Source organism: Lotus japonicus, chromosome 1 (assembly GCF_012489685.1).
Source record: "Lotus japonicus ecotype B-129 chromosome 1, LjGifu_v1.2".
In the NCBI taxonomy this organism is placed as follows: Eukaryota; Viridiplantae; Streptophyta; class Magnoliopsida; order Fabales; family Fabaceae; genus Lotus; species Lotus japonicus.
In genome coordinates, this window is record NC_080041.1 from 20,762,753 (window position 1) to 20,833,744 (window position 70,992).

The 70,992-nt window shown below is 37.0% G+C and overlaps 6 protein-coding genes and 1 long non-coding RNA gene across 9 annotated transcripts; 3 read left to right on the forward strand and 4 right to left on the reverse strand.

Annotated features, from left to right (window-relative positions):
* Positions 1–10,430: 10,430 nt before the first annotated feature.
* Positions 10,431–11,459, forward strand: LOC130729656 (uncharacterized). Its single transcript, XM_057581478.1, has 3 exons — positions 10,431–10,538; positions 10,617–10,772; positions 10,920–11,459. The coding sequence occupies exons 1-3, from the start codon at positions 10,431–10,433 to the stop codon at positions 11,457–11,459; spliced, it is 804 nt and encodes a 267-aa protein (XP_057437461.1).
* Positions 11,460–11,769: 310 nt separating this feature from the next.
* On the forward strand, positions 11,770–13,984 carry LOC130734074 (60S ribosomal protein L10). Its single transcript, XM_057586372.1, has 4 exons — positions 11,770–11,923; positions 12,758–13,259; positions 13,436–13,517; positions 13,715–13,984. Exons 1-4 carry the CDS (start codon positions 11,914–11,916, stop codon positions 13,790–13,792), a joined length of 672 nt encoding a protein of 223 aa, XP_057442355.1. The 5' UTR covers positions 11,770–11,913; the 3' UTR covers positions 13,793–13,984.
* A 2,516-nt stretch (positions 13,985–16,500) lies between these two features.
* On the reverse strand, positions 16,501–18,871 carry LOC130734073 (cysteine-rich receptor-like protein kinase 10). Its single transcript, XM_057586371.1, has 5 exons — positions 17,978–18,871; positions 17,390–17,509; positions 17,171–17,301; positions 16,870–17,080; positions 16,501–16,739 (listed from the first exon to the last, which is right to left on the reverse strand). The coding sequence occupies exons 1-5, from the start codon at positions 18,789–18,791 to the stop codon at positions 16,501–16,503; spliced, it is 1,515 nt and encodes a 504-aa protein (XP_057442354.1). The 5' UTR covers positions 18,792–18,871.
* Positions 18,872–21,655: 2,784 nt separating this feature from the next.
* LOC130734075 (uncharacterized) lies at positions 21,656–23,572 on the forward strand. The gene is made up of 2 exons (XR_009017740.1): positions 21,656–21,889; positions 23,192–23,572. It is a non-coding gene; the product is annotated as an uncharacterized LOC130734075 (long non-coding RNA).
* Positions 23,573–26,121: 2,549 nt separating this feature from the next.
* On the reverse strand, positions 26,122–29,533 carry LOC130734072 (cysteine-rich receptor-like protein kinase 44). The gene is made up of 7 exons (XM_057586370.1): positions 28,630–29,533; positions 28,188–28,304; positions 27,973–28,103; positions 27,672–27,882; positions 27,301–27,538; positions 26,852–27,002; positions 26,122–26,623 (listed from the first exon to the last, which is right to left on the reverse strand). The coding sequence occupies exons 1-7, from the start codon at positions 29,408–29,410 to the stop codon at positions 26,276–26,278; spliced, it is 1,977 nt and encodes a 658-aa protein (XP_057442353.1). The 5' UTR covers positions 29,411–29,533; the 3' UTR covers positions 26,122–26,275.
* Positions 29,534–38,564: 9,031 nt separating this feature from the next.
* On the reverse strand, positions 38,565–42,525 carry LOC130734081 (cysteine-rich receptor-like protein kinase 44). The gene is made up of 8 exons (XM_057586380.1): positions 41,952–42,525; positions 41,308–41,674; positions 40,979–41,095; positions 40,409–40,554; positions 40,097–40,307; positions 39,727–39,964; positions 39,351–39,501; positions 38,565–39,100 (listed from the first exon to the last, which is right to left on the reverse strand). The coding sequence occupies exons 1-8, from the start codon at positions 42,408–42,410 to the stop codon at positions 38,753–38,755; spliced, it is 2,037 nt and encodes a 678-aa protein (XP_057442363.1). The 5' UTR covers positions 42,411–42,525; the 3' UTR covers positions 38,565–38,752.
* Positions 42,526–46,580: 4,055 nt separating this feature from the next.
* On the reverse strand, positions 46,581–50,563 carry LOC130734076 (cysteine-rich receptor-like protein kinase 44). 3 transcript variants are annotated; one of them, XM_057586374.1, is made up of 8 exons: positions 50,045–50,563; positions 49,582–49,807; positions 49,079–49,198; positions 48,581–48,726; positions 48,283–48,493; positions 47,783–48,020; positions 47,413–47,563; positions 46,581–47,161 (listed from the first exon to the last, which is right to left on the reverse strand). In XM_057586374.1, exons 1-8 carry the CDS (start codon positions 50,498–50,500, stop codon positions 46,814–46,816), a joined length of 1,896 nt encoding a protein of 631 aa, XP_057442357.1. In that variant the 5' UTR covers positions 50,501–50,563; the 3' UTR covers positions 46,581–46,813. The 3 variants fall into 3 exon arrangements, with proteins under 3 accessions (XP_057442357.1, XP_057442356.1, XP_057442358.1); XM_057586373.1 differs by having other exon boundaries at positions 49,432–49,807; XM_057586375.1 differs by having other exon boundaries at positions 49,432–49,807; positions 50,124–50,209.
* Positions 50,564–70,992: the final 20,429 nt, after the last annotated feature.

Sequence of the window (70,992 nt, forward strand, 5' to 3'; positions counted from 1 at the left end):
TATGAAGACCCAAGACCTAGTTGCTAGGTGTGCTTCATGTGTGTGATTAGGGTTTATACCGAGTTCATGCTGTGTGTTCTCTCAGCAACTTTGTGCCTTTGTGTTAAGCTGAGAGTTGTTGTTAGTTGTGTGATCATGAGATATGTCTTTACTCTCTTTTAAGAGTTCAATCATTGTGGCAGTGATTGTGAGTGAGAAAGTGATAGGGGATCTCATACTTAGGGGGAGGACTAAGTAATAAGCCACGGGTAGAGATAGGTAGAAAAGGCAGTGAACTGGGGCAGTTCAATTAAGACCTTTTGTGTACTTGACTCTCTATAATAGTGAATCATCTTTCTCGGGTGAAAACCCTCCAGACGTAGGTGATATTGCTTAGAATAAGTGAATAAAATTTCTATTCACGATTAGGTTTGATGTATCGTGAAGGAGAACCTGAACAAGAGTTTATGGAATGGAATAAATTTATGAAGGGGAAAGTTCAGGAAAAGGCTAAGGATTGTATCAAAGTCGATAAAAGTTAGAGCACGATTAGTATTCGCTTATACTTAGGACAAGAGCGTTAGTAAATAGCTAATTTGCACTTAAAGACACGATGGAAACTAATTCCAAAAATCTTCAGAGAAATGTTAGAACTTCTCTTAATCCTTCCATGACAAGCGTTTCGATGCGAAACCATGAGATATACGAACGTCCGATTCCAATTCTCGGAGGTTTGCCGAAACTAAAACCCTGATAGTTCAAGAAACCTACAATGAACGGTTGATGAAGACTTTTTCTATTCGGAGCTTCAAATGAAGATTCCACACGCGTACACCCATTTCTCTTGATGTTTCCAATCTTTCTTCAGAAGGAAGTTTTCTCTCCCGACATCCACTGCAAAAAGTAGTTTATCGGGTAAAATAGATTTACACCGACTTTGGATTGTTTACCTTAATTCCAAGAAACCTCTTTTGAGTTTTGGAATTCTGTCGCCAAAACCTATCTTAGAATTCACGGAGGATGGCACAGGAAAAAACGAAATCGCGAAGTTTTCATTTTCCCGCATTTTCCATCCCCTATAAATAGGAGAAAAAAAATCAAAACCTTCACCATTTCCTTTTCCCAAACCCGCGAGCTTCAAGGAGGAGGAGGAATAGAAGATTTTCACCGTTTCTTGCTTGATCGTTGCTCTGACAATTGCTACTTGAAGGTTTCGAGGTATAGATGCTAATCCTTACTTCTGATCGTCAATTCCGTCGTTTTTCACTATGTCTTTCTGTACTCTAAGTTTTGAGGTTTTTGCAAAACTGTCCAAATAACTTCATCTTTCTATCTAAACCTCCTCCCTACGTGCCCAAGAGCATGTTTAGCGGATTACATTTCGCCGATTCTCGACGAACTGCCGCCGAGTTTCAATTCTGCTTTAAATACCCATTTTTAGACAAAGTTTCATCCTTTATACTGAAAACTCTCGACTTAGCTTAGCGCTAATAGGATTAGTCGTCATAAACGTCGTTGGTGACGTCCCCATCAAGTTTGTTTTTCGAATTTCCAATTTTGAAATTCTGAGCTAAAAATATTGACCAAAATACCCCTACGACAGTTTTCGATTCGATAATTTTTCCGAGTTTAGATTCACCTTAGTTACGACTAATGAAAGCCTATGAACCAAGTTTGATCGAAGAAAAGTCGGCGCACACAATTAATGTGTGTGGCCGTGAGCTCTCCAAGGGGGGGGGGGAGAAAATTCCTTTTTTCAAAAACTTGTTTTATCGCGCTAGATTATCGTACTTCGGAGTATATGCTACTTCGTGTAACCTTAGTGTGTATTGATTGCTGAGTTTCTGACTGATTATGATGGAATTCTGTGGTTTTTGCTCTAAGGTTCATTTGAGGAGTTTCCAGAAGAGGAAGGCGGAGATTGTGAGGGAAAGCTTGAGGATAACGCTGGAAGAACCACAGGTGAGGGCTACTCACTAAACTATTAGTTAATGCTTTAGGTGTCGACGAATTCGACTTGATTTACTGTTTATGCACTTGTTTGTGTTTGACTGGGAAATGTTTTCTGAGGCTTCGGCTGACAATGATGATTATTCATCTCTTGATTGTTTTTTAGATTGATTCGCATGCTATGTGCTAAATGGTTAATCTAGGATGTGTGATATTTGATCTATATGCTAAGTGTTACGTGGTTAATCTAGGATGTGTTGATATATGTGTCATGACTGTTGGATTGTGCTAATTTGACTATGCAATTACACATATATCTGTTGTGCTTCAGAGTGAGGATAACGGGCATGTTATGCCAAATTTATTATGAGATTTTGGGAAAGTTTGACGGAACGAACGGAGATTCAGGTCTTGTTATTGTTTTAGTGGATCGAGACATTCTCTAGGAGCTATTTGGGATTATGGGATCTTTGAAACTCATAAGATTTGCGATAAAACTAAATGGAAACTATTTTACAAGGAAAATTCATAAGACATTAAACAACCTATGAATCTTTAAATAATGATAACAATCTCGAAGGAAAGCTTAGGATTCAAATCTTAGTTTTGGAAAATGAGAAGTGTTGTAACACCCCGATTTCCAGGTGTCACTTTAGTAACCAAAAATAAACTTCACGCGGAAAACAGGTAATTTTTTTTTCGTTTGATTCCTTTTAATAAAAGCAATAGAAATTAAAGACCTAACCCAACACTAACTAACCAACATACAAATATATACACATGTACAGCCTCAGCTGCACTCCCACGTCACGCGCATTCGCAGTGACTCCAAAGTAGTGTGCCCGTAGGCAAATATATACAGAACCAGAAGTGTGAGTGAGAAAGTTGTAATTACAATCCACTAGTAGAATGTCGGCCTCAAAATGGCCTAAGCAAAACCCCTACAGTCCGACTGACTCACTGTGATCCCTCAATAAGAGAACCACACGACAAGCCACGCATCGGGAACCTACCCTGTCCCAAAAGTAAGACGAATCAGAGCTCTACACAAAGTATGACGCCTGCCTAAACCTACCCTCCCAGTACTGCTCACATAACTGAGTCCACAGCGAGCTGAAGACGGCAAGTTGAAGCTCAGCTCCATGCGTCGTAAAACTCCTTTCGTCAGACGTCCACGCTCGTCAGTCCGGTCCTCCAACTCAAACCTGATCCTCCCCGAGTGAGAGACCATCGAAACCCAATCCACCGTCGACATCTGGCAGCAGGCCGACCGCCCAAACACAAACATGAAACCAAAGCCAAGGCGCTAGGGTCAACTCACGGAAATAAGTAGATATACACTCAACATGTGATATGGGATATAGATATATATGTTGATATATATATATAAGTAATCCTAGCATGTTATTGGCTCTAACAATGCTTCAATAAATCAAACAGGACACGATTCCAGTCAGAATGAATGTATGCGTGAAATGCAATTATGATCCGGATTGTGACGCGTTCCCGTTCGCCACAAGTGAAGCATTCCCGTTCTTCACTATGGATGAACCATTCCCGTTATTCATCCTTGGTGAACCATTCCCGTTATTCACCGTATGATGAACCATTCCCGTTATTCATCATTAATGCAGTGGTGAACCATTCCCGTTATTCACCATGAGATGCACAGGTGAACCATTCCCGTTATTCACCCGATTGATGCAATATGGTTAGCCAAACATCGAATCGTCCTCCCACATAAGTGTTTAGCTCAAACCCAAACTCAAAACAAACCCAAGAGTTAGTGTCGGTCAATACAACACAACTCGGAGTAAGTGTCAGTCAATACAACACAACTCCACCCACAAGAGTACACAAGGGTCTAGTGTCGGTCAGTACAACACAGCCCAAGCAACAAGAGCGCTAAGTGTCGGTCAATACAACACGGCTCCAACAACAAGATAACCCAAGGGATTAGTGTCGGTCAATACAACACAACCCCAACAACAAGAGTACGTAAAGTACTCGGTGACTTTCAATCATCACCGTAGCTCACCTCAGTGGCTTTCCCCAAAACCAAACCCACAACAGAAGTCGACTTTTCCCCGTCTTTCGTAAATATTTTCCCCTTCAGTTCTCCTATGCTTAAACGTTAATAAAAATTGTTTCAATTCGAATTAGTCAAGTTATGAGTTTATTTCTCAAAGTCTAAGTTTCCCAAGTCTTTATTTTTCGAAAGTCTAATCATTCTAAATTTCCAAAAACCAACCACCCAAAAGAAGTTTCCTGGGGAAAGTCTAAGTAAACCAACGAATACCAACAAATGGCTAAGTCTCAAACCCCTCGTTTGGACTTGCCTAGGGTTGTTCATCCAACCCGAAATATCAAAGATCACCAGATCAATGAATCCCCACTCCGAAGTCGCGTCAAAACGCACAATCCAACAATCATCTCAACATCATCAGTTATGTAAAACATCATAACAATAAATCATCATCATAAACAATATCAAAGTAAAGCATAAGTCGAATTTATCGACGCCTATCATGCAGTCATAGCTAATATGTAAGTTGCCCTAACCTTAGGCGCTTTCCTTACTAAGTTGCGACTCAATTCCAATCCAATCATATCTTTGCTTTCCTGTGTTGGCTCACTTCCGTTTGTTCTTTGTCTTCGTCGCCATGCGTCTCCGTTATTCGTACCCTTCATAAGTACATATGCTAAACCTTAGTCTCTAAGGTCATATCTAAAGTTCCAAAATAAGTTTAGCTAATCTTTCTAACTCACTTAGGTCAATGCATATGCTTTATGTTCCAAGGGCTAAAGTCCGAAGAGAAAATATTTGTGATTTTTTTAAGGAAAGGTCCTTAAGAAAAACCCATTTTGCAAACCAGTCCTCAACTTTTAAGTAATTCAACCATAGTCCCTTGATAAGCACATAATCACGAAAAGGTCCTCATATAAATGTAAGTTATTTTTCAACCCTCAATCTTTAATAAATTTATCAAACAGACCCCAATACTTTTAAAACTCCAGTTTAACCCAAAACTTCTCAACCTCTTGTGTTTAAGCCCAAAGTTTTGTCACCATAAACTTAACTTATGATTTTCACTAAATAAAAACAAGTTTCAGAATTGATTTTCCAAACCCAAAACACATGTCATAGGCTCGGCCACGACTACATAAATATGTATAAATTTTCCTTTTTCCCCAAATCACTTCCAAAGCCATTTTTAACATTTAAAAATAACTAATCAAGGCTTAAATTAAAATCATTAAAATCCCAAAATCACTTAACTAAAAAAAACAACTTTTTAGAAAACTAATCAGTGAAATCTATAGATCCGGTGATAGGGAACAACAATTGTAAAAGCACTTTGGATAAAAGTCATTTTTGAAAAAGCATAACAAATCAAAACTCAATCTTTACCCATTAAAAACATGATAAAAAGGAGAAGAGGTTTTACCATGAAAATGCCTTAGAGGTGGTGGTGGTTTGTGCCTTGCGTGGGTGAAGAGAGAACCAAGGTGGTGGCTTGATCATGAAGGAAGAAGGCACAGTTGTGTGTGGGCGCTGCCACAAAGAAAATGAACGAGATGAGGTTGGTGATGAGAACAAGATGAAAGGAACAAGGATTATAAATTGCTGCAGAAACCAATTGAAAATGAGAGTAAAAAGAGTGGTGAGGGAAAGAAGACGTGAATAAGAGAAACAGAGGGACTACGGTGTGCGCATTCTGCCAGGGGAAAGAAATTTGGAATGAATAAAGTAGAAAACATGTGGTAAAAGGAATGGATTGGCCAACATGAAAGACGTGGAGCAAGAAAGGTCAAGTAAAATGGATGAGATATTTATTAATCGGTACAGATTGATTTAGACGCTGAATGATTTAACTCATAGAGTTAAGATAAAAATATAAGGGTGATATATTATTATCCCAAAAATTATGAGGAACTCTATGAAATGATAAAATATAAATTTGAATCACTTTGAGCAAAATAAAATGATCCATGAATCAAGAAATGAGTAGAAACTAAGCTAAAGAATAATTGTGAGACAATTAGAACAAATATGACGTCGTCATATTATGCATCAGAGTTAAGTATCTCTCTATAAAAGGTCGATACTTGTTCCTGGTTCATTTAAGGGAGAAAATAGCTTGAACGTAGTATGGGTTGAAATATGTCGCAAAACTACTTTTTGCGTTTGACGTCGGATGAAGAAACTTCCTTCTGAAGAAAGATTAGAAATGTCGAAACAAATCTGGCTCGCGGACGGAAACTTCGTTAGAAGTCCCGAATAGAAAAAGTCTTCATCCATCGCACGAATCTAGGGTTTCGAAGCAAAGAAATTAGCGTCGTCGGACTTCCGAAAAGTGAATACTATCGTGCGTACAGTCCAGGGTTCCGAAATGAAACGCTGGTCGAAGGAAAAATAAAGAGAACCTTTTATTTTCCCAAGAATTCGAAATCTCACTTAAACGTTGCTCTAAAAGCGCAATTAGCCTATTCTGGACACTCTCGCCATAAGGCAGGTGTGCAGACGACTCGCACTAATTCCTAAAACGACTACGCAACATTCCTCAAGCAATTCCTGAACTTTCTTCTTCATTAATCTTTCTCAAACATCAAACTCCTGTCACGCTTACACTGATCCTACGCGTGAGTCAGAAATTAACTCGCTCTGTAAATCCAGGTCTTACAAGTGTCGTCAAGTCCAAGTGTTGAGGAAACTAATAAGTTCTGAGTATGTTGATACTCTATTGCTCGAGGAGCAGTTTTGTTGTTGGGCTATCTAAAAGATAAGCCGGGAAACGGGTAGTTTCCGAGTATGTTGATACTCTTTGCTCGCTGAGCAGTTTTGACCATCGGATGGAGATGAGTCGGATGATTTGAGAAATCATCATGAGTTACTACTTTTTATAATTAATTGCCTTTCGTCACAGAATCGACATTTGCCTTAGGGTATCTTTTTAGAGACAATAAGATAGCTAGAACACGTGGCGACGTGTCGAGTGAGATCGGAGACGTTGTTTGGCTAATCACTTTGCATTCATGCACACATTTTGAGGTTAATACACGGTGGGATGCCGGACCTCGGTGGATTCCAAAATGGTCATAAGACCCGGATTTCCACGTAAGAACACTGCGGTGATTCTTAGTAGCAGACCGAAATGGCAGACCTTCGGGTTTACTGTTGATCTGGCTACCTTTTGTTTGGTGTAAGAGGAACGCGGGCCGAAATGGTCCCACAGTGGCTGGTGTTAGGGCTGATCCGTTGATGCCCATCCCTCCGGAATGCATCTTGTCAACCGTCATCTCATTCATGCAACATGCATACTAACTTAGTTGCTGAGTGTGATTGATACTTGTTAATCTTATTTGATGCATGTTAATTGTTATTAGTGTCGTTTATATTCATTGTGAAATATACAACTCTAGGATGTTATCTCTAACTTATAAGCCTAAGTAGCTATCCCTTAAACTGTATCTATTGGAGTTATTACTTACATAATTCTTTGGAGTTGACCCTCGCGTCTTCTGTGTGTGCTTTGGCGGACTACGCCCTTTGTCAGATGTCCATGGCGGACTGGTTCACGATGGTTCACCCTTCGGGGGGGACTAGGTTTGAGATGTTGGATCAGGATGACCCCAGCTCATGGGTGGTCGACCCCGCTGGCCACCGAGCGACTTACTCGGGGAGGATTATGGAGGACCGTGTCGACCGTCTGGGACACTTGACGGAAGGAGTGCTGAGGAGATACACTGTGAGCTTCAACCTGCCACCCGGCGTGCACTGCGGACCCGGTGTAGGAGCACCACCACCACCGTCATCTTCGGATGATGAGGACCCCTCAGAGGAGGAGCCTGTGGGAGGGACTTCTGCGGAGTCCAGCTCACCCACTGTTGCTGTCATTGATGACTTTGGCTCGGGCCCTAAGCCAGCACAGGAGTGCATCGCAGTAGCGAGAGGAGGACGGATGGTGTATATTGACTTAGTCGTTCTGGATTCCGATTCGGACGATGATCACGCTAGCATGTAGTTTTGAGTGCTGGTGTGAACTCCTCTAGACAGGATTAGTGTAGGAGTAGAGTCATAGCTCTGACCGTCATGTTTCATTTGGGACATGGTAGTTTCCTGACCGAAGCTTTTTGTGTGGTTTCTCTACGGAAATCACAGAGAGTTGGTTGGACTAGGGGGTCTTGTTTTAGGCCGTTTGGGCTGACTTATTCTCATTTTTGAGGGATTGTGTTGCGGACACTTGACCTTTCTTTTTGGATTGTACATATTGTCTATGAGCGTTACTTTCTGTTACTTCCCGTCACTGGAGGATACTCGTGACGTGGTTTGCTACTTACAGCGGGGGCTGTAATTATATATTGTACATTAGTCAGGTTATCTTTTGTTGTAGAGTTTCATTTCACTAAGTCTTTAGTTTTATTATTTAAACAAATCGAGAAAAAAAAAATATTCACGTTTTTCCGCTTTATATTCTTTTTGGTTACTAAAGTGACGCCACCGAATTCGGGGTGTTACAGTTGCTAGGTGTGCTTCATGTGTGTGATTAGGGTTTATACCGAGTTCATGATGTGTGTTCTCTCAGCAACTTTGTGCCTTTGTGTTAAGCTGAGAGTTGTTGTTAGTTGTGTGATCATGAGATATGTCTTTACTCTCTTTTAAGAGTTCAATCATTGTGGCAGTGATTGTGAGTGAGAAAGTGAGAGGGGATCTCATACTTAGGGGGAGGACTAAGTAATAAGCCACGGGTAGAGATAGGTAGAAAAGGCAGTGAGCTGGGGCAGTTCAATTAAGACCTTTTGTGTACTTGACTCTCTATAATAGTGAATCATCTTTCTCGGGTGAAAACCCTCCAGACGTAGGTGATATTGCACCGAACTGGGTTAACAGTCTCTTGTGTTGATTTTATTATTTATGTCCTTTAACTTGCTTATTTACACAAGATGTTGGGTTATCTGTCGAATGTTGTACAAGATGTCTTAGGCATCTGGTAGAACATTTGTGCTACGATTGCCAGAATTTCATCTTTGTATCAATAATCACAGGTACCTAAACCTCTTCAGGAGGTTTAAACAGTGTTCGTAATCTCAACACTGTTCGTGATAATTTTCCTCATAACAAGACCATCTTCCTTCTCTAAGATTTATCTTTGAAACCAAGTTTAGGCATGCCTTAGCCTAATAAAATTTCAATAGAGAATGACATTTGCAGCATAAAGGAACTTAGAAATCCTTTTTAAGTCAAAGAGTGCATTTTTTTAACTTTAGGTTCACATTATTGTGTGCGAGTATATATATGCATTCTACACAAGTTTAGAGCTGCTTAGTTTTTCTCTCCCCATGATGTCGAGAAATAACGATAAATAAGATACATGCAATATCTTCTAGCAATAGCTCAAATTCATAGCATAATCTCAGCTTTCTTTTAATCTCATCTAAGTGTTGTTTACTAGATAACGTAGAACACATAGCTCACATAAAAAGTTCTTAAATGAAAGATATTAGGTTCGTGACAACAAACCAATGGCGATGGAGAGAATGACTCATTGGCTTGATGCATATAGATGTTGCTACTAGCAACATCCATGTCTAAAAAAGAAATAAGGACATTTGTTCTCTTAATAATTGTCTAGCTATAAATAAGAAACATTTAGCAAAATATCTTTGCCTGATCATTCTTAATATGAGCATGTGCATCTTGATATTCAAAATCATGTCACATACCAACTTGATCAACAGGCGAGGAGACCCTCAAATGGGACAACTACGCGAGTCAAACTTTGTGCTCTAGCATAGAAGATGAGAGTGGATGCCTTCTGGCCTTCTAGATGTCTTTCTTAGAATCTCTAAAAGTTAAATCTCATTTTCCTAGATCTTTTTTTTTCAAAAATTTTAATTTGAAATAAAACACTCTAAAACTAAAAGGCAAAAACTATTTGGACCATCCCCCTTTACTATCCACACCATCCCCTTATTTTTAATCCCAAACATACCCCTAACATAAAAACAAAAAATACTAAAAAAAGAACTACTCTCCAAACCCCATCCCTTCTTCCTCTTCCACACTCACCTTACCGATCCCTACTTCATCATCTTTCTAAATCAACACATCACACGGATTTGAAGCTCCAAATCAGTGTAAACGTCAGTGGGTGTTTTCAAGAGAAGTGTAGAAGCTAAAAAAAGGTGTGATGTCGAAAATTTTCCCATTTTTCGTTAAAAGTTGGGTATTGGTTTGTGCCGCAATTTAAATTGCGGAAGGTTGGTCGTTACCGCAATTTAAATTACAGTTTTGGTTATAAAATGTGTTTGTTACGTCCGCAATTTAAAGTGTGGGGTACATACTTGGCCTACCGCAATTTAAATTGCAATATGAATCGCAATTTAAATTGCGGACTCGACCGCAATTTAAATAGCGGATTCGACCACAATTTAAATAGCGTTTTCTGTGACAGTAACTTAGTTTTGCGTGGTTAGTGAATTTTGTTGTCTATAGCATAATGGTGACTGGAAAATCTGAGGAAGTTGACAAGCCATCCTTAGATAATGATGATGATGGTAAAATTGTTGTTTATGTGGATCTCACAAAGGCTTTTACTACTGATAAAGTAAGTATTAAATTGGTATTTTAAGGACATGATTACGTTTACTTGATGAGATAATGATTTGTAATCTTGTATCTGCAGGCTTTTGCATCCCACGCTGATCTTATTGATTGGGCTCGTCATGTAGGTAGAGAGAATGACTATGTTGTTATTGTGACTAGGTCCAACTACAGATCTGAAAAGAGGAAGCCTATGATAACATTGAGATGTGAGCATGGTGGGAAGTATAGACAAGTGGTGCAAATGTTGAAGCGCAGACAAACTGGAACATAAACGTGTGATTGCCCTTTCAAGCTAAGAGCAAGGCTTAGCGAGATTGATGGGCGATGGAAGTTGAATGTTCCTTTTGGGATGCCCAACCATGATACTGCTGAAATTTTACAGGGTCACTCTTTTGTTGGTCGTCTAAATCCTGATGAAAAGGCCTTAGTGGGAAGTATGATTGAGAAAAGAGTTAAGCCCAACGACATATTGATTGCAATAAGGGAGAAAAACTCTAACAACCTGACTAGAATCAAACAAATATATAATGAGAAGCAATCATACAATCGGATTAAGAGGGGACCTTTCACGAAGATTCAACACTTGATAAAGTTGTTGGAAGGTGAGAAATATGCACACCGGTCTAGGGTTGAGGGTGCTTTTGATGTGATTAAATCTCTCTTCTGGGCTCACCCTAATTGTATTCATCTTTTTAATGAATTTCCTACAGTGGTGCTTATGGATGGTACATACAAAACCAACAGGTATAGGATTCCTTTACTTGAAATGGTTGAGGTGACATCAACTAATTTGACATACTCTATTGCCAAATGCTTCCTCCTTTCTTGTTCGGTGCCTTCTTGTTCCTTTGCTTCTTCTTCCTTCTTCCTTCTCTTTAATGCACTTTCTTCCCTCTTTCTTTCATCTCCTTCTATCTGCTAGAATTTTTTTTTTTTTTTTTGATTTGGGAGAGTTGAGAGAAAGAGAGTGAAACCGTAAGAATGAGAGAGGGAGATGGTGGGGGAAGGGAGGGGGAGTAGTTTTTTTTTTTGTAAACTGAGTTAGTTTTTTTTTTTAAAATTTGGGGTATAAATGTATTTTCGCACATAAGGGGATGATGTGAATAGTAAATGAGGATGGTCCAAATAGTCTCAGCGAAACTAAAATTACCCGTTATGTTATTTTTCTTCATAAAAATCTTGTCCAATTCAAGCACCCTAGGAAGAAATCTTCAAACAAGAGATGTGGGGATTGGGCCCAAAACAAAAGCCCGTCTCTTTAGCCCTAAACTGCTGCTGCGGCCTCTATATAATGTTCTGCATTGCTAGGGTTTCGTTCTTCTTCCATCCACAGATTCAATCCCCAACGCGCAGCTGAGAGAGACCGCGCCGCTGCCATGGGAAGGAGTAAGCACTCAACCCCTATCTCTTTTCCACCGTCATTTCTGCTATACATGACTTCGTGATTCTCTTGATCGGTTTTCAATTGAACCCATTTTAGCTTGTTTATGCTAAGATTAGGTTTTATTATTCGCTTGTTGAGAATTGGTTATGCTGAAACTTGATGTATTTTACATGTTGGTTTGTTGTTGCTGCAAAATGGATGTAATAGCTGATTGAATTAGCTTTGAGATTGGTGTTACCTTGGATTTGATTCTCAAAGGGTTTTGTTGGAATATGTGTTTATTATATCTTGTTTTAAAGAAGTTGATATGATTTTGTATTGAATACTTGTTGGATTCTTAGACCTTGTATGAACTGGGATTATACCCATTTTTTATTTGATCAAGCTTAGAAATTACTTCAGATTTAAACTATTTGATGTTTTGAATAATCTTTTACTAGAGCTGTATTCTTTGTTTTTTTTGCTGTAGTCATTATTTCTTTGTTAGCTCAGCCTGAGATTTATTCAGATTGGTGGACAAGGATCTTTTATTATTATTGGGATGTCTGGATTGTAAGGTTGCTTAATAGATGGTTTCATGAACTCAATGGGTCTTCAGAGCTTTACATATTCTTTGAAATCTCTTGTGATTCTCTGATGCAGTGGCTTTTTTTGTTTGTCAATCACTTGTGCTTATCTTTAAGTTTTATGTTGTGAACTTTTTGGTATATTACTATCAATATTTCATGTTTAGTTTTTTGTTTCCTGTAATTCTGGAAAATTGTTTTAGATTGATTTCATTTGTTTCTTTGTCTTTCAATTGTGCTGATGGTAATTGTAACTTTTGTGTGATTCAGGACCCGCAAGGTGCTATCGCCAAATTAAAAACAAGCCGTACCCTAAGTCACGTTTCTGTCGTGGTGTTCCTGATCCCAAGATCAGGATCTATGATGTTGGTATGAAGAAGAAGGGTGTTGATGAATTTCCTTTCTGTGTCCATCTGGTTAGTTGGGAGAAGGAAAATGTCTCAAGTGAGGCACTTGAGGCTGCTAGGATTGCTTGCAACAAGTACATGGCTAAGTTTGCTGGCAAGGACGCTTTCCACTTGAGGGTTAGGGTCCACCCATTCCATGTCCTTCGGATCAACAAGATGCTTTCATGTGCTGGAGCTGATAGGCTTCAGACTGGCATGAGAGGTGCTTTTGGAAAGCCACAGGGTACCTGTGCTAGGGTTGCTATTGGGCAGGTTCTTCTTTCAGTCCGCTGCAAGGACAGTAACAGCCATCATGCCCAGGAGGCCCTACGCCGTGCTAAGTTCAAGTTCCCTGGTCGTCAAAAGATCATTGTCAGCAGGAAGTGGTATGTATTTGTTCTAAATTGGAAGCCACCTAGGCACCTGAACATGGCTGGTTACTTTTCCTCATCACCCCGATTTGAAGGATGAATAATACCTTACATCCATTGTAGATTTGCTTCATGTAATTGTATGTAATGACTTAACACTAATTATTAATTATTGTTTTATATACTTTCAGGGGATTTACCAAGTTTTCTCGTGCTGATTATCTGAGGTACAAATCAGAGAACAGGATTTTGCCTGATGGTGTGAATGCAAAGGTAATGTGAATGCAATATTCTGTAATTGTAACTTATTTGCATATAGTTGAGGACATTATTCTAAACTTGGATCATGGTAATATCTGGAGCTTTTTCTGATCTGAGAATGAAGTACTCCATGTGTATTCATTTAGTTCTTCACTTATCTACTCATTGATAAGATTGGACTCTTATATTATTTTCTTGCTGTTTTGCAGCTTCTTGGATGCCATGGACCATTGGCTAACCGCCAACCTGGAAGAGCCTTTATTGATGCTGCCAGTGCAACTGCCTAGACCTGCCTGTTTTGAAGTATCATAGTTTCGTAAGAATGAATTTGGATGTTGTTTTGTCCGAACATATTAAACTTAATGGAGTCTACTTTTTGGTTTTGCGAACCACCCTGGATATCTAGTGTTATATTTTGTTAAGGACCTAATTTCCGTTTCTCCTCTTTAGCATTTGATATTCTATTGCTGTTCAGCTAATATTCGGTCACAGTTTTCTACTGCTTTTGCTATCTTGCATTCTTGCTAGATAAAGTGGTATGCATTTACAGATCATTGATTAGGTTTTGTCTGCTCACTATATGGTGAACTCGTTTGAATGTAGTTTACTCGATGTCTCTGCTATTGCCTCAACAGTAATCAATAAAAGTAGAATTTTAATTAGTCACTTTGCCAATTAGAACCACAACAGCATCGGATATAGTTTGAACATAACTTTAATCTCATGCAAATTCAGAAGATATTTAGACAAACATGTGAAAAAAAAAGTTGCTTTTGGCTACCATAATTTTAGTTTCACTGTGATTTTCTTTTTTACCATATATCTCGACTGTACTCATGTACACAATCTCCTTTTTAAGTATGGTTGTTTGTTGATTGGTTTGGTTGAGTTTGGGAACTTCGGATACACAATCTTTTTTAAGTACTGATTTGGTTGAGTTTGGGAACTTTGGAAACTTTTTTGTCCGGTTACGAAATTGAAGTCAAATAACATCTTAGCCAACTCAAAGAACTTGCACATAAGCATGTGTCATAAGGGAAGCTTGAATGACTTATGAATGAATATCCTGTCTTGGCTTGTCTAGTGTTTGAGCGGGCGCATGACCAATGAGAGTCAACCTTGCCCTCGGAAGCCCTTCTATAAAGGCTTCCTTTGGACTTGAGCGTCTGAGTATCTTTTGCTAGTACCCTTGCCATGGTCCAATAGCTTCATCGTGCACCTAAGACCGTTGTGCTCCACTCTAGAGACCAAGGAGAACCTCCAAGTCTTAGGTTGTGCTCCACTGCAGAGATCGAGTCTAGATCTGATTCTTTGATAGCTGTAGGTATGGGCATAAGGGTTCTGGTGAATCTTGAAACCGTTGTGAGATAGCTTTGTAGTACTTCATGGCCTTGTCCTTGTTCCAAAGGATTAAGGATAAAAAGGCATGGTGATAACAGATGAATGGCATTTGATGCCAGACCGTGATGATTTTTCTGGTAACCATCAAACTCCATGAAATGTTTTCCCCCCCTTAATATCAATATTTTCCACCAACCATCGACTATATAAGTTCTGGAGGAATAAATTTCTATTTACAATGAAAATGGACAATAGTGTTGTTTAGCCATCTAAAAGGGTCTGAGAAAGATGGTTTCAACTCCAGTAAACAAACGGTAGTTTTGAGCTTGTTTACATTAAACAAATGCAATAAGATACCAGATTTCTTACACCACCAACGGAATACTCTAGTGTGGAAAGAGCACCAAGTGGCACTCATGGCTTAAAAGCCAAACCATAAACTTCAAAATCAAATTGAATGTTATATTACAGTTTCTAATTCACTTTAAACAAACAACTGAATCAGATCCATTAACTGAGTCTTTGCCCGGCCAAATCAAAAGACATTCTATTTTGGTTGAAACATTGATGATATAAGTGAATACTATCATCACCCCAATGACCAGAATCTAATTAACGAGGGTATAGCTCTGTAATTGAAACCTCATTTATTGATTCTTGAGGTAATCTATTGATGGATTCACTTGATCTTGTTTCCCCTGAATTCTCTTCGAGGCTTCTAGTTCTACCCATGAAAAATCCAGGTTCTGAAGGCACAGGAAGATTGAGAGAATAGCTGCTAAGCATGAGTGCAATGGTAGCCATAGGTGGTCTGTTAGCGATGTTTTCTTGAACACAAAGTAAACCAATGTGAATACATCTTATCATTTGATTTCGTGAACCGTTGTTTAATGTCGGATCTATAATATTTGCAGGTGTCCCCTCCCTCCAGTTTCTCCATGCCTGCAAGAATTTGCTTAGTTATAGATAACCATAAGACGAGGCTACCAGTTCCATTTCATCAGCAAGAAAGAAACAACAGTCACAATAGAAGCTGGGTATGGGACAAACTATGTCTATATGTCTACTGAAATTAGAAAATTTTGTCAACAGTATACCCAAACATATAATATATAAATGATTAAATAAGTTTTAATTTCACAAAATAAGTAGAGACAAACAAACTCAGTTTCTCTTGTATACAATTTCTCATGTAAAGGAAGACTTACAAAACTCAGCAGATCTTCCACATTCTCCCCATGACGAACGCCACTGTTTTTTTGGCCACTAATAATCTCAAGAACTAGTACACCAAAACTGAAGACATCTGATTTTACTGAAAATTGTCCATACATTAGATACTCAGGTGCCATATATCCACTGCATGCCAACATGAACAAACTTAATTAGTAAAAATGCTTTGACTCTTTTAAAGGTTACATTTTGTCAATATCTGATTTTGTGTTGGTGAAGAAGTAATTGTTGCTATTCGATCTTTTTGAATGAGCTTGACACTTATAACAACTAGTTACAGAGTTTGGATGCAGTCCATCCAATTCTCTTAGTTAACAAAATTATTTATCATGACTGAATGATAATGTAAGAGCAAATATTAGTTGTTAGTTGATTCAAATTTAGCTTTTATGACAATGGTAGGCACATATTCTAGTACTTACTAGGTTCCAACAATTCTATTTGTATTTTCTTGTGTTTGGTCCACAACAATCAGTCTTGCCATGCCAAAATCTGCTATCTTAGCATTCAGCTCGTCGTCTAGGAGAATATTGCTTGCTTTGAGATCGCGATGTATAATGCGCAATCGCGAATCCTCATGAAGGTAAAGAAGGCCTCGAGCAATACCATGTATGATTTTGTGGCGCATTTCCCAATCCAATTGCGCTTTCCTGGTTGGATCTGTATTAATTTTAAAGCTATGTTAGTAGCCAGTTAGTCATTGTTCGGTTACAAGCTGGAATCACTTATTGGAGCTTCTCTACTTGAAGTAACAAAACAACAGGATAATAATGCAATGTTTTTAGCTTACCAAATATGATGTAGTCAAGACTTTTATTTGGAACAAATTCATAGATAAGGAGCCTTTCTCTCCCTTTCAAACTGAAACCAAGTAGCCTAACTAAATTTCTATGTTGAAGCTTGGCCACTAGAAGCACTTCATTCTTAAATTCCATATCTCCTTGGCCAGAATTCATTGACAATCTTTTGACAGCAATATCTTGTCCATTGGTTAGCTTACCCTGAAAATATATACCAATATATTATGCTCAACAAGTTCTTCCTCAGCCATGCATGTTATGCAATGTTTTGATGAAACAATGTTATCTTACCGAGTAAACAGCACCAAATCCACCTTCTCCAATCTTATTAGAATCAGAAAAATCATTTGTAGCAACTCGTATGGTGTCAAAGTTGAAGTGCAGTGACTCATTGGTTTCAATTTCATCATCATAATCATCACCTTTTGAAGGTAATGGGAAATTGAGTTAGACAAAGGAAATGTCCTTTTCAGATATGATAAGTACAATCAATATTGAACATGGACTTACTTTCAAAATTTTCACTTGGCTTCTTCACTCGTGAATAGATGCAGATAGAAATGAGCACCAATGCAACCAATACAACTGGAACTGCTATGGCTATGGCAATTTTAGATGTGTTACTCTTCCCTGTACAAATCAGAAATCCTTGGTGGGATTGTCCATAATATAAAAGCCTATTTGTATACAAACTAAAAATGGAAGATTGATGCATCAACATATACTCTTATGAAAATGAATATTGTGTAATTAACCACATAAACCCACAAACATACACAATTTAATTAAGTGCTAATGTCAATAACTAAAAGGAATGTAAATTCCCTTCACATGGTCCGAAACAAGAGTACCAGAAGAATCAAAGTACTGATACAAGAGTTAGCATAGAGCAAAGTAACTACCTAATAACTAGCTCACTAACTAACTAATCACCTAAGTAGGAAATTAACTAATAAATCAATATTTCTAATAATAACCACTTAGTATCTAAGTTGGCTCCAAAAGAAAACAGAGAAAACACTCTGAATTCAAAACTTGAAGCATACTTCAATTCTTGCATTTTAGTGTTATCTTCAATGTGATAAATATATATAGTACCTTCGGATGAAGTCTGATTATTGGAAGTTGAAATTGGTGGTGGTGGTGAGGATGGTGGTGGTTGATACTCATAGAAGAGGCTGCCTTCATATCTCATATTACAACTTGGTCTAATAACTCTACCACCTAGCTTCCTTTCACAACATGATGGTATCTCTCCAATAGCCCCGATCAAGCACGAATCACATTGTTGGCTCGAAAGATCAGGCGTGCACTGCACCAGGCCATACAAGTCTGGAAGATTTGGACTAGAAACGTTTCCGGTAGCGTACTTTAAGCGCGAGTCCCCTGACACAGCCCTGATTTTCAGGCTGTTCAACAAGCTCCCCAGAACCTTGTTGAACGCATCCACATCTATCACATTGTTGCGGAAGTTCCTCATGCGAATCGTAGGAGTCTTCTCCATCTCACCAAAAATTTGCCTGTTGGAGTACCTCAGCATGCACCTTTCAATATACCCAATTGCCTCTTTTTGGTTGGGACAATGCAGTGTGAGGTTGAACCTTGAGTTGTTGAGGCAGGTGAGGCATTCGTCACGTTTGAGGTCTCCTCTACAGAGTGCTATGGCTGAAACTTTTTCAATGCCTTGGCCATAGGAGGAATTGTAGAAACCATAGTTGATTTCTGTGTTGGAAAGGAGATTGGAGAGGAGGGTGTTGAGGTTGTTGTGGTAGGTGCTGTTGAGGGTGTAGTTGCCTTGGTCTTTCATGCAAAAAGCAGTGAAGTTTGGTTGGGCTCTGGCTTGATCAGACACCATTATCATGAGAAGGAGAAAGCTTTGAAAGCAAAGGAACCTACTAGGAAGAACTACCATTGTGAATGTAATTGTCCTCTCAACAAACGAAGGATTGAATATGAATGAAGAGATTCTATGTATTGCTAAATGGGGGTGTTGTCCACTTGAATGATGACCAAGACTAGTTGAAGTCAACTTATTACCTTTTCCTTCATGTAGTTTTGATTACCATTTTTAGGGCCGCCCATGGGTTGTAACTCTATAACATGTAGGCCAATAATGTTACTTATAAAAGATGCATATTTTCGTAAAAGGTATTCTGTAAACATTTATGAGATTAATTCTCTCAAAACTTTACGATTATATCAATTGAGTATGTCTCTCTTAACAATTTTTTCTCCATACATATGGTTCAAAGATCAAACCCTCGACTGGATACTTAGAGCTCCAATTAACCATGCTTTACTTGACTTTATTAATAAAAACTACATATATAATTTCTAATCCACTTATCTTAAACACAATATTGAATTATTTAGGATGTGGCTATTTGATTTCACATATACCAAGTTATTTCACTCACTAAAATATTAGGTAGATAGGACGGTGGAGAAAAGAATAGGGAAAAAAATGATAGATTACATGTAAACATATATTATATGATTTGATAGCGAAGGAGTTAGAGAATGAGAGAAAATTAGTGTATATAATATTGGTGCAATTACAGCCGCCACCAAAACCCTTCTCTTTCCCTCTAGATTGAGAACCACACCCGTCACCATGCTTACTTGCTTAGAAGCATCCAAACCAATGTACTCGTTCAGCCAGCTTTCTTGACTAGCATCTAACTACTTTGTGTCTTTCTTTCATAACACCTTTCCTAGCATGCCGCTTTCCTGTTTAGCCAATTATTTGTAGGGATTTGTTATTCGGATCCCATCACATCTATTCGAGCTCCCTATTAAAGTGCAAAAATATTTAAATGCGTTTAATTAAAAAATATAAAGAATTGCCACCCCCATTTTCTCTCCTCTCTCCTTTCCTCTTTCTTCCTTCACCACCACCACCACTACCACTACCACCACCACCACCGCCCACCACGACCACCACAACCTCCATCTTCTCCTCTCTCATCTTTCGTCGCTGTTCTTTTTCAGTTTTTTTCAACAACTAAATGCACTTTTCAAGTGCGTTATGGTCGCACTTTACAAGCGCGTTTTGGTCGCACTTTTAAAATGTGTTTTGCTGCAAATTTCAACAAAACTGATTTCAGATGATTTTTAAAAATTATGGAGACCACCACAATAAATCAAGATAGAATATTTGGAGATTTATGGTGGAATAATTTTTTTTCAAAATTCAAAATAAAATACTAGATGAAGGTGCTAAGGTAGAAAGACTTGATTTTTTTCTTCAACTTTGTAGTTGGTCAACTTCGCATCCGAGACAAAAATTATCAAATTTTCCAAACTGCAACGCTCCTGATTGTGAAGCGACTCATAGAAGGTGTAGGAATTTGGAAATTCTGATTGCATATTTGAGCTCAGAATGGTCCTATTACCTTAATCAAATAGTGACAGTCCCAAATTCCTTCTAGAAGTTAAACAACAAAAAAAAATGTGTGTTCCGCGCGGACTTTGAAAGTGCGTTATGGTTGCAATTTACAAGTGCGTCATGGACGCACTTTCAAAGTGCGACCATGACGCACTTTCAAAGTGCGACCATGACCACTTTGAACGTGCGACCATGACGCACTTTAAAAGTGCGAGCGAAATTATTTTATAAGGGATCTTTTCGGATTTTACGAATTTAACATGGTACGAATAGTTGTGGGGGGTCCGAATAATAACTCCCTTATTTATATCGGAAGGGTTTGCTTTCTCTTATTCAAGGGATCTAAGTATAATGTTTGGTTGTCACTCGAAATATTCTTACATCAAATGAGACATATACAGAAAGATAAGAGAGATGTAATATGAGTGAGTTTTACTGCATATGTGCTTCCCATGTCTTGTCTTGTGCAATGCCAAAAAAACTAGTAATAATAAGTTTTGGCATCTAAAAATAAGAAAAATTCAGCTAATAACGTCTGTTGTTGATTAGTTGGTTTCGACTGTTTGAATATGGCTGCTGGACTAATTGTTAGCTGATGGATCGACTAATAGTTAGCCGTCAGCCGATCTGGATCGACTGTCAGTCAACCATTAGTTGATGGATTAACTGTCTGTTCTATCCAAGAACATTGAGATGAGGTATAGTACCTAGAGTGTAAGGAACGTGATGTGAGATTCCTAAAGAGAATGAGAGCGTAACCGCTTTAGAGAGAGAAAGTAACCGAATTTTAATATTGTTATTTCTCAAATGAGCTAAAAGTCCTTTACAATTGGTATTCATCCCCTATTTATAGATGTAGAGTTGGGCTTGGCGCCTCTAACCCTTCCTATTGGGCCTCGGGGAAGGAGGCCTGTAAGACCCTAGACTTACCTATGTAATGCTTAAGTGATAGATTGAATAAAATGAGACTTTTGGCTAAGTTTGAGTTTTGACAGATTACGCCTGTCAACTTGTGTGAATTTTTAGAGGGTCTTAACGACCTCATTTGGGAAATCTTCCTTCATGAGAGTTGTAGCCCTTTAAGTGTAGAAAATGCTCGAAGTGGAATAAGGTCATTCCGACCTCTGTAGCTCGAGATATTCGAATTTTACCGACCAGGGTTCTGGCTGTAAAGTGCCAGCGAATTCATTAATGTGTTTTTACTTTTATTCCGAATTTTGGTAGGTTTTTAATTAAATAAGACCTGGTTAGGGTTTTTAAATAATTGGGTCAAAGGTGATGAGATTTGGGCTTGAAAAGGGAAAACCAAACCCTAGCCCACTTGTGGTTTGCATGGGATTAAGGGGAAAACCCTATTTTCTTTCCCTCATTCAGAACAGAAACTGCACCCCATCTCTTCACGTGAAAAACCAGAGAGAGAATAGTGAGAAAACTCGAGAGAGCAAGGGGGGAGGTCGCCGCTCAAGCCGCCACCACCGCCGGGACGCCGTCGTACACGCGAGAGAGAGATTTGCGAGAGGGAGAGAGAAATCGCCAGGGAGAAGGAAGGTGAAGGGGACTTGGACAGCAAGAGATTGTTCTTCCAAACTTCATTCTCTTCTCTTTTCAGATCAAGAATCAAGGTAAGGGCTGGTCCTAGGACTTGGGTAGTTTGTTAGGGACTTGTTGCTATGTTTGGTTGTGAAGAATCTTGATTGTTGAGGGTTTGCATGAGGGTTTGGGTTGAAGGTTTGCTTGCTGTACTATTATGATATGAGACCTATGTGATTTGATTTTTATTGCTGGAACATAGCTTAAAGCCTTGGGCTGAATTGGTTTATAGCTTAAACTAGAGGTGGGAGTTTCGCTGCGAGTTTCCTGTACTGGACAGCGGACTTCAGTGCCCCTTTTTACCCGTTTATGGTCGTCAAATGAAAAAGTGATTAAAATGAAAGTTGTAGATTTTCGAAATATCTTTTAATACATATAAAAATCATAATTGTTGGTTTAGTAATGTGATCTGGGGGTCGTTTTTAGTAACTGTTACACCTGCTGTCTTTCCTGTTCCGGACAGTAAGCTTTAAGGCTTAATATCACCTAATTATGGGACTTAAATGAACGAGTTTTTAACTAGAGAGTTGTAGATATTTGAAATATCTTTCCAAAAAGGTATCATACGTGATTTTTGGTTGAAAGATACATTATGTGGCTTTGTTTTTGTGAAAGTTGTTTCTGCTGCCAATATGTTGAGTTGCGAAAATGTTTGCGAAATGTTTGCTTAGGAGATGCTGTGAGTTATATGTTGTTAAGCTTGATTTGATGACCCTTGGTACTTGCCTTGTGGTGCTGTTGTGACATAATATGCATGTTTTTATGTATATGGCTATTCTTAAATGATTTCACACTGTTTAATTGGTTATTTGTACAAAAGGGTCGCTCACCTAGCCGTAATTCCCTTTTGTGCACTGTGAATGTTGTGTTGCTATCTTTAGTGTTGTGAAGAGAATAAAAGACTCTTGGAAGACTTGACTTAGAGCCTCAATATAAGAGAAAGAGAAATAACTCGCTTGCAAGTAAAAAGTGAAAATGTGATTAGTGGAACATAGGTCGGTGTAGACTATGGTCCATGAGAACGATGGGCTTGCACGCGAGGGAGAATTTTGTGGATCATTGCGGCTCCACGTGTTTTGGTTGACTGCGGTCACCATGAGATTTTGTGAAGTATTGCAGCTTCACGTGATTTGTACATCTGCGGATGTATGTGATTGGCCAAGGAAGGTTTGGTGGGTTGTGTGATGTGAGATTTCGTTAGTAACTGACTAACTGACTTTATTCCCATAAAAGACATATAACGTACTTATATTGTGTACTGTCGATTTTGTTATTATTATTTCTATCGACTTGACCCTTGCGCTACTTGTTTATTTGTTATATGTGGGGGGTAGATGGTGTTGGCTACGATCATGGTGACTTCCTGGAAGTTGAGCCACGATGATGAGGAGTCCGAACTAGAGCCAGAGGAAGAGCTTCCCAAGGTGACAGACGATCCTTGGAATGAGATTAACCCATCTGACGATGAGTTGTGGTCCCGAAGCTTCACTGCAAGGACCAAGCGGCAGTTCCAGAATGGTCAAAGGGGCATCTATGTGGACTTGAAGACTTCATGGAGGACATGCTCTGGAATGACTAGGGTTGGGTTGAGTGACTTGTACTTCTTCTTCTGGGTTGAGAGTATCAGGTGGGCGTTGAACTATTTAGTTTACCTTTCAGTTGGATATTTTCCTTCCACTTAATATAATTTATAACGAGGTTTCTTTTGGGATAAATATTTTATACATTTCCGTTGTTTAATGAATTTGAGTTCGCATTGGTTTTTTTTGTATTCCGCAAGTTAAGTTGGTATAGTTTTTAAGAGTTTCGCAATATTAGAACTTTTGTCATTAATTCAAGATTAATAATTGAATCAACAGAAATTCTTTACGAAAAATGGATTAATTGGTTACTGTGTGACACTCGAGAAATCGGGGCGTTACAAGGCCCAAATCCTTGGTCCGCTCATCGCCCTAAGCTGGCGCTCCTGGGCGAGGGACCCTGGGGTCTCGCCCAGTCCAGTCATTAGCCGATCTAGATCGACTGTCAGTCAGTTGTTAGTCTATCCTGGTCGACTATATGTCAGTCGTTAATCGATTTGAGCCTTGAAATAGTGCAAGGTTATTAGCCTTAATTTGTTATTTAAGTAAAATTCCTAGATAAAACACGTGCTTAAAGAGATAATGACAAATCTGTACTTTTAACGAAGGAATATTCTGCATGGATTTTGGGAGTTTTGCTTTAATTAATTAATCTTTAACTAAGTGATATTTTCGTCTAATACATGAAGATAAAGTCAGGTTGGATCCACTTGCCACAAATATATGAACTTCATGTCAAATGAAGGTAGTGGAGCCAGCTGATAAACATGGGAATGGAAACACTAGCTAATATGATAGATTTTGAAGGTAGTGGGCAGATGTCATGATCCTAAGTTGTTGTATGCGTACGTGGTTAGTGCTTAGATAACGTGGTAGACTTCATGGAATGTAAATAACTATCGTAATTTGGTGTGATTTGCCTTCATAACTAGTCGTTTGAAGCTCATTTGTAAAAACAACACAATCAATCAATTAAACTACAAATTTCTCGCATTTATATTTGTCTTTTACTTTCATGCCTTTGATTTTCAGCCTTTAAGTTTCTTTAAAGCCTGTTAGTTGTTTATCATTTCAGCCATTTATTTATACAACTTTCTGTCATTCATTTTCACTCGTTTAAGCTTTTATCTACCCATTTTCATTTTACCTTAGTTTGGTAATTTTTGTCACTAATACAAACTTCTCAATAACGACCACTAAGAGCATTTTGGAGTGTCTTAGAAACATAGTTCATTCCTCAAATAATTGCTTGATTAAAAAATTATTGTGTTGGTTTCTCACGGTCGACCCACACGACTATACAATCCCTATTTATTTGTAAACCAACAATGGGCACTTCCTACGGGAAAAAATTAACACGAAAAATTACTCCACATGGGCATAAGTTCTTTGGGAGTTATTTTTATTTCGAGAAAAGAGTATATTTATTGATCGTAAGTAATTGAGTACTAACCGTTGCAATAGGTGGCAATAGGTGACATCTATTGCCACGGTTACCTTTTACAACCCGTGGTAACAAGAGAATCGATCAATTGCCACGGTTCAGCCTTGAACCGTGACAATTGAGCAATTGCCACACCCCCTATCGCCATGGTTAAACCATGACGAATGGGCGGGTTTAACCGTGGCAATAGGTCTTTTCTATAGTAGTGAGTTCATGCAGTAGTTTCACATTTCGTTCCATAAATAAGTGGTTGGAGCTTCAAATTTTAAATTTTGTGAATAAAAAAACTCGTTGTTCAGTCTCTACTGCTTAGAGCGCTGACCGTGAGATGAGAAATTAATCCCATAACTATCGGATATGGAAATACTTGATTCAAGAAAAAAAAATTCATTATTAATGATCATGAAAACCACCTTCATACAATCAATCAATAAAATTTTAGTGATGTGAAAGAAGTAATTTTAGTCTCTTTTTTTTGTTACATCGGAAAGATAAATTACACCCGTTAGGCGTCAGAGGTCGATCCCTGGACCTCCCCCTACCCAACCCATATGTCCCTCTGCTCCTACCACTTGAGCTATCATATCTAATAGATGCATTGTTTTTTTTTTGTTTTTTAAAACTTAATAGAAGCATTGTTTATCAATTAAGTTTTTTAATTAAAAAAAATTTCCCAATTAAATTTTATAATTCACTAAAAAAAATTGTCCATTTACTTTTTCACAACTGTTTTCAACCTCCGCATATGTATTTGGGGAAGTTCTGAAAATTACGTTCGCCTCAACACTCTATAGAATTTTTTAACAACCTCTTGTACCTTGTAATATAGCATAGGGTTTTGCTTTGCGGAGAAAAGCGAGAGAAAAGGCTCACTAACCGCCACAAAATAAGAAATAAACTGCTGCAAGAACAAACCACTTTAAAAAAAGGCAGCCAATAAGTTTTAGTCTTCTACGGTTCTACCTATTTATAACTAACGAGTAAAAATCTGAATAAATTGGGTATTTAAACTTACAGATTTCAATTAATATATAAAATGTATTTTTAAATGAGTAAATTGATAAAAGATCCATATATAAGTGACTAAAATCAGGTTTTAGGCAATGGTACACATCTACTTTCTCACTTAAAACAATGGTGTTAGTTTAGTTAAAAAGGTCTGAGAAAGTTGGATTCCCCTCAGGTAAACAAGTTGCTAAACGAGCAACACAAAATCAGAATTCTAACATCAATACAGAAATACATTGCAAACTTGTAAAACCATACACTACAAAACCAATTGAATGTTATATTACAGTTTCTTTACACGAGCAAATCCCAAGGACATTCTATTTTGGTTGAAACATTGATGATATAAGTAAATACTATCATCAAACCCAATGACCAGAATCCAATTAACGAGGGTACATCTCAGTTATTGAAACCTTATTTATTGATTCTTGAGTTGATTTATTCATGGACTCACTTGATCTTGTTGCCCCTGAATTCTCTTCGGACGAAGGCATGCGTGAAAAGCTTCTAGTTCTACCCATGAGAAATCCAGGTTCTGAAGGCACAGGAAGAGTGAGAGAATAGCTGCTAAGCATGAGTGCAATGGTAGACATAGGTGGTCTGTTAGCTATGTTTTCTTGAACACATAGTAAACCAATATGAATACATCTTATCATTTGATTTCGTGAACCGTTGTTTAATGTCGGATCTATAATATTTGCAGGTGTCCCCTCCCTCCAGTTTCTCCATGCCTGCAAGAATTTGCCCAGTTATAGATAACCATACACTACTAGGCTAGGCCACCAATTCAATTTCATCAGCAAGAAACAGCAGTGACCATAGAAACTATATTTCTACTGAAATTAGAAAATATTGTCAAGAGTATACACAAACATATAGGTTATAATTTCACAAAATCAGTAGAGACAAACAAACTCAGTTTCTCTTATATACAATTTCTCATGTAAAGGAACACTTACAAAACTCAGCAGATCTTCCACATTCTCCCCATGACGAATGCCACTATTTTTATGGCCACTAATAATCTCAAGAACCAGTACACCAAAACTGAAGACATCTGATTTTACTGAAAATTGTCCATACATTAGATACTCAGGTGCCATATATCCACTGCATGCCAACATGAACATACTTAATTAGTAAAATGCTTTGACTCTTTCACAGGTTAATTATTTTCACTATATCTGATTTCGTGTTGGTGTAAAAGTAATTGTTGCTATTCTATATTTTTAAATGAGCTTGACTCTTATAACATCTAGTTACAATATTTGGATGCAGTCCATCCAATTCTCTTAGTTGAATAATTTATCAATACATGACTGAATGACAATGTAAGAGAAAATATAAGTTGTTAGTTGATTCAAATTTAGCTTTTATGACAATAGTAGCCACATATTCTAGTACTTACTAGGTTCCAACAATCCTATTCGTATTTTCTTGTGTTTGGTCCACAACAATCAGTCTTGCCATGCCAAAATCTGCTATCTTAGCATTCAGCTCGTCGTCTAGGAGAATATTGCTTGCTTTGAGATCGCGATGTATAATTCGCAATCGCGAATCCTCATGAAGGTAAAGAAGGCCTCGAGCAATACCATGTATGATTTTGTGGCGCATTTCCCAATCCAATTGTGCTTTCCTGGTCTGATCTGTATTAATTTTAAAGCTATATATGTTAGTAGCCAGTTAGTCTTTGTTCGGTTACAAGCTGGAATCACTTATTGGAGCTTTTCTACTTGAAGTAACAAAGCAACAGTCTAATAATGCAATGTTTTAGCTTACCAAATATGATGTAGTCAAGACTTTTATTTGGAACAAATTCATAGATAAGGAGCCTTTCTCTCCCTTTCAAACTGAAACCAAGTAGCCTAACTAAATTTCTATGTTGAAGCTTGGCCACTAGAAGCACTTCATTCTTAAATTCAATATCTCCTTGGCCAGAATTCATTGACAATCTTTTGACAGCAATATCTTGTCCATTGGTTAGCTTACCCTGAAAATATATACCAATATATTATGCTCAACAAGTTCTTTCTCAGCCATGCATGTTATGCAATGTTTTGATGAAACAATGTTCTCTTACCGAGTAAACCGCACCAAATCCACCTTCTCCAATCTTATTAGAATCAGAAAAATCATTTGTAGCAACTCGTATGGTGTCAAAGTTGAACTGCAGTGATTCATTGGTTTCAATTTCATCATCATAATCATCATCTTTTAAAGGAAATGGGAAATTGGGTTAGACAAATGACCTTTTTCAGATATGATAAGGGAATTCAAAAGTGAACTTGGACTTACTTTCAAATTTTTTACTTGGCTTCTTTACTCGTAGGTAGATGCAGATAGAAATGATAACCAATACAACAACAACTGGAACCGCTACTGCAATGGCAATTTTAGATGTGTTGCTCTTCCCTGCACAAATCAGAAATCCTTGGTAAGACAGTCCATTATTTAAGAGCCTGTTTTTATAAAACTAAAAATGGAAGATTGATGCATGACCATACACTTCTATGAAAATGAAAATTGTGTAATTAACCCCATAAACCTGCAAATGAGGAATGACTTTGGGTACACAACTTAATTAAGCGCTAATGTCAATACCCACTTATTATCTAACTTAGATCCTAAAGAAAACTGAGAAAACAATCTCAATTCAAAACTTGAAGAATACTTCAATTCTAAAATTTACTCAATTTAGAGTGTTATCTTCAATGTCGTCGATAAATATATATAGTACCATCTGATGTTGAAATTGGTGGTGGTGCATCATCTTCATAGAAGTGGTTTCCTTCATATCTAATACTACAACTTGGTCTAGTAATTCTACCACCTAACTTCCTATCACAACATGATGGCACCTCCCCAATAGCCCCGGACAAGCACGAACCGCATTGCTGGCTAGAAAGATCAGGCGTGCACTGCGCCAGGCCATACAAGTCCGGAAGATTTGGACTAGAAACGATTTCGGTAGCGTACTTTAAACGTGAGTCCCCTGACATAGCCTTGGTTCTCAGGCTGTTCAACAAGCTCCCCAGAACCTTGTTGAACTCATCCACATCTATCACATCGTTGCCAACGTTGCTCATTATGATCGAAGGAGACACCTCCATCTCGCCCAAAATGGTCCTATTGGAGTACCTCAGTATGCACTCTTCTATGTACCCAATTGCTTCTTTTTGGTTGGGACAATGCAGTGTGAGGTTGAACCTTGAGTTGTTGAGGCAGGTGAGGCATTCGTCACGTTTGAGGTCTCCTCTACAGAGTGCTATGGCTGAAACTTTGTCAATGCCTTGGCCATAGGAGGAATTGTAGAAACCATAGTTGAATTCTGTGTTGGAAAGGAGATTGGAGAGGAGGGTGTTGAGGTTGTTGTGGTAGGTGCTGTTGACGGTGTAGTTGCCTTTGTTATTCATGCAATAGGGAGTAAAGTTTGGTTGGGCTCTGGCTTGATCAGACACCATTATCATGAGAAGGAGAAAGCTTTGAAAGCAAAAGAACCTACTAGGAAGAACTACCATTGTGAATGTGATTGTCCTCTCAACAATCAGAATAAGAAATGAAGGAATGAATTGAATGAAGAGATTCTATTGCTAAATGGGGGGTGTTGTCCACTTGAATGATGACCAAGATTAGTTGAAGTCAACTTCTTACCTTTTCCTTCATGTAATTTTGATTACCATTTTTAGGGTCCCCCATGGGTTGTAACTCTATCACAACTCACAAATAGGTCAGTAATGTTACTTATAAAAACTGCATAGTTTCGTTTTTTTTGTTGTGCAACAACGTATTTCACGGCTTACCGTTATAAGACTAATTCCCTCATTGCTATAAGATCAAGTGGATAAGTCTGCCCCAACAAATTTTTCATCATACACATTGCTCAGGGATTAAATTCTCGACCGAATGTTTAAGAAACCCCAGTTATTTACTAACTGTGTTGTGCTGGACTTTATTCGTAATTTCTAATCCACTTATCTTGTTGATTGTTGATTTATTTATGATGTAGCTATTTGATTTCACAGATCAAGTTATTACACTCACGAAAATATTATGTAGATATTTTTTTTTTTGGTACATAAAATATTATGTAGATATGATGGTGGAGAAAAGGATAGGAAAAAAAATGATAGATATATGTACATGTATATATATATTATATGATTTGATAGCGAAGGAACTAGAGAATGAGAGAGAGAAAGTGTATATATATTGGTGCAGTTAAAGCCGCCACCATAACCCTTCTCTCTCTCCAGACTGATTGGTCCATGCTTACTTGCTTAGAATCATCCAAACCAATGTACTCATTCAGCCAGCTTTCTTGACTAGCATCTAACCAATATTTCTCTTTTTCTTTCATAACACCTTTCCTAGAATGTCACTTTCCTGTTTAGACAAGTAGCATGTATTAGAGGGGTTTGCTTCCTCTTATTCAAGGAATTCAAGTAATGTTCTAACCAATTTTTCTCTTTTTCTTTCATAACACCTTTCCTAGAATGTCACTTTCCTGTTTAGACAAGTAGCATGTATTAGAAGGGTTTGCTTCGTCTTATTCAAGGAATTCAAGTAATGTTCGGTTGACACTCAAAACACACCTACACCAAATAAGATGTAGAATAGAAGAGAGAAAATTAAATAATCACTAAACCAAAAACAAAAGGGCTTTTAAAGTGCTATTTTTGGCATTTTAAATCACTTTTGAAGCGCCTTAATTAACTCTCGGCACTTTTGATCCTTACCAGAAGCGCTGTAACGTGAGTTGCTGCCAAAATATTCGTAGCAAATCTAAGCAATTGGTTGCATGGCTTACAAAGATTTTGGCATGGAAAATTTAAATATACTCCTAGCTATTTAGCACTAAACTGCAACAAAATATTACAATTTTTTAAATTTTCCTAGCTGTCTAACTAAGAAAATTTGGAGCTAATTGTCCCGAAAAATAGAGCTGGGTAAGCAGGGTAAAGTTCGCGGGCCAACCCGCGTAACTCGCGATCTGCATGGTCAATAGCCCGATGTATGGTGGTTTGTTTAAATGCGGGCCTATCTGGGCTGGCTCGTTTAGCCCGCGGTTTAAATGGGTTGAACCCTCGGTTTTGCAGGCTGGTCCGCGGGCCATATAATAACATAAAAAAATTATCTTCATAGTCCATGAACTACTTTACTTGATCTTGATAGAGTGGCCCAAAAAAAATCCAATTCATGAGACCCAAGTGAAGTGAGACACTCATCACTTACCAGACTAGTTACCTTACGTACCTTACTTCTCTTCTCTTACTCTCTTTCTTTTCTGGTTTCCGTCTTTCTCTCAAGTCTCCCACCGCCACCATGAAATCTTCTTGCTTTGGATTTGTGGAACATTTTAGAGTTTGATTATGTAATGTGGAATTTGGTGAATTGTTTTGGCAATCAGTTTTTTTCTCTAATTTTTTAAGTTTATTTGCTTGTTTTATTTTAAAATCTAACAGTGGCCCATGGGCCAATTCGTTTATCCGCTGTTTAAGCGGGTTGAACGCAAGCTAACTTAAATACAGACTCATTTATTTGCGGGCCTACATGGGCAAGCCTGCTAACGTGCGGGCTTATGTGGGGCGGGCTTATGCGGAGCGGGCTAGACCGCATACCCAGCTCTACCGAAAATAGGGTTAACCATTGGAGCAAATTTGCTACTAATATGACAAGAAAGAGGTTCCAATAATTTGTTTAACATAATTAATCTTGAACTATTTTGTTATCTGATGGAGAAAAAAATGCACCTCGGAAGTCAAACATTTCCATAGGCGGATCTAGCACCCGGCTTGCCTGGGCACTTGCCCAGGCTCCGTGGCAAATTTTTATTTTTTTATTTGGACCGCAAGGATAAAAACTGAGTTTTTTACCCACCCAACCTGGGCAAAAAAACTTATGTTCTCTTTCAGTCTCTTGTTTCTGGTCAAGATGGGAAGAAGAGATGAGAAGATGAGAAAGGGGACTTGTGAATTGGATCTGTATGGGTGTCTCTTTCTCTCCCGTTTTCATTTTTCTGATTTCCCAATAATCACCTTTTCCACCTAAAATGAAAACAGAGGCTTCAATTCCGCAAGAATCCATGTGTGTTTCATTTTTCTTATCTTTGTGCGTGTGTTTGCTAATTGGGGGTTATCTGGCATTCCCCCCTTTGACCCATGTGTCTTTCTTTTCTTTTTATCAATTATCACTTTTTTTTAAACATCTTCAATAATTAATTCAATGGACTTAAATTAAAAAAAATATCTTAATAGCATATGTTCATACATTATATTCAACCAATTCAAATGTTATTCATTAATTAATCATTAATTTAGTTCCACTAAATTTAGAAACTACTAATATCATCATTTGGTTTGATATATTTAATATTGATAAAATGTGATATTAGTTTGAACTTTTCTCAAGTATATAATTTTTTAATGTGATAAGACTCTCTCTAGCATCCCTTTGTTATACACCATCTTTGAATTTTTAAAGTAAAGTTTAAGTTTAAAACAAATTATATATAAAACTGACTAGGTGTGCCTCTTTCGTACCAATTACGTTACAAGTCGTGTATCGCATACCCATACTCGTACCACGTATTGGAGCATATGGCGAACCAGCTGGTAACTATGGACTATACCTATATGTTTAAGTTAGGTGTTTAATTGAGAATGAAACGTATTTGTCATTCCAACCGTCTATTCACGCCGCAACAGCCGCAATGCCCGTAACCACAATTTAAAACCTTGAATCAGATGTCAGGTTGGGCGGTTAGACTTGCCTAGTCTACATAAAAATTCTGGCTCCGCCACTGAACATGACACATAATTTATCTCGGTACATAAACAAGAAGGAGGTTCTATAATTTGTCCAACAACAATGAGGTGCATCGCGCGGTTTCAAACAGATGAAGTATTGTAGGCAGAAAATCATATAGAGTAAAACCATTAATGAAGGTTAAAGGATGAAAAAGATATCATGTGTAATGCAAACTTCCTTCCACATTACTGAGAAGTTGTACAACACGTTGATAACACTTTTTCCTCAATATGTCATATTTGCATAAGTTTTACTATCACCGACTTACAAGAGTTGCACAAATGTTTGCAGCACTAAATGTTCAATTTTTATGATCAATATATATATGCGGTTCAAGTATAAAAATATAACTGGCTTAGATAATCACTAGTCAGAGGAACAAGTTTTTACAGACCTTGTGAAAGAGGCCGCCCTCTAATTTAATTTCTGCCGTATGGCAGCTTGAATCTCTATGGAAGAGTTGTACAGGATGTAAGCAATTTTTTTGGCATCCACACATTAGATAGTTACTACCATGTTATATGACATCAAAGCATCAAATAGATAAACCCGGGGTTAAATGCAACAATACTCCAGCTTCCCTGCTTAATAAGAATTCATCACTTTCTAAATGACAGAGAGACCACCAAAGTTATAGAGCATCTAAATTGATCCACCATGTTGAGCAAACTAAATTCTTATGAGAATGCAGTGGCATGATAAATTCAAAAGCTTGCCAACTACTGGAGCGTTGCTTTGTTGGTTGATTTTCAATAATAGTTCATGCCTTCAGAATCAGGACAAGACTAATTACTCGAACGATCAGCTTGAACCTTTTCTTGCAGCAGGTTTAGCCTCAGAATTCAAGCTGTCACTGATTGTCTTACTGTTAAAGGTCATTCTTGGAAAGAGACACAAGTACTGTTAGATTAATGGTTTGGCCTTGGTGAAAGCTTATCTTTTTGTTATCTCAACTGCCCCTGTCAGTTTAGTTGAGAAATTTGAAATATAATATATTTTATGTAAAAGTGTGTGGGTCTATCTTTTATGGAGATTATGTACTGTTGTGTCAAGATCTTGTACTGTTTTGAGTTGCTGCCATTGTACAAGACTTTTAAGCATTTTGAATGTATGAAAAAATATAACCCTTCTCTGGTATCTGATTTTTCTAGTCTGCATCTCCCTCTTGAAATTCTCTCTTTATGCTCTTGCTGGTTCCATATTACAACAGTGGTATCTAGAGCTTTTTGTGATCTTAGAAGGGACACCAAACACTGAAACTCTGAAAGAAAACAAGCAAGGAAACTCACGAAAATGGCCTCCTCAAATCTACCTCTTCCACCTCCTCCTGTATTTACAGGGGAGAACTATGAGCTTTGGGCTGCAAAAATGCGGGTTATTTTACAGCTTATGGCCTTTTGGAGATAGTAAATGATGGTGCTCAGCCTCCACCACTTCCAAATAACCCTACTATTGCCCAAATCAGACATCATAGTGAAGAACAAGCCAAGGAAGGGAGGGCTTTGGTCCTAATACAGTCTGCTATTAGTGATGAAGTTCTCACAAGAATAATGGACTGTGGCAGAGCAAAACAAGCATGTGACAGATTGAAGGAGGAATTTCATGGGAACCAAAGGACAAGGAGGATGCAGGTTCTGAATCTTAGGAGGGAGTTTGAAGCTCTCAGAATGAAGGAGAGTGACACAATCAAAGATTTTTCAGGGAAGATGATGAAGATTGTCAACCAAATTCGTCTCATGGGTGATGAACTCTCTGATCAAAGAGTGGTGGAGAAAATGTTAATAAGTCTTCCTGAGAGATTTGAGTCAAAGATTGCTTCTTTGGAAGATTCTAGGGACATTTCTCAAATGTCTTTGTCAGAGTTAGTGAACTCCCTCCAAGCCACAGAACAAAGAAGACTATTGAGAATGGAAGATCAACAAGAAGGTGCCTATTTGGCTCACCACAAGTCAAGGGCAAATGTTGGAAGCAAGAAACACAACAATCAGAAGATGGGTAAGAGCAAAAATGAAAGGGAAGGCAGCAACAGCAGCAGTAAGGACTCAGTTGAGAAGGGTGGAAAATTTCCACCATGTCCTAATTGCAAAAAGACAAATCATTTGGAGAAATTCTGCTGGTATAGACCCAACATCCAGTGCAGATTTTGCAAGGAACTTGGGCATGTTGAAAAAGTGTGTAAAGCCAAGAGGAAACAAGTGCACCAACAAGCTAATGCAGCTGAAGATTGTACTCCGCCACATGAGGAACAAGTATTCACTGCCTTGGCCTCCAGTATTAGTGTAAACAGCAGCCAAGAAGATTGGCTCATTGATAGCGGTTGCACTACTCATATGACACCAAATGTTAGTTTGTTTGTGGACTTGAAGAAAGTTTGCTCAACAGTGAAGGTGGGAAATGGGGAGTTCGTTGATGCTGTAGGACGAGGTTCTGTCATGATCAAAACACCCTCAGGTATCAAAGTAATAAATGACGTTCTCTATGTTCCAAAGATTGATCAGAATTTGCTAAGCATAGGACAAATGCTGGAAAACAATTATTCTCTTACTTTCAAAAATGAAACCTGCATCATACATGATCCTAGAGGTTCTTTATTGATTACTGTGGCAATGAAAAATAGAAGCTTCCATTGGAAACCAAAACTTGATCATGCTTTATCAAGTTTAGTTACTGATTCAGATTTATGGCACAAAAGATATGGACATTTTAATTTTTTCAGCCTAAAGTCTATGCATGATAAGGACTTAGTGAAGAATATGCCTGCTGTTCAAGATGCTGGTTGTGTGTGCAAAATTTGTCAACTTGGGAAATTGACCAGGAAACCTTTTAACAAAAGTTCAGCAATGAGAGCTACTAACAAACTCCAGCTTGTGTACTCCGACATTTGTGGTCCTATGCAAAATCCTTCCCTTGGTGGTTGCAGATATTTTATGCTATTCATTGATGATTCAACAAGAATGTGTTGGATTTATTTTCTTAAAACCAAGTCAGAGGCTGTTGAAAATTTTCAGAAATTTAAAGCAATGGTTGAGAATCAAAGTGGTGAGAAGATAAAGGCCTTGAGGAGTGATAATGGGGGTGAATATGTGAACTCTCAGTTTGACAAAATATGCAAAGATGCTGGCATAAATCATCAACTAACTGTACCTTATTCTCTTCAACAAAATGGTGTTTGTGAGAGGAAAAATAGAATAGTAGTTGAGATGGCCAGGTGTTTGTTATTGGAGAAAAATTTGCCAAAGACTTATTGGGCAGAAGCTACAAGTACAGCAGTTTATTTGCTAAATAGACTACCTACAAGAGCTGTCAAAGACAAAACACCAATTGAAGCTTGGTCTGGTGTCAAACCTTCAGTTGAACACCTTAGAGTGTTTGGAAGTGTGTGTTATTTCCTTAAGCCAGCAGTGACAAGACAGAAACTTGATGATAAAGCTGAAGTAGGAATTTTCGTCGGTTAAAGCAGCCAAGCACAGGGGTATAGAATCTTGAATGTAAAGACAAAAAAGATTATTGTATCAAGAGATGTTACTTTTGATGAAAGCTCCTACTGGAATTGGGAGAAACAAAATGTTGAGCAAATGGCAAGCCTCACAACAAACCAAGAAGAAATTGCAGGTGATAACTCTGATTCAGATGAAGAGCAACCTGTGAGAGGAGAAAGGTCTTTGGCAGATATATATGATAGGTGCAATGTGTCTTTAGTTGATCCTATCACATATGAAGAAGCTGCTGCTTCACCTCAATAGAGAGCAGCCATGGAAGAGTAGCTTGGAATGATCCATAAGCATGGAACTTGGGTTCTTGTGGACAGACCAGTTGACAAAAACATTGTAGGAGCTAAATGGATCTACAGAACTAAATTGAATGCAGATGGTACACTCAAGAAGCTAAAGGCACGGTTGGTGGCAAAAAGATTTTCTCAACAGTTTGGAGTTGATTATTGTGACACCTTTGCTCCTGTGGCACGATATGACACCATAAGGATCTTGATTTCTCTTGCTGCAATCTTTAATTGGAAAGTAATGCAGTTAGATGTTAAATCCGCATTCCTTAATGGAGATATCAAGGAAGAAATATATCTTGAACAACCACCAGGATATGTTGAGAAAGGGATGGAAAACAAAGTGTGTTTGCTGAAAAAGGCTTTATATGGCCTCAAGCAGGCTCCTCGGGCCTGGTATGAGAAAATAAACATTTACCTCCTAAGTTCCGACATCAACAAAAGTCTTAATGAAGCAACATTGTACACTAAGAAGGCCAACAATGACCTGCTCATTATTTCTCTGTATGTGGATGATGTTCTGTTAATTGGCAGCAGTGTAGAACTCATGGAAAGCTTTAAAGTAGAGATGAAGAATCAATTTGACATGTCTGACCTAGGTTAATGACTCATTTTCTTGGCATTGAAGTCATGCAAAGCAGCCAAGGAATCTTCATATGTCAAGAGAGTTATATTAAAAAGGTTCTTGAGAAGTTTGGCATGGAGACTTGTAAGTGTGCGGACACCCCTTTGGCTGCTGATATGAAAATAATGAAGGAAGATGGTGTTGAGAAGATCAATCTGACTACTTACAGAAGTTTAGTAGGTTGTTTTCTATATCTAACAGCCACTAGACCTGATATATTGTTTGCTACCTCTGTTCTCTCAAGATATATGTCCTCTCCTAGTGTCATACATTTCACATTTGCCAAAAGGGTTCTGAGGTATCTAAAAGGTACTATGAGTCTTGGAATGTTGTATACAAGTTCTATTGACAGCAAATTGTATGGGTACTGTGATAGTGATTGGGGAGGGTGTTTGGATGATATGAAGAGCACCTCCAGTTATATCGTTCAACTTGGCAAGTGTGTGGTTAGCTGGAGTTGCAAGAAACAAGAAATTGTTGCTCAATCATCAGCAGAAGCAGAATATGTTTCTTGTTCAGCTGCTGTAAATCAAGTTGTATGGATGAGAAAAATATTAGGTGACTTGGTGCAGATTCAGGAGGAGCCTACAATCATTTGGTGTGATAATCAATCTGCTGTCTCCATGGCTAAAAAACCAATTTTCCATGGTCGGACAAAGCACATAAAGATCAAATATCATTACATTAGGGAAGCTGAAAATGAAGGAGAAGTTTCTATTCAACACTGCAGATCTGAAGACCAATTGGCTGATATTCTAACAAAACCATTGCCAAAGAGGAAGTTTCTGTATCTAAGGAACATGATGGGTCTATGCAGCAAGCCAAACCAGGAGGAGTGTTAGATTAATGGTTTGGCCTTGCTTTGGTCAAAGCTTATCTTTTTGTTATCTCAACTGCCCCTGTTAGTTTAGTTGAGAAATTTGAAATATAATATATTTTATGTAAAAGTGTGTGGGTCTATTTTTTATGTAGATTATGTACTGTTGTGTCAAGATCTTGTACTGTTTTGAGTTGCTGCCATTGTACAAGACTTTTAAGCATTTTGAATGTATGAAAAAATATAACCCTTCTCTGATATCTGATTTTTCTAGTCTGCACCTCTCTCTTGAAATCTTCTCTTTATGCTCTTGCTGGTTCCATATTACAACAAGTACATGTTGATATGAATATGAACTTATGAAGTAGGAACTGGTATCTATATAAATGAAGGGAGAAAATCCCTTGATTACACTCAAATGACAAGGTACCTGTCGTCCTGTCCCTCTCAGCCCCTCCTTTTATTTATAGGCAACTTTATTTCTTATTTCTCACTTATAAACAAGCTCATTTTAGAGTAGGTATTTCTCCTTAGAACAATGGTGTTAGTTTAGTTAAAACGGCCTGAGAAAGTTGGACTCCCCTCAGGTAAACAAATTGCTAACAGATGCAACACAAAATCAGATTTCTAACATCCATACAGAAATACATAACAAACGTGTCCAACCTTATACTTCAAAACCAACTGAATGTTATATTACAGTTTCTGATTCACTTTAAACGAATAAGATCCAACCAAGTCTTTACACGAGCAAATCCGAAGGACATTCTATTTTGGTTGAAACATAGATGATATAAGTAAATACTATCATCACCCCAATGACCAGAATCAAATTAACGAGGGTACAGCTCAGTAATTGAAGCTTCATTTATTGATTCTTGAGCTGATTTGAGTATCAATTCACTTGATCTTGTTTCCCTTGAATTGTCTTCCCACGACGACGTGTTTGGGTGGCTTCTAGTTCTACCCACGTAAAATCCAGGTTCTGAAGGCACAGGAAGAGTCAGAGAATAGCTTCCAAGCATGAGTGCAATGGAAGCCATAGGTGGTCTGGTAGATATGTTTTCTTGAACACAAAGTAAACCAATGTGAATGCATCTTATCATTTCACTTCTTGAACTGTTGTTCAATGTTGGATCTATAATATTTGTAGGTGACCCCTCCCTCCAGCTTCTCCATGCCTGCAAGAATTTGCTCAATTATGAATAACCATATACTATTAAGGGTTCTTTAAGAAGAACTTATTTGAACTTAAACATTTAAGCTGGTGTTTGATGAAGCATATGAAAATAGCTGATTAGAAGAACTTATCATATGCGCTTAATTAAGCCGTAGGTCAATTGTTTCAGTTCTACATTAATGTTCAGGAGCTCCTAACATTCTATTTCATAATGGTAAGGAAGAAACAACAATGAGAAAAGAAAGACTTACAAAGCTTAATAGATCCTCTTCATTCTCCCCATGACGAATGGCACTGTTTTTTTGCCCGCTAATAATCTCAAGAACCAGTACACCAAAACTGAAGATATCTGATTTTACTGAAAATTGTCCATACATCACATACTCAGGTGCCATATATCCACTGCAGGCCAACATGAACAAACTTAATTAGTAAAAATGCGAAATTTTTAAATGAGCTTATCTCTTATAACAACTAGTTTCAGAATTCGGATGCAGTCCATCAAATTCTCTTAGTTGAATAAATTATCAATACATGACTGAATGATAATGTAAGAGAAAATATTAGTTGTTAGTTGATTCAAATTTAGCTTTTATGACAATAGTAGCCACATATTCTAGTACTTACTAGGTTCCAACAATTCTATTTGTATTTTCTTGTGTTTGGTCCACAACAATCAGTCTTGCCATGCCAAAATCTGCTATCTTAGCATTCAGCTCGTCGTCTAGGAGAATATTGCTTGCTTTGAGATCGCGATGTATAATGCGCAATCGTGAATCCTCATGAAGGTAAAGAAGGCCTCGAGCAATACCATGTATGATTTTGTGGCGCATTTCCCAATCCAATTGTGCTTTCCTGGATGGATCTGTATTAGTTTTAAAGCTATGTTAGTAGCCAGTCATTGTCATTGTTCGGTTACAAGCTGGAATCACTTATTGGAGCTTGTCTACTTGAAGTAACAAAGCAACAGTCTAATAATGCAATGTTTATAGCTTACCAAATATGATGTAGTCAAGACTTTTATTTGGAACAAATTCATAGATAAGGAGCCTTTCTCTCCCTTCCAAACTGAAACCAAGTAGCCTAACTAAATTTCTGTGTTGAAGCTTGGCCACTAGAAGCACTTCATTCTTAAATTCCATATCTCCTTGGCCAGAATTCATTGACAATCTTTTGACAGCAATATTTTGTCCTTTAGATAGCTTACCCTGAAAATAAACTCCCATCAGGTATAACATTTTTTTCATAGCCAAGCATGTTATGCCATGTTTTGATGAACAAATATCTGAATGAAACAATGTTATTTTACCCAATAAACAGCTCCGAATCCGCCTTGTCCAAGCTTATTGGAATCAGAGAAGTCATTCGTAGCAACTCGTATGGTGTCAAAGTTGAATTGCAGTGACTCATTTGTTATGATTTCATCATCATAGTCATCATCATCTTGTGAAGGAACTGTGCAATTGGGTTAAACAAATGAGTTTTTCAGATATGATAAGTACAATCAAACTAGAACATTGAAAGAAAAAATTTCTAAATGTGAAACAAGAAGGAAATGGTTCTTAAATTCTCTGCTTCTCCTTCATTTTCAACTCAATTTTATCTGGGTAAATTCTGTCAACAATCAATTCTAACAATGTTGTTCGAAACACGTGCTTATTCTTAGAAGTGATTGAGTAATTAATGCTTACTTTAATCCATTGGAATAATTTTTTGTCAACAAAATGAATTATGTCATTCTTTTTTACTAGAAGGAATACCAAAGTTCTGTTAGTCACAGTTAAATTATGATGCATTGTAGAATCCTATCACTTAAAATTAATAAGACTATGTTCATGACAAGTGACAGTAAATTTATGCTTGGAGGCCTTGGACTTACTTCCAATATTTTCTCTTCGCTTCTTCACTCGTAAATAGATGCAGATAGAACTGAGCATCAATACAACAACCACTGGAACTGCTATGGCTATGGCAATTTTATAGGTGTTGCTCTTCCCTGCACAAATCAGAATCCTTGGTGGGTTAGACCATGATTTGATATTTGAAGAAAATGTATAAAACAATAAGCTCTAAATATATAGAAGAAAATGTTCACATTCAAGAAATTACTAATCAAAGTAAAAATTAATTAAGTCAACTCCTGGTTCATTTTGGGTGGCTCAGTTTTAACTACTACACTTTAAGCAGTTAAATAAAATGTGACAGTACCTTCCGAGGATGTATTATTAGTGGATGCTGAAGTTGGTGGTGTTGATAAGGATGGCGGCGGTGGTGGCGGCGGTGGCAGCGCTTCATAGAACGGGTAGGTTTCATATCTAATTTTACAACTTGGTTTCATAACTCTTACACCTACCTTCCCATCACAACATAGTGGCAACTCTCGAACAGCCTCAGACAAGCATTCATCACATTGAAGGCTAGACAGATCAGGAGTGCACTGCACCAGACCATACAAATCTAGAAAATCTGGACCAGAAACATTTCCAGTAGCATACTTTAAACGAGAGTCCCCTGACTTAGCCCTGTTTCTCAAATCATAAAACAAGCTCCTCAGCGCTTGGTTGAACTCATCCACCTGATAGAAATATAATATAAAATTATTAATTTGTCATTTATCAAACTGCTCAAGCTTTTGAGATAAGGGGTTCATGACATGATATCAGAGCTTCTATGATCAAGTGGTCAAAAGTTCGATCATAGTTGTCATTTATCAAACTGCTCAAGCTTTTGTGCACAAGGTACATGAACCTATGTATTGTCTAAGACTCTAAGCTTAAGCCCAATGGAATCTTTGTGTGAGAGGGCATGTTAAAAATACTTAAACTTTTGGAATAATTGATTCATGGTGACACCTTTGTTGCATTCTTGCGGTTCCAATAGCTCATCCCAGGTGAAGTCTCCATGGTGCCAAAGATGGACCTGTTTGAGTACCTCAGTGTGCACTCTTCAATGTACCCAATTGCCTCTTTTTGGTTGGGACAATGCAGTGGTAGGTTGACCCTTGAGTTGTTGAGGCAGGTGAGGCATTCATCACGTTTGAGGTCTCCTCTGCAGAGTGCTATGGCTGAAACTTTGTCAATGCCTTGGCCATAGGAGGAATTGTAGAAACCATAGTTGATTTCTGTGTTGGAAAGGAGATTGGAGAGGAGGGTGTTGAGGTTATTGTGGTAGGTGCTGTTGAGGGTGTAGTTGCCTTTGTTATTCATGCAATAGGGATAAAACCTTGGTTGGGCTCTGACTTGATCAGACACCATTATCATGAGAAGGAGAAAGCTTTGAAAGCAAAAGAACCAACTAGGAAGAGCTACCATTGTGAATGTGATTGTCCTCTCAACAATCAGAATAAGAAATGAAGGAATGAATTGAATGAAGAGATTCTATTGCTAAATGGGGGGTGTTGTCCACTTGAATGATGACCAAGACTAGTTGAAGTCAACTTCTTACCTTTTCCTTCATGTAATTTTGATTACCATTTTTAGGGTCCCCCATGGGTTCTAACTCTATCACAACTCACAAGTAGGCCAGTAATGTTACTTATAAAAACTGCATAGTTTCTTTCTTTTGTTCTGCACCAAGCTATTACTAATTTCCTCAAGACTCTGAAATCACAATAAATTGGTATGTTTTCTTAACAAATTTTTCTTCATACACACTGCTTAGGATTGTAGCCCTTAACAAAATGCTTAAAAAGCCCTATTTACTAAGTACCAACTGTGTTGCGCTAGACTTTATTAGTAAAAACTGCATATAATATGTGTAATATTATAATTTTTCAACTTTTTATAGTTTTTAATTGCTAAAAAATACCAAGCGTATATAATTTAATTTTTCATACAATGTAAAAAATAAATTATGATATTCATATTATCATATCTTCACGCTTCAATAAAGTAATATGGGTAGGTTCAAAATTTGAGTTGAATCAATTTTTGTGGAGTTTATTGAGAATGTGACACCTAAGAAAGAAATGTTTGATTCTACAAATGCCACATGCTTTAATTTTTTTTATTTCATAAAGTTTTTTAGATTGAGTTAAAATTATTTCATATGTTTCAATTTTTTATTTGATTGTATGATTTATATTCAATAAACTAATATTTGATACCCCAGGGAAAAATATAAAAATAGTTTCAGTCTTAAGGTAAATCACATGTTTTTTTTTACTAGGCATTATATTTTAATATCCTGGTTAAAATTATTTTAATTTTATATGAAAACAATAAAAAATGACTAGGAATTATATTTTATTATTCTGGTTAAAAATAACTTTCATTTATATAAACAGAAAACAAATGATAACACTTTTTCTCAATTTGTATTTAATAACTAATATTGATTATTTTTTCGAAAGATAATAATATTAATACTTATTGTTCTTATTATTTGAATTAAGTTCATATTTGAAGTTCATATTATTATTATTTTCAAATTTCCTATGCATTAATGCTATATAATATTCAAAATTATTATTTATTATTAGTCGATAAATTTTTATCTCTTTTTTACGAATTTGAGAAGTACAGTAAATTTTAAAGTGAGGTTTAATACTTTTTAATTAATAGTTAATAGGTTAAAAAACTAAACATATTGAAAATAAGAAAAAAGTAGATGATTAATAACTTGCTCTTATGTACCCAAAAAAATAACTTGCTCTTTTGCTAAAAAATATAACTATTTTTTGAACGTGCTAAAAAAACTTGTTCTTAAAAGGGAGTAAAAATTATTAAATATTTTAAAAATTAAATAATTATCAAATAGATTTTGGTTGTATGTGCTATTTTTGCACAAATTTAGACCAACATTAATTTTTTTATTCTGTTTTTTCAAAATATATGTTTTTAATTTTTATTTTGATTTAATTTAATACTTAATATTTTTCAGAAAAATATATTTTTCTTTTATATATTTATTTTTAAAATAAATATAGATTTTTGTCTATATATTGATATTTTAAGTATATGAAGAAAAAAAAGTCAATACATAAAGTTCAATAAAATAATTATTTAAAAATATAATAAAAATATAATTTTTTTCTAATTAAAAATTAAAATTTTTAAGCACTTTCCAATAGAGGTTTATTCTTGTATTTTTTTAGTGAATTGGTAAGTATTTAGCCTGAACATCTTTTTATTATTTTTATAATATTTAAATTTAAAATTTTTGCTTTGAGATGAAAATTTAGTATATGCTCTCATTCAGTATATTACAACATCAAAGAGACCCAAACAAAGTAAACAGGGGGATATTTTTTTTTGGAGGGAAACTTAATGATTGAAAGGGGTCATGACATGGTATAACCTTCTAGAAAAAACCTTGAAACTTTCTTTTAGTATATAATAATAATAATAATATATAATAAAATAATATTATAATATAATATAGATATAGATGTGGCTATTTGATTTCCCGGACCAAGTTATTTCTCTCACGAAAATATTACGTAGATATGATGGTGGAGAAAAGGATAGGAAAAAGGACACAAAGTGGTTATATGTGTAATATGTACAAATATATTTTGTAAATGATTTGATAGCGAAGGGACTGGAGAATGGGAGAATATTAGTGTATATATTGGTGCAGTTACAGCCGCCATCATAACCTTTTTTTCTCTTTCTCAAGACTGAGAACCACACCATTCTTACAATCTTACTTGCTTAGAAGCATCCAAACCAATGTAACACCTTGACCATCTCGTTCAGCCAGCTTTCTTGACTAGCATCGTGTCTTTTTCTTTCATAACATCTTTCCTAGAATGACACTTCCCTGTTTAGTCAATTAGCACGTATTGGAAGGGTTTGCTTCTTCATATTTAAGGGATCCAATAATAATGTTTGATTGACACTCGAAACACACCTGCACCAAATAATTACTACATAAAAAATGGCTTTTTAAATCATTTTTTTTTTGGTATTTTAAATCATTTCTAAAGCGCCATAATTCTCGGCGCTTTCATAGGTCCTTAAAGCTCTTTGAGAACTTACAAGAAGCGTTTTAACGTGAGTTGCTGCCAAAAATTTTGTAGCAAACTCTTAGCAATTGGTTGCATGGCTTGCAAAGGTAGTAAAATGATGGAAAATTTAAATATACTCGTAGCTATTTAGCAACTAAATTGCAACAAAATATTACAATTTTTTTATTTACCTAGCTCTCTAACTAGGAAAATGTGGAGCTAATTCTGAGCTAATTGTGAGGAAAATAGGGTTAACCATTGGGAGCAAATTTGCTACTAATATGACAAGAAAGAGGTTCCAAAAATCTGTTTAACATAAGCAATCTTGAACTGTATTGTTATCTGATGGAGAAAAAAATGCACCTCAGAAATTAAACATGACACATAATTTATATCTCGGTACATAAACAAGAAGGAGGTTCTATAATTTGTCCAACAACAATGAGGTGCATCGTGCAGTTTCAAACAGATGAAGTATTGTAGGCAGAAAATCATATAGAGCAGAACCATTAATGAAGGTTAAAGGATGAGAAAGATATCATGTGTAATGCAAACTTCCTTCCACATCACTGAGAAGTTGTACAACACCTTGATAACACTTTTTCATCAATATGTCATATTTTCATAAGTTTTACTATTACCGACTTACAAGAGTTGCACAAATGTTTGCAGCACTAAATGTTGAATTTTTATGATCAATATATATATATGCGGTTCAAGTAGAAAAATATAACTGGCTTAGATAATCACTAGTCAGAGGAACAAGTTTTTACAGACCTTGTGAAAGAGGCCGCCCTCTAATTTAATTTCTGCCGTATGGCAGCTTGAATCTCTATGGAAGAGTTGTACAGGATGTAAGCAATTTTTTTGGCATCCACACATTAGATAGTTACTACCATGTTATATGACATCAAAGCATCAAATAGATAAACCCGGGGTTAAATGCAACAATACTCCAGCTTCCCTGCTTAATAAGAATTCATTACTTTCTAAATGACAGAGTGACCACCAAAGTTATAGAGCATCTAAATTGATGCACCATGTTGAGCAAACTAAAATCTTATGAGAATGCAGTGACATGATAAATTCAAAAGCTTGCCAACTACTGGAGCGTTGCTTTGTTGTTTGATTTTCAATAATAGTTCATGCCTTCAGAATCAGGACAAGACTAATTACTCGAACGATCAGCTTGAACCTTTTCTTGCAGCAGGTTTAGCCTCAGAATTCAAGCTGTCACTGATTGTCTTACTGTTAAAGGTCATTCTTGGAAAGAGACACAAGTACATGTTGATATGAACTTATGAAGTAGGAACTGGTATCTATATAAATGAAGGGAGAAAATCCCTTGATTACACTCAAATGACAAGGTACCTGTCCCTCTCAGCCCCTCCTTTTATTTATAGGCAACTTTATTTCTTATTTCTCACATATAAACAAGCTAATTTTAGAGTAGTTCTTTCTCCTTAGAACAAGGTGTTAGTTTAGTTAAAAGGCCTGAGAAAGTTGGACTCCCCTCGGGTAAACAAATTGCTAACAGATGCAACACAAAATCAGATTTCTCACATCAATACATAAATACATAACAAACGTGTCAAACCTTATACTTCAAAACCAACTGAATGTTATATTACAGTTTCTGATTCACTTTAAACGAATAAGATCCAACCAAGTCTTTACACGAGCAAATCCGAAGGACATTCTATTTTGGTTGAAACATAGATGATATAAGTAAATACTATCATCACCCCAATGACCAGAATCCAATTAACGAGGGTACAGCTCAGTAATTGAAGCTTCATTTATTGATTCTTGAGCTGATTTGAGTATCAATTCACTTGATCTTGTTTCCCTTGAATTGTCTTCCCACGAAGACGTGTTTGGGTGGCTTCTAGTTCTACCCACGAAAAATCCAGGTTCTGAAGGCACAGGAAGAGTCAGAGAATAGCTTCCAAGCATGAGTGCAATGGAAGCCATAGGTGGTCTGGTAGATATGTTTTCTTGAACACAAAGTAAACCAATGTGAATGCATCTTATCATTTCACTTCTTGAACTGTTGTTTAATGTTGGATCTACAATATTTGTAGGTGTCCCCTCCCTCCAGTTTCTCCATGCCTGCAAGAATTTGCTCAATTATGAATAACTATATACTATTAAGGGTTCTTTTAGAAGAACTTTTTTGAAAATAAACATTTAAGCTGGTGTTTTGATTAAGCATATGAAAATAGCTGATTAGAAGAACTTATCATAAGCGCTTAATTAAGCCGTAGGTCAATTGTTTAAGTTCTACATTGATGTTTAGGAGCTCCTAGCATTCTATTTCATCATGGTAAGGAAGAAACAACAATGAGAAAAGAAAGACTTACAAAGCTTAATAGATCCTCCACATTCTCCCCATGACCAATACCACTGTTTTTTTGGCCACTTATAATCTCAAGAACCAGCACACCAAAACTGTAGACATCTGATTTTACTGAAAATTGTCCATACATTACATACTCTGGTGCCATATATCCACTACATGTAAATACAAACTTAATTAGTAAAAACTGCTATGATCTTTAAAAGGTTAAATTTTTTCAATATTTTAATTGTCACATGCTATGATCTTTGGATATGACGTTAGTCTAAAAGTATTAATACATGACTGAGTGATAATGTAAAAAAGGAAAGTTGTTAGTTGATTCAAATTTGTTCTAATGACAATAGAAGGCTCTAACAAATTCTAGCACTTACTAGGTTCCAGCAATTCTACTTGTATTTCCTTGTGTTTGATCCACAACAATCAGTCTTGCCATGCCAAAATCTGATATCTTAGCATTCATCTCTTCATCTAAGAGAATATTGCTTGCTTTGAGATCACGATGTATAATGCGCAACCGCGAATCCTCATGAAGGTAAAGAAGGCCTCGAGCAATACCCTGTATGATTTTATAGCGCTTTTCCCAATCCAAATGTGCTTTCCTTTTTGGATCTACATATACACCAAATGGTATGAGTTTTAAAGCTTTGTTAGTAGTTAGTCTTTGTCTAGAAAACAGAATTTAAGTATAGCATATTTAGATTTCGTTTGATTTTCGCATTTGAGTAGAATCAATTTTGACTGAAGTAGTCGGGGAGAAGCAACTACTAGTCTGCTGGTAATTTTTTTGGACCAAATTGATTTGGAATGAATGATATGCAAAATACATGCGAGTAATAGAGCGACAATCAAATTATGCAATATTCTAACTTACCAAATATGATGTAGTCAAGACTTTTATTTGGAACAAATTCATAGATAAGGAGCCTTTCTCTCCCTTTCAAACTGAAACCGAGAAGCCTAACTAAATTTCTGTGTTGAAGCTTAGCCACTAGGAGCACTTCATTCTTAAACTCTGTATCTCCTTGACCAGAATTCATTGACAATCTTTTGACAGCAATAACTTGTCCATTAGATAGCTTACCCTGAGAGTATACCACTATCAGGTACAATAAAAAAAATTCACAGACAAGCATATTATGCCATGTTTTGAACGAAGCAATGTTATTTACCCAGTAAACAGCTCCGAATCCGCCTTGTCCAAGCTCATTAGAATCAGAGAAGTCATTTGTAGCAACTCGTATGGTGTCAAAGTTGAATTGTAGTGACTCACTGTTTTTGATTTCATCATCATAATCATCATCAACTTGTGAAGGAACTGGGAAGTTTGGTTAACCAAACGAGTTTTTCAGATATGATAAGTACAATCAAACTGGAACATGGAAAGATAAAATTTTACCATTATCCATTTTATCTGAGTTAATTTTGTCAACATTCAATTCTAACAATGCTGATCCAAACACACTGTCACACTTGCTTTAAGCCATTGGAATAATTTGTTTTGTCTACAAAATGAATTATGTCATTCTTTTTAATTTACTAGAAGGAATACCAAAGTTCTGTTAGTAAGAGTTCAATTATGATGCATAATAGACTTCTATCCCTTAAAATTGTTAAGACTATGTTCATACAAGTGACAGTAAATTCATGCTAGGAAACCTTGGACTTACTTTCAACATTTTCTCTTGGCTTCTTCACTCGTGAATAGATGCAGATAGAACTTAGCACCAGTACAACAACAACAACCGGAACTGCTATGGCTATGGCAATTTTAGATGTGTTGCTCTTCCCTGCACAAATCAGAATCCTTGGTGGGATAGTCCATGATTTGATATTATGTATAGAAGAAAATATATAGAAGAAAATGTATAAAACAATAAGCTCTAAATTTATAGAAGAAAATGTTCACATTCATGAAATTACTAATCAAAGTAAAAAGTTAATTAATTCAACTCCTGGTTCATTTTGAATGGCCCAGTTTTAACTACTACACTTTGAGAATAAAATGTAACAAGTATAATACCATCTGAGGATGTACTATTAGTGGATTCTGAAGTTGGTGGTGTTGATAAGGATGGTGTTGGTGATGGTGGTGGTGGTGGTGGTGGTGGCGTTTCATAGAACGGGTAGGTTTCATATCTAATATTACAACTTGGTCTAATAACTCTCGCACCTATCTTACTATCACAACATCCTGGCAACTCTCCAACAGCCCCAGACAAGCACTCATCACATTTCAGGCTAGACAGATCAGGAGTGCACTGCATCAGACCATACAAATCTAGAAAATCTGGACCAGAAACATTTCCAGTAGCATACTTTAAACGAGAGTCCCCTGACTTAGCCCTGTTTCTCAAATCATAAAACAAGCTCCTCAGCGCTTGGTTGAACTCATCCACCTGATAGAAATATAATATAAAATTATTAATGTGTCATTTAACAAACTTGTTAAACTTTTGGGATATGTAGTCATGACATGATATCAGAGAGATTTTATGATCAAGTATTCAAAAGTTCAATCATAAGGTAGGTGAACCCCTATATATATTGTCTAAACTTAAGCCCAATGGAGTCATTATGTGAGAGGGCATGTTATAAATACTTAAACTTTGGTAACAATTGATTCATGAAAACACCTTTGTTACATTGTTGACGTTCGCCAAGTAAATCTCAGGACGAATCTCCATGGTGCCAAAGATGGACCTGTTTGAGTACCTCAACATGCAGTTGTCAATATACCCAACTGCTTCTTTCTGGTTTGGACACTGTTGTGTGAGGAGGACCCTTGAGTTGTTGAGGCACTTGAGACAATCACCAGGTTTGAGATCTCCTCTGCAGAATCCTATGGCTGAAACTTTGTCTATGCCTTGGCCATAAGAGAAATTGTAGAAGCCATAGTTGATTTCTGTGTTGGAAGAGAGTGTGGAGAGGACGGTTTTGAGGTTGTTGTGGTAGGTGCTGTTGAGGGTGTAGTTTCCTTTGCCATTCATGCAAATGGAATAAAGGTCTTGCTGGGCTCTGGCTTGAGACACCATTATCATGAGGAGGAGAAAACATTGAAGGGAAAACAACCTGCAAGGAAGAACTACCATTTTGATTGTGCTCTCAATGATCAGAATAAGTAATAGAACATTGAATATGAATGAAGAGCATATATTGCTAAATAAGGGGTCTTGTTGTCCACTTTATTACCAAGACTGATTGAAGTCAACTTCCTGCCTTATAACTATATTAGGCTAATAATGTTACTTATAGAAATTTTGTAATTTCTAATTTACTTCACATTGATTTTTTAGGATGTGGTTTAATTGGATTGAGTATTTTAGGTAGTGTTTAGTAGTGGAGCTGAAGAAGATAGAATAATATGTAACATAAAGTAAGAGTATAGAATTAGATAATAATATTCAGCGAACTTGAAAGATAAATTGCATCTTCCTGTAATTGATTTCTGGACCTCTCTCACTCAATCTATGTTTCCTACCTTTTACCACTTGAGGTATTATTCGGAGACGGTAATTCCATATTATTTGACGAGGAGCACAAGTTTAATTACATATATAATATTTAGCGTACAATGTTTCGCAACTCCATATTATTTGAACCAAAGCATAAAACTTTTAAGAAATTTAATCATGCATGCAGGTGGTGTAACAATAATGAATTAACTTCTCTCAAGTGACATGATGTTAAATGAAATATTTTATTTATTTATTTCTTATAAATATTTAAAAAGTTTACCTATTTAATACATATGAAAAGATGAATAAACACAAAATTTTAATTTGAGAAAACTTGAGAGTTTACCCATAAGAGAATTTTGATTAAACTTATATTTAAATTTTAACGTTTACTTATTTTAATTGATAACTAGACTTTTTCTTTATAATGAAATGGTCAATCCTTTTACATTCTATACAAATAATTTCAAAATACATAAATTACCTAAATTCAGAATAAGTGAATGAATAATAACGTGAAACCTTTTGCATTTCAACAGGTCAACATAATACAAAATTTGAAAGAAATCGTGGCTTATGGATTCCAAAATCCAGACGTTTGCTTGACCAATGCACTGTGTGTGGCGCTGAACAGTTGTTAGAGACCGCACTGTTATGGAAGACGAAGTTTATTTACTCGTAGTGGAGAAGGTTCCACGCGGAATCATAGTGATAGATTAGTATTTTTTTCAAAAAATAATGAAAGCAACAAACTACACTAAATCCCACAAGGCTTAAAAGCATTTTTGGTCCCCCACGAATGCGATGTGTGCAAATATGGTCCTTAAACTTTAAAAATAGCATTTTTAGTCCCCGACGTTACCCTCCGTTAACCTTTTTTGTCCTTCTGTCAATTTTTAACGTTTTTCTCCTACGTGGCACATTTTAAATGACGTGGCACACATTTATCTGGGACTAAAAATGCTATTTTCATAATCTTCTTCAACATCTTCATCCTCAACATACTCACCAGTCACCACTTTCATCTTCATTCTCTCCATTCTTCAACCACACAAACCAAACCAGGTTTGTCCTCATTCACCCACCACCTCGTTTTTTACAGTTTGTTCTTTGCTATCTATTGGGGTTGTGCACTGGGTGTTAGTTTGGTATCTCAACCTCCCTTTTTGCTGCACTTTCCATGGAGTTCTGGAAGATCAAGGTGTAAAGTAAGACTAAATGATAAAAGCAAGCAGGCTTTGTCATGTTGCAATGTTGGCAGCGAAGCACATGAGAAGACATCAAGCTTTTTGCAATTTTGGCCTTTTCCTCTTTGTTTTTCTGGGCTCTTTTTGTTCTGTTGGTAGGTGTTGTTTGGTGGGACGGTTTCTAGTAGATCTTCACCTTTTCAAATCTATTGAATTGTATCCTATTGTAATTGTATTTCCTGGTTCTTCAAATCAGGAAATTTCAAGCTTGGAAGCTCCATCCCCATCTTCCCCAAGAAAACCCTAGCCACCACCAACCTAGCACCCTCTTCTCCTCCTCTTCATTCTTTTCAACCACCAAATTGAAACCTCCAACCCCCACAACAAATCTTCAAGCAGAGATTCAGATCTCGGTGATGGGTCACTGAAACCTCCTTTCCGAAACGGAAAATTTTGACAGAGACGGTGATGGGTCATCATTGCTACAATGGTGTGGGTGTTGGGAGTTGAGGGATTGGAGGAGGACGAATTATTCTGATATGGGGCAAGAGTTCAGATCTGGGTTTGTTTGTAATGAGCATGGAAGAATGTAGATGAAGACTAAGATGAAAGATGATGAATTTTTTTTTCTGGGTTTTCTGGACAAAATGATGAAGATGATGGAAGAACACTTGAAGATGATGAATTTTTTCTGGGTTTTCCAGAAAACGTTAGTTTTTTAACGGAAAAAGGAAAAGGGACCAAAACTGTTAACGGAGGGTAATGTTGGGGACTAAGAATGTTATTTTTAAAGTTTAGGGACCATATTTGCACAAATCGCATTCGTGGGGGACCAAAAATGCTTTTAAGCCATCCCACAAACAATGCGACTTTGACTTTTGTACATGTACTAGTATCTAAGCCCGTGCTTTGCACGGTTAGATTTTTTGGTTAAATACTGAGCACGGATAGTATGCAAAACAACACATTTTTGGTTCAAATAAAAATAACAAACATAACAGCATTGTCAATTAAACATTACAGAAACCCAAATGATATAAATACTTGTCAGGAACGTTAGAAAGCGCTTCCTACAAATTACTAATAAGCCAGTGAAATTGAAGCGTACACACCATTGTGTCACAGCTAATGGTGGAATAAAACATCAATAAAACCTATAACTTCACTGGTCAAAAAGAAGGACAAAACATCCCCAGCCTTCAATTCATGAGCATTGCAGAATGCTTTCCAACCTCTACCAAACTTCGCGTATTTCCTTTGAGGCACGCCAAGTATAGTGCAATCTACTTCCGTTCCAAAAGGTCCTCTCAAAATCCAGTTGTATAATTGCCCATCGCGAAGGTATTCATAGACATGCACCGGCACATTCTGCAATGGATAACAGTATTTAGAGAAACTAACTAATAACAAAGAGGAAATTTGTTAGTCAAAACTTACCAGCTGACTTCCAGTCGCTTGATTTGAAGAGAGTTTGCATGTGAAAAAGCATGGATAAAAAATCCAGTTCGCTTGAATAGTTGGTGCTGGGGTTACAGGGAGATTGTTGCTTGCAATAACAATATTACTATTAACAGCAGGCAGGGGCATTATAACAGGTGGAGGGGGAATAGAAAGGTAGCACACTTCTTCAATACTCTCATTGTAGATGAAGAAAGAAAAGTTTGATAAACCATGGGGCCTAAGGAGAAACCAGTTCAATCCCTTCAACGAATAATATTTACGAATTTCCATCAATCCCTTAAACAAATTTGGTGTCTCCAAATTCTTATCATAGGATACCAGATGCAACTTTCCAAGTGGATCAAACAACTTCCACTCCAACATAAGTTCATTTTCAAACTCAGCAGCAAACTCGCGGGGTACCAAAGCTACCTCCTGTCCAGATTGAAACCATGTTTTATTGAATTTTCTACACCAATAATAATGGATTAAAACTAAATTACATGTCTATTATATTCAAACCTGTTCAGGTAGAGAGGGAAAAAGCAATGGTATCTCTGATCGCTAGAATATCATCTCCAACATTTCTCTCCATATTTGCCTAAGAGATGGATTCCTCGGTCCCAAAATGGCTGCAAACAAAACGTATTTGTGAGAGATGGTAATGAGTGCACAATGCCCTCGCAATGGTTAAAATAACACTATAAGTGGTATTTCGCGAGCCACGTATCTGAAACCTTGTTGTGCCATAGCCACCTCTATTTCGATTGCACCACCCATAGCCTTTCCTAGACTTTACTACTTTTCCCTTGATACAAATTAGCAGACCATCTTGTCAGAGTCATTATCCCATCTATCCCTGTTAGTTCCAATTACACAATTGCTTCTGACAGTTGACAAACTTAATTTAAATGCGTCTTCATCTGAGCAGGAGGAACCGGGTCTAATCTGTTTCATTGTAAAGTATTTGACAATATTACTCAACCAATAAATGCATTATAAATGTGTCGAGGCTGAATATTTGCCCGGATCATGTGCAGTCTCTGAACTTTGTGTTTATTTGCAAAAAAGGATGGAGTCCTATGTTTAACTACCACACTAAATCCTTATTTCTAGCATTTGATTTGCTCTATAGTCCTTTCTAATTAGGGCCAATAACTACTTAAAATAATAGTGAGTGAATATGTATGTCTTCTGTCCACATTGAAGCTCAGCCAAATAAATAGTTATTCACAATAATAATTTAACAACCTTTAATCTATTAAGCACACACAAGTAAAACCAAATTCGTTATGAATTTTTTAACGTACTCATTAGTCTACTAACAAATATCAATTTTACCAATACCAGTGAGAAACATTGTTATGAAATTTTACATATAAGATGATTATCAAAATAACACTACATCATTATAGTCAAAAAGAGGAATGGGCAGCAAAATTTCTTCTGCACTGATGATCCTGCAAAAAACAATGATATATTCAAATGAGTAATGAATAACATTTAACAATTATTTTAATACACTTGGTTAAAAACTTACACATTGCTGAATAAGGTACTTCATATATTTTCATATACTTCTTTATACACCACATTTTTTGTAGCCCTTGAAATTGAACCATCTTCATCTAGTATCAAAATTTTAAGCCCTTTCCTAGACTTCACCCTTGATAAAGCAACGTATAATTGACCATGCATAAAAACTGGTTTTGGCAAGTACAATCCAACATGTGAAAGTGTCTGACCTTGGCTTTTGTTAATTGTCATTGCAAAGCATAAAGAGATTGGAAATTGTCTTCTTACAAACTTGAAGGGTAAACCAGAGTCTGTTGGTATTAAATCCATTCTTGAAATAAGTACTTTCTCCCCTAGTTGTTTCCCGGAAACAACATTAGCAACAATCACATTTTTTCCCAACTCTTTGACAATCATTCGTGTACCATTACAAAGCCCTCCAGCCTGATCAATGTTACGCAACAACATAATAGGAACACCAAGTTTCAAAATCAACTTGTGATTGGGTATACCTGAACATTTGATGTTATTAAGAAACTCACTCGTAAACCATTCAGCTTCAACCTCTGAGTTATCATCAGACTTGCAAGTACTATCACAGCTGAAGTATTCTTTTATACCCCCTGGAATTTTGGATAGCATTTCATTGTTAACAACTTCTACGCTTTCTAAAGTAGGTGCTAGGATAGCTCTCTCTTCAAAGAACTTATAATTCTTTTCTTCAAGACTTTGCAACATATAAGGATATGCAAAATCAATCAAACTTTGTAATGGATTATCAGATGATAAAATAAGAAGATCGTCTGGAATCTCAATGGTAGAAGCCCCATCATCATTTGTATTCACCTTCCCATCCCTAATGTTCAACAACCAATCAGCAAAAGTTTGAATATCAACTTGTTCGTCAGGAGATTTAGGTGTCATAAGCCTTAGGTTTTTTGTAAGTCTAAGCACTTGACATTGCTTCCATAAATAAGAAGAATTGATAGTCGCATTAACTATATCACAACGACTTCCTTTCTGAATAACCGGAAGTATTTCTCTGAAATCTCCTCCTAAAACAATTACTTTACCACCAAATAGCTTATCATTATCAATCTCTGAAAAAGACTTCATCAAATCTGTCAAAGTCCTATCCAATGCTTCAAAAAAAAATTTGTTCAACATGGGTGCTTCATCCCATATTATCAAGCTTGTTTTCTGGAGCAATTCTGCTTTAAGCGAACTCTGCGCTACATTGCATGTTGAGCATTCTTTTATAGATATAGGAATATTGAATCTAGAATGTGCTGTCCTCCCCCCAGGGAGAAGTAAAGACGCAATACCACTTGAAGCAACATTCAATACAATCAACCTTTCCGCCCTAACTGCAGCAGATAATGTGTTCCACAGATAAGTTTTACCTGTGCCTCCAAATCCATACAGGAAAAAAAGACCCCCAGATTGAGACAAAACTGCTTTCATTATTACATTGTATATCTGATATTGTTCTTCGGCCAATGAGATGAGTAATGACTTGCGCAAATCTGCCATTGCAACTTTATCATAATTCAATTCATCAGCTACAAATTTTGTTCACATACTAACAATCATCAAATTGCTGAGGATACGGTAAGCATGGATAATCTTTTAGAGACCTCCCATTCAATTGCAATAATTTCTCCAACTCTATTAAACAGAGGTTTTTTAAAATCTTCATCATTTATATGAAGATCTACAAAACAATTAAACATACATGTAATTAATGTTAGTTAAAAAATGGTAACACACATATTCATTGAACATGGCTCACCTGGAATGCGTACTTTTTTCCTTCTTTCATAAACAATACCATCACACAAAATCCGCCAAGACTTTTCCCACACAAATTCAGGTTTACTCATTGTGTTTGTTGTAAGAAACATGACAAAGAATTTTCGTAGTTGTATTTCTGTAAATATAATGTGGATTAACATATACTATATACCACCAATATTTACTAACCATATCATCATATATACTAACAGAATAACACCTATAACAAATAGTGAATACTACTAACTTGATGCCAAATCATTGGATTCAACAATTGCATCAATAAATTCCCTGTCATCTACTAACAATCCCAACGCATAACACGCATCATGAAAAGAAGCATACACAACATCTTCAATAGTGTGAATGCTTGCCCAAGTTGTGCAACCTTTCTGGCGAGTTAATAGAATTCTCAAGTAGTACAGTTCCCCAACTCCATGAGGTATATATTGGAGTCTCCCAATAGAGTATCCTTTTTTCCTCGGATGCCATGACTGAGAATCCTCATCATAAACAAAATATGATGGAAACTCAGAATATGTTAATTTCTTCCCCTCTTCATACATGGCACTGGCTTTCATCCAAGCTATAAACATTGTGTCTTTTTCAACAGCTTTTTGAACAACATATTGTAAATTATCACTGTCTTCAAAACAAACACTCTGATTATTCTGAAGATGAAACGTCACTTTCGACACAGCAGGCCACTTGACATGAATGTAATATTTAAATGTTCTCCAAACAGCCTCACTTGGTGTAAGATATCTGCAATCATAATATTGTTTAATTTCATCTTTTACCTCAGTTTCCAAACCATCGTCTTTCTTATTAGTAATCTCCAAATTTACTCGGTCAGGACCTTTACTGACATACTTGAAGAGATACTTGATTGCATTAGATTTGTTGCAGTATTCAACATTGATATGACCATTGTATAGCATTAATAGTTGAGGATTATAAGGAACAACAAAACTATTGTCCATCCGAATACCTTTCTTCTCAACATAAAGTCCAGTATCTCTCCTTTTATACAAAGGATAACCATCTTCATCAATAACAGTGGTTTCTTGAAATTTTTTTGGAAAAAACTTGCTGCATTTACCTTCCGACATGCAAGGAGATTTTAAAAATTCACGTCCACAAGGACCATGCAACATATAAGTGCAAACAACTTTGTTCAATTTGGGATATAAAGTAGGATCAGGAATTTCAGCAGATATGCATTTATCAATATCAGATGTTGTTACATGCATATCTGCTCAATATCAGATGTTGTTACATGCATACCTGCAACAAAATTAATATAGTAAAAAATAATAATTTTTTCCAAGTAAAACAATACTAAAAAAATAATTAAAATATTTAACATATGCAATGTACCTGCATCTAAAGGTCCAAAGATAATACCACTTTTCAAAGTACCAATTAAATGGTTCAATTTCATCTTGAAAACCCGACAGCATACATCAGGCCTTTCATCAGGTCTAAGATTTTTTCCTCGCACAAACCTATCAATTTCTTTCCACACAGAATTGCAAGTGAAAGTGATGAACAGATTAGGATAACCATATCGCTTACAAATTGCCATTGCATCTTGACAACAATCAAACATATAACGCCTTCCGCCAACAAATGACGACGGCAATACAATACGCGTTCCCAAAGAACCTGCGTCAGTTTCTCCTCGATCCATAGCTTCTTCAATGCCATTTAGGAAATCAGCTCAAATCAATTTTTGGTTGTTTCGAACAAATGAAAGTCTTTGAGATTCAATCAGGGTAAAACAGCCTACCAAAAATTGTTGGAAAAGCCTTCTACATAATAGAACATTACCATGCTCCAAATCTCGTTCTTGAATCCTATATGTTCTAAACTCTCTCAATGTCACTCGAGGTTTCAACCGAGAGCTAGTAGATGCTGCAATACCACTTAAAGGAATGTCTTCTTGCCATCCATCTTCCCCGTAAGAAAATACCAATGGATATTGTAATGGAATAAATGATGTATGAGTTTCATGTATCCGAGCAAGTACTCCATTTTTTTTCACAATAATATCTCTACCAACCTCAATGTTATCAAAATCACCAATAATAAGCGCTGCAATCTTGTGAGACCCAAGTTTTTAAGCTTAGAATAAATTAATTAAATTCATATTCACGATTAGGTTTCGATGTATCGTGAAGGGAACCTGAACAAGTGTTTATCAAATGGAATAAATTTATGAAGGAGAAAGTTCAGGAAAACACTAAAAATAGTATTAAAGTCGATATACGTTATAACTCGAGTCTTATACGCTTACGCCTAGGGCAAGAGCGTTAGTAAACGATTAATTTACCCTTGAAGCACTGTAGGAACTAATTCCAAAAATCTTCAGAGGAATGTTAGAATTTCTCTTAATCCTTTCCATGACAAGCGTTTCGATATGAAACCCTGAGACATACGAATGTCCGATTCCAATTCTCGGAGGTTTGCCGAAACCAAATCCCTGATAGCTCAAGAAACCTAAAATAAACGGTCGATGAAGACTTTTTCTATTCGGAGCTTCAAACGAAGATTCCACACGCGTACACCTATTTCTTTCGATTTTCTCATCTTTCTTCAGAGAGAAGTTTTCTCATCCGGCATCAACTGCAAAAAGTAGTTTTTCGGGTAAAATCGATTTACACCGACTTTGGATCATTTGTTTAAATTCCAAGAAACCTATTTCGAGTTCTGGAATTCTGTCGCCGGAAACTATCTTAGAATTCACAGAGGAATGCACAAGAAAAATCGGAATCGCAAAATAATCATTTTCCCGCATTTTCCCTTTCCTATAAATAGGTGGAAAAATGAAAAAAAAAAAAAACAAAAATCCACCCAAAAACCCCATGGGAGGCCGCGAGCTTGGAGGAGAGAAAGGGAGGAGAGCTTTTCGCCGTTTCTTGCCTGATCGTTGCACCGTTCGTTGCTACGCGTAGACCTCGAGGTATAGATGCTATTCCTTACCTCTGATCGTAAATTCTGTCGCTTTTCTCTATGTCTTTCTGTGCTCAAAGTTTTGAGCTTTTTGTAACACTGTCCAAATAACTTGATTTCAGTGTCTAAACTTATTGCCTACTTGCCCAAGAGCATGAATATCCGGTTGTTTTCTGGTGAATCTCGCCGAATTGCCGCCGAGTTTCAATTCTGCTCGAAAAACCCATTTTTGGCCAAAGCTTCGTTCTTTGGATTGAAAACTCTCGACTGAGTTTAGATCAGTAGGATTAGTTGTTATAAATGTCGTTAGGAACACGCTCATAAAATTTATTTCTCAAAATTCCGACTTTGAGTTTTCAGGCTAAAAACACTGACCAAAATACCCCTGTGTTAGTTTTCGACCCGATAATTTTTCTGAGAGTTTCCCTGGCCTAGATATCGCCTAAGAATACCTAGGAATTAAATTAGATCGAAGAAAAAGTTCGGGAAACCCTATTTTGATAGTGGCCGAAACTTATATGCCATGGTACCGTGTCCAAAAATAATTTTTGGGTCTGTATGACCTGAGTTATAGCGTAGCTCTCTCCGTTGTCGAAATTTTGGCTTTGGTTTAGTGTCATTCCGAGTTCTGTAACTCGAGTTATGCACGTTTTAGCGAATAGGGTGTTTTTGTACAAGACTTGAATCGAGTCAAAACTCATCCATTCGGGGAAAGCCCTTCCATTCATACATAAATGTTGTACTCTGAAGCTTCTTGAGCTTTGTCGAACATTAGTTAGGATTGTTTCGACTGTATCGACTTGTTTTGATTCATTATTGCTTTGTTTGCTCAAAGGTTCAATTGTGGAAACTTTGGGGTTGACTGAACAAGCTTGTGAGGGAGACCTACACCGCGAGACTGGAACAACCCTAGGTTAGGGCAACTTACTTACTAGCTATTGATTTATAGCCGTCGATAAATTCGACTTGAATATTACTTAATATTGAATATTTCTTGGATATTGTTTATCGCTTTGAACTGGGAAATGTTTTCTAGAGGCTTCGGCCGAGTGAACTTATATGAGACGTGTGTCTCCGTTTTCTGAGAGGCTTCGGCTGTTTACTGGTTTCTGTCTTATGATTTACGCACAGAATTATTGTCGTATTGCTTCTTATAGCTTGAGATATGGATATTGTTGTCGAATCGTGCGCTTTGACGCGATTGCGAAGTGTAGGACATTTGAATTGATTCTTTTGATCATTCGGGTTGAAAGAATAACCCTAGGCAGGTCCTGACCGGAGGTCTGAGATCTAGCCCTCTTTGAAATACTTAGACTTTTCCCGGGGATTATATTTGGGGGATTTGGGAAACTTTGAATAGTTGGAATTTGGAACTTGAGGACTTATGGAACTTGGATTTCGATAATAAATCTCATAACTTGATTAACTCAACTTGAAATGCTTTGATTAACTAACGAGACCTTTAGGGAAACTTAAGAGTTGGAAATGATTGTGAAAAACGGGAAATAGTCGAAAAGCCTTGAACTTGAGATGATTTGATGGTCACCACGGGGATGAACCATAGTGACCAGGGAAATGTCACTGAGTGCAATACGTACTCCGGCTTTTCACAGCCTAGTCGCAAAGACGACTTTGACCTTCGGGTACTTTTTAATTGAGATTTGTAGTTAAACACGTACGCGCGAATCCGTATGTTCAAACCCGACGGGTTGGACCGATTCGGCAATAATTGTTTGACACGCGCGAGTCCGTATATTCAATCCAATGGATTGGATCGATTCGGCGGTAGTCACTCAGGCACGCGTGAGTCCGTATGTTCAATCCGAGGGATTGGAACGATTCAGCGATTGCCATTTTAATTCGCGTGAATCCGTATGTTCAATCCGAGGGATTGGATCGATTCAGCGATAACCTTTCGACTCGCGTGAATCCGTATGTTCAATCCGAGGGATTGGATCGATTCAACGATAACTCTTCGACACGCTCGGATCCGTATGTTCAATCCGATGGATTGGATCGATTCGGCGATAGTCATTGGACACGCGCAACGTCCGTATGTTCGACTCTTTTGAGTGAACCGACTTGGCGTTGTCATTTTTTGCATGTGCGAGTCCGTATGTTCAACCCAATGGGTTGGATCGACTTGACATGCCTAATTGTTGGGATCATCTTTTGAGCATGACATTGCATTGGCACGCCATGCACCTAACTATATTTGTTGATGTGTTGAAGATCCAATTGTCTTTTGTGATTTGATGTTGATAAACATCGTTATATATCTTGATGATTTAATGTTGATATATATGCTATGTATTTACCTTAAGGTAGGAAATGCATAAATTATATGTATATATACAACCTATATGTATACCCCCTTATTCTTCACATGTTGTTTGTATTATCTATTATATTCTGTAAGTTGACCCTCGCGTCTTGGCTTTGTTTGTATGTCTGTGTTTGGGCGGTCGGCCTGCTGCCAGACGTACGACAGCGGTTTCGTGATGATTCGTCACTCGAGGAGGACCAGGAGCGTAATGACTATTACTGAAGCTTTCGACGAGGACCCGGACTGAATGCATGACCAGAAGAGAGTCGATGATGGAAGTATAGGGTATGGGTGTTTAGAGCCTACTAAGGTTGGGTGTTAGTGTCATAGCTCTGATTGTCATTTCTCATTTTGGGGCAGGGTAGGTCCCCGACTATTAGCTTTTTGTGTGGTTCCCTTCCATGAGGATCACAGGGAGTTTGTCGGACGTAGGAGGTCTTTTGGAAGCCTTTATGGGCTTACTTACTTCTTGGAGGACTGTATTTATAAAACTTATGACTCTATTTATGGGTCGTACTTGTTTAATTTGTTGTTGGGCAATACTTTTAGTACTTGAGGTTACTTTCCGTCACTTGAGGACACTCGTGACGATGTTTTTAGTTGCAGCGAGGGCTGTACTTATATTGTATGTTAGTCGCTGTTAATCGCGATTGGGTTGAGTCTCTAATTTCGACAAGTCTTTGTATTCAAACAAATCGAAAAAAAGAATACCTGCTTTTCCGCTTTATTTGATTTTTGGTTACTAAAGTGACGTCACCGAAATCGGGGTGTTACAAATCTCATCACATGTAGGAAGATTATAAGTTCGAGGATCCTTTCCTCTTTTCCGAAAGAGTCGCAAGGCAATTGGGGTTGATTCATTAGACATTACATAATCCCGAACCTTGCGAAATGTCCTCGCAAGTATATTGTTTTCATCAATCATTTGCTTCAAAGCATCCACTAAAGATATATCCAACTTGTCCCCTTTGTTCCCATCACTACACACCAAAAACAACAAAAATAATTATTTAAATCCAATCAATACATGGTGAAATTGGCTGCAACTAAAATATACAAAGGAAAAAGCTTAAAATAGAATACACTTACATGAAATGCTTCATTCTGTTCAAATTTTCATTTTGAGTATCGTACAACTGTGCAAATTTTGGCGCTTGTCCTGCTTGAGGTAGCAAAGTACCAATTCTATGATAATTTTGACCACTCAAAACAAATTGAGGTGGACCTCCACCGTTATTCACAGCTGATTCTACCTTTCCACCAATGGAAGTAAACGCAAACATACTATTATATGCTCTAATGTTATCTTTGAAATGTTTACTTCGGGAATCAAATCCATGTAGCAAATTGTATAACAGCAAAGGTGGTTTTGATAACATTGGCAGTACAACCTTACCTCTCATGCAACACAATGAAAATTCAGGTCTTCTACTCCGCTTACTTTTAGCAATTCTTTCTTCGTACCACATGTGAGCATCACAATAACGACATGTATAAGACGCATCCCCAAGATCTATCTCATCTATACACTCATATGAGTAAAGGCATAAAAAAAAATTTATCTTACTTAAAAAACAACTATCAAAATCAATGTACAAAATATACCTATTAACTTCGAGTCTTGATAGAGTTGATCTAAGCACTGTGACTCTGAAGGTGCTAAGTTAAAATCATTTTCTAATCCAACACACACTGAACCAGCCATTATGCAATTAGTATTACCAACAGTGCACTTTGATGAACTTGCAAGAGAGTGTCTTAAATTATATCTTTGGAACAGAGAATTTTTCTTCAGATTACTCCTTTTAGATCGTTGCTTTATATTCAACCGATTTGAATTGTTACCTACCATCAATTGTATACAAAATAAGACTCATGAGCTACCAAATGACAATAACATGATCAAATAAAATTTATACATACCTTCTTTCCTCATGGTTTTATCCTTGCGCAAATCTGTCATACTCTCCTTACCAGCATCATGACTCCTACATTTGCCTCTTATATAATGTAATCTTCTAACCCTTGCAAATGCACACTGCCGTTTTTTCTCACTAAGATCAACTGCAATTCAAATCCACGATGCAAAATTCTGAAAATAGTACAGCTACTATTATACCAAATTTCTTATGCAATAATTGCATACTAACCACTATTATTTACAACATTGGAGAGGCCATCTGGGGATGTGGACAACGGAGTTGAAGACAACCTATATTGAGAAAATTCACTGCCTGCAATATAGACAAACTCTAAAATATTTTTGTAATCCTATTCCAAATTTATAATATAGATACAACACTATCAAACTTACCACGTAACCTGCTTGTAGAAGTTACACTGGATCTGAACGACATGCCATTAACAGAGCTACCCAAACTACTTGCACTCAAATTTAAACTGTTTCCTATTGTGAGGTTGTTGGTAATATCCGACAGAGGGGACCTTGAATAATTCTTCCTCACTTTTGTAACTGTTTTACTCACATTAGAAAAATAGCTATATCACCATACGACTAATAGCATAACAACTTTCAAAGATATAAAAATATCCCATAAAATATAAAAAATAATCTACCCATGCAACACTTTACACAATTAAATTATATTCACAAACTTGCCTTCCATATTGCTACTACAACCTTTGTTCTGAGACATTTCCTCAGAACTTCTCTTCCTCGCCATTAATTGCTTCCTCCTACTCCTAGCTACATTAAACAAAACAAACATCTTATATAAATGATAGATAATAGATGTTCAGTCCAAAGTAAAGGGATGCATATAAAATACTTTAGATAATTAAAAATCAAAATAAGGAACTTGAATGTTTTATTATGTAACTCTACCTTGCACTGATACATCCTTCGATTTGTGTAGAGGCTGATTAGGAAACTCCATAATTTCTCTTGCTTTAAACCACAAGATTTGTTAACCAACCTAAAATAGATAGCTACCTCCAACTAAAAAACTTAGAAAATAAAGGTGACACAATACTCCATTACAAACACCACTTTCAATTAGATAAATCTTTCTAAAAGTTCATGCTTGGAACCTACGGGATGAACTCTACTTAAATTGTTTAAAAAGGAGCTTTATACAATTGTTATCCACTGGGCACAGAACCTTCCATTAGTCAGACACACATAGCCTACTATACTCTAAAATATAACCACAACTTTAAATACAAGCTATGCCCACATACATCTGACCAGAATATTATTATTCACCTTTTGCAACATTTAACACACTCACAAAACTGTGGTTGCAGTCAGTTAGATGAGGATATATAAATCAGTTATATTATGTGTTATACAGATTCTCCAAAAACTGTTCACTACCTTCCTGGACAAAAAACCAGTATAATTTACATGCACCCTCTTGCCACATCTGCGCCGTATATTCAGATCAGTTAAATTAGGCAATATAAAAACTTTTTAAATTAACTTACATTCTGTTCACTCATTTTTAAAATTCAGTCCTTAATTTTGCCTCTTAATAAAGATGCATAAACTCAAAAAACTAACAGCTTGCAGTAGGCACAAAAAAGCAAATTTCATTACTTAGAGAACACAACATAGATAACTTATCTTACAATGCCATTAACACATTACTCTGCAACACAATGCAGGACAGAAGATTGTTCAAACAACTGAACTTAGACCATACAAATTACATATTACACATTAAAAGACACTAAAGAAAACCACCCAAATTTTGAAAAAGTCTTCATCCCGCCAAAACACCCTTCCAACCAAAACACCTGAGACGACGACTTCTACACCACCATAGTCATCTACCTGTCAAATACCACATCAATAAGCCTAGCAACCCCATCTGTAAACTTCATGGTAATCCTGTCTCCCGGAATAACACCATGAAGTTTACAGAACTTGCGCCACCCTTTGCCAAGTTTGGTGTGACGTCCATTGGTTCGGTGCAAGATGTTCACCCTGATACAGATCCCGGTAGGCCCTCTTAACACCCAGGGCTCAGCACCGTACCGATGAACATAATGCGCAACCCTACGTGGCAAGGTCTACAACAGATAAAATGAGAGTCAGTTTATGGTATAAATTGATAATATAATAAAAAAAATTACTTACATACTGACTCCCATAAGCTCTATAAGAGGTTATAGTACTGTTTAAACCCATATGGTATTGAAGCACAACACCTTCAGCCAAACCATTTAGTGCAGGAAGTGCCTCCGGGACTACCTGGTCATCAAGAACTTGATTACAAAGGACAGATACCGATGATAGGTTCAGTTCTGGAACCACTTGATCCAGATGCATCTTAGGCAGCAGTTCATCAATGGATAGATTAAAGTCAGCAAAAAAGTGGTCCACCTCCCATGGGAGAAATATTGGTGGTGAATGGGGCTCTTCCATACGATAGTAACGAATCTGTCTCCTAGGTTCGTCAGAAATGGACATGTGAAAATGACATGGAACAACCATCTTCAACATACACCAGTGAACTCCTGTTAGTCCATAGAACTCCGACAGTGACTTCCAACCTTCTTGGAGAGCGGGATTTGTGAAATCTTTGTTGAAGTCAACCACAAAGATGTTGTGTAGAGGATCTTCAAGGTACCATTTTTCCTCAAGCAAATACTCCCATGAAAGAGCATACCTTAAATCAACCTTGGCTACGTCCTACATCATTGATTTAACGTCAGAATTTTGCTTCAGTATATTACAAACAGGATAAACTATTTAGGTCCACATAATACCCAATAAATCCTACTGACATACTACCAAAATAGATGGTTTATATCACACAAGAGCAATAATTTCTAACGAAATATGTATACTTATCTCATTAGAAAAAAATTATTACAACTTCCTATAACAAAAAAATTTCTTGACTTAGAAATCTTAGCATGAAATGAAGGTCAGGCATCCATAAAAAATTAATAAAATTTCATGAAAAAACTATCAAATATACAAAAGTTAATAAAATTATTTAATGACAATAAAGATCAGTAAAAATATGGTTTTCAAAGCAAATGAATAAACCATACTTCCCCAGGATGCAGAAAAATCCCAACACTGTTAACATATCCATCTTTTGGTTCTACGTGCACCATGTTCTTGCAAAATAGCTTGGCAAAAACTTTAAGAGCAGCACATGTAAAGAAGAAGAACTATGACTTATCCACAACTCAAGCTCTCTTTTTATAGTAAAGGATTCACATAGAAAAATTTAAGTTAGTGCTAATATGACGACGTGTATAGTTTGGCCAACATATTGTTTTTTACCATATAAAATATTCCATATAGTAATTTCATGATATTTATCACACAATAGATATATATTAGCAAATAATAATTTTACTACATATAAGTTGCCACAACTAACCTGCTAAAAGTCTTATTTCATTCTACTAAAATAAAATACAAAATGGGTCTAAAAAAACCACACAACATTGATGTGTACAACACTATACTTTTTTTTTGAAAACGAAATGAATATTATTAAGAAAATGCTTGAGCCAAAATAACTCAAGGCAAGAAAAACGTACAATCTGAAACAGAATGGTTCCTGACAAACCAAGTGCTTAAAAATGCACCAAACCCACCACCAACCCGCATGATGGCTTCTAACATGTTTCCAAGAAGGAGCCTCGTTAAAACCTTACTGAGAAAAACCCATTGGGAAAAAACCCAGCAAGGAAAAAGAGTACCACCAACTTGGGAAAGCCACCATGCTTCTATAAAACATGCGAAATAGCCCAAACGGCAACAGGAAATTCGTATACAGTAAAAACAGCAGTATTCCAATCTCTGTAGCATCAAAACAGCGAATAGAAACAGCAACCAAACGAAGCAGCAGCAACAAAAAACAGCAAAACAGCAACAGCAACAACAGCAAACGCAGAAAACAGCAAACAACAACCAGGAAGACAGCATCCAGCAACTCCAAACAGCAACCAACAAACAGCAAAACAGAAAAACAGACCCAAAGAAACAGCAACAGCAGCTTCAGCAACAACAAAGCAGAAATCTGCAACAGCAACAGCAACAGCAGCAAAACAGCAAACAGCGAAACAGCAAGACAGCAGCCAGCAACTCCAAACAGCGACAAAAAAAAGCGAAAACAGCAGCAAAAATGGCCGGAATTTCCACCCTCAGTTAGTTTACGGCCCTGCAAAAAATCAGTACCAAAAGAAATTACCAAAATTGTTATGTCAGCCTTGGTGCCCATCATAATGCCAAATTGGCTCCTCACGAGAACATCCCTCCTTTGCTAACTCGTCCGCCTCCATGTTCCACTCCCTCAAAATATGTGATACCCCACGACAAGCCACCAATGGAAGTAAATAGTCAATCATATTCAACTCATTTGTTAAATTCCAAGGTCTGTTTTTTGTCCCACACACCCAATCCACTGCGAGACTTGAGTCACTCTCAATTTCTACCGAATATACCATGAACTGTTGGCAAAATAATAAGGCATATAAGATTGCTAAAACCTCTGCCTCATCCGCACGTTTTACCTCCACCTTTCTAGAGAATTTTCCAGCCACCTTCTTGACATTATTCCTCAGAATCCCCCCAATGCCCGCCCTGCCCGATTGGAAAGAACCATCCACATTGAATTTCAGAATCAATCCTTGAGGTGGCTTCCAAGGTATGACAGGCCGCGTGCTAACCTTAGCATGTACATCAATTTTTGTGAAACCCATTGCAAACTGATTTGCATCATAAGGACAATCTTGCCACCAAGCTCTCATCCAGGTAAATATTAAAAATACATGAGACTCCCAAATAGCTTCTGGATCAAAAATTTTATCATGGAAAATCACATTATTCCGTGCCATCCATATCTCCCAGCATAATGCATAAGGAATCAAATCCCATAAAATTCTTGAGGTACTTTTACGCAACGCACCCCATTCATCCAACAATGTCGAAATTGATGCTGGAGCAGACCAGGAAATGCCCTCCCTGTGTAACACAGCTATCCATAACATCCAAATTCTCGGACAATGCAAAAAAAGATGAGGCACCGACTCTGTTGTAGACAAGCAAAAGATGCAGGACGCACCATTTTCTAAGACCACCCCTCTTTGAGCTAGATTCTCCTTAGAAGCTATTCTGTTCTTCTGTACCTGCCACAAAAATAAAGCAATTTTGGAAGGTAAAATAGGCCTTAAGATTTGAGGTACTGACCAACCATCCTCAGTGAACCATCGAGCTTCTACTACTGCACACATAGATTTAACACTATAAAGACCCATATTATCATGTTTCCAAATGAGCGAATCAGCATACGCCCTCTCCCCCTGTTTTGGAACCAAAGTCTGAAGGAGTGCCTGCAAATCATGATACTGTTCTCTCTCCCAACCCAGAAAATCTCGAACAAAAGCAATATTCCACACCCACTGAGGACCAGCAACCGAACCACACTCCCCCACTGTTGCCCTTTTATTTACTGCCAAGGCAAACACCCGAGGGAAAGCCACGCTAAGAGGTGCAGCACCAACCCAATGATCCAGCCAGAAAAACACACCACTCCCCCTCCCTATCTGACAAGCTAACCCATCCCTAAAAACACTGCCCACTAGCCCACTATCACGCCAAACGCCATACACGTCTGCCAAAGGCTTAGATAATTTTTTCACCTCAGCAGGATCAACATTAAAGGATATCAGTTGCAGCGGTAAACCATATTTTTTACAAACCACCTCCCTCCAAAGTGCATCTCTCTCCCTGCCAAAACGCCACACCCACTTCAACAACATAGCCTTATTTTTCCATTCAAGGAAACCAACTCCTAATCCTCCAAACCGGGTACCTTTACACAAGTCTTCCCATGCTACCCACATGATTTTATTTTCGCCGGAAGGACCTCCCCATAAGAAACGACGCATAATCTTCTCTAGTCGCTGAATTACCCCCTTTGGAGCTTTATAAAGAGCCATGTAGTACAAAGGAATTGCATTCAGAACAGACTTTATCAACACTAACCGCCCACTTAACGACAAAAAGCGAGAACTCCATAAGCCCAATTTTGCAGTCATATTTTCCAGCACCGGATTCCAGAAAGACAAGCGACTAGGATTACCCAATGGGGACCCGAGATAAATGAAAGGTAAAGAGCCTATTTTAAAATTCCACGAAGTTGCAGCTTGTTGTATCAAAGAAGGAGGAGCATTTACCCCATACACCGCTGATTTATTAAAATTTACTTTCAAACCTGAGCTGTACAAGAAAGCTTCAATTGCCATGGCAAAAGTCTGGAACTGAAATTCATCACAATCAGAAAATAGCAAAGAGTCATTTAACTGAAATACATTTCTTACAAATAATTAAAATCAAATTTTATAAACAAATTTACAACTACTAACATTCACACCTAAAATTCTTAACACAAAATATTCGATTGTAAGAGCCACATAATATAACATCGAATATACTAAACTGTTAGACATATAAATCTACTTGTATACATCACATTCATATCATGTACATTATACATTTAACTATTTATGTATCAAAAACTCTACAATAATCTGTCTACCAATTTTAAACCTTCAATCTGCACCATTCATTCCATGCGTTGTTAGCAGATGAGATCAAACAAAACAGTAAAATACTTTAACACCAACCACTTTTGACGTTTTTTATTTATCCATATTCGAAATCATGCAACCCCAGCACAAATATCAGTTTTCAAATAAAACTAAACCAAGACCATGTATCAAACTTCAATCCTAATTAATATGAGCAACTACCAAATCCGGTATATATTCTATTCTGTCCTTTCGTGCATATATCAATGAGATTTTTTCCCCAAATCTTGTGATGTGGCCTGAGAAACAAATCATTACCTATGTTAGACCTAAAATAGAGAAGTAGTCGTAAAAACACAAATGCCTGCAAAAATGGATTAATTGCTCCA

Excerpts from the sequence above, each read along its gene's own strand:
- LOC130729656 (XM_057581478.1), top strand. The coding sequence starts at position 10,431 with ATGGTGACTGGAAAATCTGAGGAAGTTGACAAGCCATCCTTAGATAAT. Across the intron at positions 10,539-10,616 it reads AGGCTTTTACTACTGATAAA|GCTTTTGCATCCCACGCTGA; the intron begins GTAAGTATTAAA and ends TTGTATCTGCAG. Across the intron at positions 10,773-10,919 it reads GTGGGAAGTATAGACAAGTG|GGTCACTCTTTTGTTGGTCG; the intron begins GTGCAAATGTTG and ends GAAATTTTACAG.
- LOC130734074 (XM_057586372.1), top strand. Across the intron at positions 13,260-13,435 it reads ATCATTGTCAGCAGGAAGTG|GGGATTTACCAAGTTTTCTC; the intron begins GTATGTATTTGT and ends ATATACTTTCAG. Across the intron at positions 13,518-13,714 it reads CTGATGGTGTGAATGCAAAG|CTTCTTGGATGCCATGGACC; the intron begins GTAATGTGAATG and ends GCTGTTTTGCAG.
- LOC130734073 (XM_057586371.1), bottom strand. The coding sequence starts at position 18,791 with ATGGTAGTTCTTCCTAGTAGGTTCCTTTGCTTTCAAAGCTTTCTCCTT. Across the intron at positions 17,081-17,170 it reads GATTTGGTGCTGTTTACTCG|GGTAAGCTAACCAATGGACA; the intron begins GTAAGATAACAT and ends ATATATTTTCAG. Across the intron at positions 16,740-16,869 it reads TCTTGACTACATCATATTTG|ATCCAACCAGGAAAGCGCAA; the intron begins GTAAGCTAAAAA and ends AAATTAATACAG.
- LOC130734072 (XM_057586370.1), bottom strand. The coding sequence starts at position 29,410 with ATGGTAGTTCTTCCTAGTAGGTTCTTTTGCTTTCAAAGCTTTCTCCTT. Across the intron at positions 28,305-28,629 it reads ACCAATTTCAACATCAGATG|GGAAGAGCAACACATCTAAA; the intron begins GTACTATATATA and ends TGATTTGTGCAG. Across the intron at positions 27,003-27,300 it reads AATAGGATTGTTGGAACCTA|TGGATATATGGCACCTGAGT; the intron begins GTAAGTACTAGA and ends GTTGGCATGCAG.
- LOC130734081 (XM_057586380.1), bottom strand. The coding sequence starts at position 42,410 with ATGGTAGCTCTTCCTAGTTGGTTCTTTTGCTTTCAAAGCTTTCTCCTT. Across the intron at positions 40,555-40,978 it reads GCGAAGAGAAAATATTGGAA|TTCCTTCACAAGATGATGAT; the intron begins GTAAGTCCAAGG and ends CCAATTGCACAG. Across the intron at positions 39,965-40,096 it reads TCTTGACTACATCATATTTG|ATCCATCCAGGAAAGCACAA; the intron begins GTAAGCTATAAA and ends AAACTAATACAG.
- LOC130734076 (XM_057586373.1), bottom strand. The coding sequence starts at position 50,500 with ATGGTAGTTCTTCCTTGCAGGTTGTTTTCCCTTCAATGTTTTCTCCTC. Across the intron at positions 48,727-49,078 it reads GCCAAGAGAAAATGTTGAAA|TTCCTTCACAAGTTGATGAT; the intron begins GTAAGTCCAAGG and ends CAAACTTCCCAG. Across the intron at positions 48,494-48,580 it reads GATTCGGAGCTGTTTACTGG|GGTAAGCTATCTAATGGACA; the intron begins GTAAATAACATT and ends GTATACTCTCAG.